Source organism: Dendrobates tinctorius, unplaced genomic scaffold (assembly GCF_039654945.1).
Source record: "Dendrobates tinctorius isolate UK_male_01 unplaced genomic scaffold, ASM3965494v1 ptg000120l, whole genome shotgun sequence".
NCBI lineage: Eukaryota > Metazoa > Chordata > Amphibia > Anura > Dendrobatidae > Dendrobates > Dendrobates tinctorius.
In genome coordinates this window covers 40,360,671-40,432,759 of record NW_027361788.1, presented here as the reverse complement: position 1 = coordinate 40,432,759, position 72,089 = coordinate 40,360,671, and the positions used below count along the sequence as shown (strand labels likewise).

The 72,089-nt window shown below is 46.4% G+C and overlaps 1 protein-coding gene across 2 annotated transcripts; it reads left to right on the top strand.

Annotated features, from left to right (window-relative positions):
- The first annotated feature begins 20,949 nt into the window (after window positions 1-20,949).
- Window positions 20,950-70,880, top strand: LOC141046650 (ficolin-1-B-like). 2 transcript variants are annotated; one of them, XM_073541201.1, is made up of 8 exons: window positions 20,973-21,179; window positions 27,978-28,091; window positions 29,955-29,999; window positions 30,315-30,395; window positions 30,623-30,750; window positions 53,564-53,693; window positions 54,289-54,423; window positions 70,482-70,880. In XM_073541201.1, the coding sequence occupies exons 1-8, from the start codon at window positions 21,011-21,013 to the stop codon at window positions 70,733-70,735; spliced, it is 1,056 nt and encodes a 351-aa protein (XP_073397302.1). In that variant the 5' UTR covers window positions 20,973-21,010; the 3' UTR covers window positions 70,736-70,880. The 2 variants fall into 2 exon arrangements, with proteins under 2 accessions (XP_073397303.1, XP_073397302.1); XM_073541202.1 differs by lacking the exon at window positions 54,289-54,423 and having other exon boundaries at window positions 20,950-21,179.
- The last annotated feature ends 1,209 nt before the right edge of the window (window positions 70,881-72,089 follow it).

Below are 72,089 nucleotides of genomic sequence, written 5' to 3'. Positions count from 1 at the left end.
GATCCGGCCCCATCTGTCTCCATCCTGCCCCATGATACTGCCCCATCTGTCTCCATCCTGCCCCATGATACTGCCCCATCTGTCTCCATCCTGCCCCATGATACTGCCCCATCTGTCTCCATCCTGCCTCATGATCCGACCCTATCTGTCTCCATCCTGCCCATTGATCCTGCCCCATCTGTCTCCATCCTGCCCCATCTGTCTCCATCCTGCCCCATGATCCGGCCCCATCTGTGTCCATCCTGCCCCATGATCCGGACCAATCTGTCTCTATCCTGCCCCATCTGTCTCCATCCTGCCCCACCTGTCTCCGTCCTGCCCCACCTGTCTCCGTCCTGCCCCATGATCCTGCGCAATCTGTCTCCATCCTGCTCCATGATCCTGCCCCGTGTCTCCCTTCTTTCCCCCTGTGTCTCCATTGCCCCCTGTGACTCCAATGGTGTCATACGCCGGCGACGTGCGCGATGACGTCAGCTGCCAGCCTCCGATTAGCTGGTGGCTTTTAACTATTGCCATGCGGGCCCCCACGGAAATAGAGTTTAACTGAACTTGCGTCTCGGACAGAATCCTGCCACTGAGACCCGATGACCAGAAGAGACGGAGCCCAATGTGGGCTCCCTCAGTTCATCGGGCCCCATACGCCAGTCAGAGCAGTAATGCCCTGATGGCAGCCCTGGTTGATGTCTGTGATTAACATGCCTACTGATAGGGATGTGGGGGTGGGTGATGTAATGTGTCCCTCTCGCCTTGAGGGGTGGGTCAATCATACATGCTGGAACATTTTGTCCTCTGAGATTCTAACTGAGGAGAAGACAGCTACTGAGGGGGAGCATGCAATTGATTCAGGGCTGTCCCATGAGAGGTAGGTCTCCCAAGTAAAGACTCACTGCAGTGTTCCTCCACAACCGGGATGTCAGAGGGCCCGGTTAGTCAGTCTGGACCGGTGACTTGGTCACAGCGTCCCTCAGACTTCAAGCTAGTGGGCAAAATGGCTTTTTATGCATGTCCCAAAAGAGAGAGGCGGGGATCTCCCAAAGCTTGCATAAGCAAGAAATCAATAGATTCAGAACACATGACACATGCACACAAACTGAACGGGTCAATAAGACCCTGTTCACACCACCCAAGAACTAAGACACAGAAACAGAACACAGTATGACAAACGTGCATAAATACTCTGTTGTAAAATATATGTAACTGTAAGTAGCAAGTGCTAGTAAAAGATGTTAACAAAACCAGGGTATTTTGTTGATACGTTTTTTTGCAAAAAAATGTACGCTAAGCCACTCCGCCGCGTCAAGCTAAGCCACTCCAGCGAGCCCATACCGGGCAGCACCTTTCTGAACCCTGCTCATGAAGGTATTATTCACATGTTCAGGTTTTTAAATATATTAGATAGGACTGCTCCGAGAAGGGTATGCCTTGACGCGGCGGAGTGGCTTAGCGTACATTTTTTTGCAAAAAAACGTATCAACAAAATACCCTGGTTTTGTTAACATCTTTTACTAGCACTTGCTACTTACAGTTACATATATTTTACAACAGAGTATTTATGCATGTTTGTCATACTGTGTTCTGTTTCTGTGTCTTAGTTCTTGGGTGGTGTGAACAGGGTCTTATTGACCCGTTCAGTTTTTGTGCATGTGTCATGTGTTCTGAAGGTTTTCTCCAGAGTGGGTTCTCCTCAGGAAATGCTCACCGATCGGGGGACCCAGTTCATGTTTCAGCTGATGGAGTCCCTCTGTATGCAGATATAGGTGCAGCATCTGGTGACCAGCCTGTGTCACCCCTAGACTAACAGCCTGTGCGCACGGATTAATGGCACGCTGAAGCAGATGCTTGTTAACTCCCACAAGCGCGACTGGCACCTCCCTCACCGGATGTCTGCCTATCGGGAGGTTCCACAGGCCTCAATAGGGTTCTCCCCCTTTGAACTCCTGTATGGACATCATGTGCTGGGGCCCCTGGCTCTGGTGAAAGAGGCCTGAGAAGGAGACTTAGCCCCCACTGGAGTGTTGGTCATCGAGTATGTCGTGCACCTCCGAGACAAGATGCAAGCCATGGCACAGCTAGTACACGATAATATAGCGCAAGCTCAGGTCAACAAGAAGCAATTCAACTAGAATGCTTTCAAGATTACCTACTATGTGTGTCAAAAGGTGTGGGTGCTGGACCCGTATCCCAGGGCAAGCTTCATGTGGCATGGAGAGGCCTGTATCTCGTGCACGAGACTCATTGCCATAACGTACGTAATCATCCTGAACCAAGTCCGGAGACGTGATCATGAGGGGGCCCCCTGATGAAGGATTAACGATCCAAAACGCGCGTCGGGTTTTTTTTGCCTGGACCGTGTCTACTTGTCTGCCACTCCTGAGGTAATCTACATATATATGTAATTAACCCTTTGGTGTATTGATAACTATCTGGGCAACACTATGTATGTACAATTTTTCTTGTGGACTAATCATGTGTCCACTGCCGTGATCCTTTATATATGTACTGATTTTTTTATGGCTACTATGATGTAAACATGTGAGACTTTGGTTTTCACTGGCCCCAGCACCTTGTCTTTTACATCCATGCGACTGTGCGGATTTGTTGCGCTTCATTGTCCACCATTTTTTCCCCTTTTCTCTGTAATGTTTGTCCAATAAATTGAGGTACAATATATTCACTTTGGACTTTTTTGGTCATTCTTTCGAGATTTCTCATATCCTTTCTCGGATGGGGGATTAGCAGCCCCAATCAAGTTCCAAAGAAATTCAAGCTGTCCTACAGGCTCAAGGTGCATCAATGTGAGTGTGAAATATCCCTCAACATTTGAATGAAATGAAACACTATGGCAAGAGACCCAGGAAGACACCACGGCTAACAGACGAAAAAAAGGTAGACTGCAGTTTGACAAAATGTACTTGAGTAAGCCAGAATCCTAATGGGAAAGCGTCTTGTGCACAGATGAGACCAAGATAGAGCTTTTTGGTAAAGCACATCTTTCTACTGTTTACAGAAAACAAAATGAGAAAATAACAGTACCTACAGTCAAATATGGTGGAGGTCCAAAGATGTTTTAGGGTTGTTTTGCTGTCTTTGGCACTGAGTATCTTGACTGTGTGCAAGGTATCATGAAATCGGAAAATTACCAAAGGATTTTGAGTCGCAATGTATTGCCCATTGTCAGAAAGCTGGGTTTGAGTCCTAGGTCATGAGTCTTCCTGCAGGACAATGACCACAAACATACTTCAAGATGTACCTAGAAATGGATGAAAAGAAAAGCTCTGGAGAGCTCTGAAGTGGCCAGCAATGGGTCAGGATCTAAGTCCAGTCTTAAAATTGCTGTTGGGAGACAGCACCCTTCAAATATGAGAGACCTGGAGCAGTTTGAAAAAGTAAAGTGGACCAAAATTCCAGCTGAGAGATGCAAAAAGCTTGTTGATGGTTATAGAAAGCGATTGATTGCAGTTATTTATTCCAAAGGGTGTGCAACCAAATTTTAAGTTGAGGGTGCTAACAATTTTGTCTGGACCATTTTTAGGGTTTTGTGTGAAATTTTGACCAATTTGCCTTTTGTCCTCTATTATTTTGTGTTGTTCCAAAACACACAAAGGAAATAAACATGTGTATAACAAAACGTGTAATTGCAATCATTTTCTGGAAGAAATATGTCATTTTCTGAAACAATTTCAAGAGTCCCAACACTTTTGGCCATGAATGTATATGCATCCAGCATTTCATGTGAAGTATTTTCCCCCAGCTTCCCCAATTTCTCCTGTGATTTATATGCCTCAACGTCTGCTGTAATGTACATGCCCCAGTCCCAGCGTCTCCTGTGAGGATTATACTCCCAGCATCCCCTGTGATGTATGTTCCCCATCCCCTCATGTGATGTGTGTGCTCCAAGCCCCTCTTGTGATGTATGTGCTTCCAGCGCCTCGTGTGATGTATGTGCTCCCAGCACCTTGTGTGATCTATGTGCTCCCAGAGCCTCGTGTGATGTATGTGCTCCCAGCGCCTCATCTGATGTATGTGCTCCCAGCCCTTCATGTGATGTATGTGTCCCCAGCTCCTCCTGAATCTCCAGTGATGTACATGCCCCAGCGTCTCCTGTGATTTACATGCCCCAGCATCTCCTGTGATGTACCGTATATGCCCCCAGCGTCTCTTGGGATGTACAGTATATGCCCCCATCATCTCCTGGGATGTATATTCCCCCAATGTCTCCTGTCATTTACATCCCCCAGCATCTCCTGTTATGTATGTGCCCTAGTGTCTCCAGTGATGTAGATGCCCCAGCATCTCCTGTGATGTATGTGCCGCAGCATCTCCTGTGATGTATGTGCCACAATGTCTCCTGTGATGTACGGTATATGCCCCAGTATCTCCTGAGATTTATATGCCTCAGTATCTCTTGTAATGTTTATGGCCCAGTGTCTCCTGTGATGTAGATGCCCCAGCATTTCCTGTAATGTAGATGCCCCCAGAATCTTCTGTGTTATATATGCCTTGAAAGTCTCCTGTGATGTATGTGCCCCCAGGGTCTCCTGTGATGTATATATGCCTCAATGTCTTCTGTAATGTATATGACCACGTCTCCTGTAATATAAATGCTCCAGCCCCAGTATCTCCTGTGATGAATATGCCCCTGCACCTCCCGTAATGTATATGCCTCAGCGTCTTCTTTGATGTGTATATCCCAGCCCCAGAACATCCTATGGGACGTATATGCTCCTGTCCCAGTGTCTCCTATGTGATGTATAAGCTGCAGCCCCACTGTCTCCTATGTGATGTATAAGCTGCAGCCCCAGTGTCTCCTATGTGATATATTCAGCAGTCTCGGTGTCTCCTTTGTGATGTATATATAGCAGTTATGGAGTCTCTTATGTGATGTATTCCGCAGTTTCGGTGTCTCCTTTGTGATTTCTCACTGCTTGAGTTCTATAAATGTAACATGAGCAGTGATAGATTTCCCCCTGTGAGGAGACATGTATTGTAATATACATCTTTGTTCAGAACTTACTTCTGTGCATTCTTTTCATAATTCTTGAGTTGCGTGCGCTCCAGACTGACTCAAAACTGGAAAATCAGTTGTGAATAGCAACATCATCATTACCACCTAATGTCACGGTCTTACCAAAGAGAAGCAGCTCCAGCCGTCACATGAGGGGTGAGTTATTTAAATGTTTCACCAAATATAGCAGGATACATTTCTAATTGATAGTTTTATACGGCCCCCGAGTGATCATGTAAATATCCAAATGGCCCCTGGCACAAAAAAGGTTTCCCACCACTGAAATAAAGTGACACATGTCAGAATTGAAAAATTGGTCTTGGTCACTAGGGGAGTTGCTTTTGAAATATTAAGGTGCTTTGACAACCGTTAAAAGAAGTAACGTCTCCCCTGACTTACATTCCAGCCCCCTCCATCAGTGTGCATATCGCACAGCACCTTCAGGGGGGTCTTACCATCAGGGAATATTGTATACTAGTCACTTAATACTTCTCCCCACTCTTGCAGCTCCTTACAGTTCCTGGCACTTACACTAGAATAATATAAAAAAGAATAAAGTGTAAAACAGCTGCAGTGAAAAGCATGGGGAAGCATCTGATGAAAATTTTAGAAAACCACAGACCCCCAGTATACAATGCAGATAGGCTAGACCCCCCGACCATAGTTTGTCCTATTACAGTCAGTGCAATCTATCTCATTCTATGTGTCTCTACTTACGATATTCTTTTTTTTTTTCCCGAAACCCCGGGTTCTCCGGTCACAGGAAAATAAAATGTGAGTGATCCTTGTACTGACACGATCAATAAGAAGGCAAACTTATGTATAAGCCCTACTGTTTTTGTCTTCGTACCTTTTTGACCAGTTGGTTCCATCTTCCCAATGGATCAGGAAGGACCGTGATCTCCTAGAAGAATTAAAGGGACGGTTCTACATGTAAATACAATGAAAAGTCGTAGATATGACGGCAATGTTTCGGTAACTTGTGCAGCCCTCGATTATATAATGGTCTCCCAGCTCAGATTGCATTGTTCTTTACTAGTATGTTCTGTTTGCAATGAAAGGAACTTCCTAACGTTTCCGATAATTGTCAGCAGCAATGAAGTCAGGAATTTAATTAATAACCATGGAGACAAACCGTCATGAGAAAAAGTATGTACACCCTCTTTGCATCCTATGGTTTAACGCATCAAGACATAATGAAAAAAGAACAACAAAAAATTCTCTTCCTTCGAAGTTCCAAATCTAAGAAAATCCAACCTCAAATGAACAACACATGACAATTATTTGACAAGTTACACCGTGTCATTATTTATACACAATAAACTAGGCCAAAATGCAAAAGAATTGGTGTGAAAAATTAAGTACACCCCAGTAGAAGTACTTTTAGCAGTAATAACTTGCAGTGATAATTTTCAGAATGACTACCAGTCCCGCAGATCATTCTGGAGGAATTTTGGCCGACTCTTCATCACCATGCTGCTTAAGTTCTTTGAGGATTGTGGGCCGTCGTTTCTGCAATGATATCGTAAGTTCTCGCCACAGCATTTCTACTGGGTTGAGGTCTGGACTGTGGCTCATGAGTCATTGCCATATCTTGATTTTTTTTTCATTTTCAGCCTTTCTCATGTAGATTTGTGGTTTTGCTTTGGTTCATTGTCCTGTTTTGTAACTCAGGTTCGGTCAAGCTTTAGCTTTTGGATAGATGTCCTCATGTTTAACGCTAGAAGGGTTCATGGTTGACCCAATGACTGGGAGGTGACCCAATCCTGTGGTTGCAAAACGAGCCTAAATCATCCCCTCTCCACTTCCATGGTATGAGTTGTTTATGTTGATCTGCTGTGTTTGGTTTTTGCTAAACATTGCGCAGGGCGTTATGTCCAAACATCTTCACTTTGGTCTTATCTGTCCCAAGGACATTATTCCAGAAGTCTTGTGGTTTGTTCAGATGCAACTTTGCAAAGCTATATTATACTAACTAAAGGCCCTTTTACATTTAGCGATGCACCAGCGATCTGACCAGCGATCCGACCCGGTCAGGATCGCTGGTGCATCGCTAAATGATCGCTAGTGAGCTTTCACACAGAAAGATCTCACAGCGATGCAGCAGCGACGCAGCGCACGATACTCACCTTTCACACACAGCGATCCTGGCGTCCTCCCGCCCGCATCCACGCATCGCTCATCGTCACAGCAGGAAGCAGACGACGAGAAATGGAGCCGGACATTCTCGCGCGATCAGCGATGGACAGCGGGGGAGCCGGTCGTTGGTAAGTATCACACACAGCGATATCACTATAACGTCACAAAATCGGTGACGTTTTAGCGATATTGCTAGCGATATCGCTTAGTGTAAAACCCCCTTTAGGCCTTTAGAGTCTGAGCTGCAGCTTTTGGGTTATTGCAATTTCTTTGAGCATCATACAGTCTGACTGTGGGGTAAATTTGCTGGGACATCCACTCCTGGAAAGATTATCAACTGTCTTGCATGTTTTCTATTTGTTGAATAATCTACCCTACTGTAGAATGATAAACTCCAAAAAGTTTGAAAATTACCTCAAAAGAGCCACAGCTACTGCTTCTGTGATACATATCAAAATAGGAAAATGGTTGCACTCAATTGTGTTAAAACATATCAATGTGAAATGTGAATAGCAAAATGGCTTTAGAAATTTAGGAAAAATAAACAAGACGCTTAGCACAAAATTTCGCCAAATAATGTGAACCCATCCACCATCGTCAAGGTAATCTCATGAATTGGATGGGTCCCTGACCTAACTGCCCAGTGTGAACACTTACCTAAGGCTAATATCTGCATGTATGGGTGAATGTGGACACCTCTCTCAGCAAAGCCTATGTATATGGGTTGGTTGGACCTAAATGTCAATAGATGTAATTTTTTTGCTGGTATGACCCCCCCCCCACCCTATACTGACAAATGAACCCGCAGTGGATGCTGAGCTGCACAATATAGAGGCATTCCTTAAACTTAAAGGGAACCTGTCAGGTGATTAATTCTGCCCAAACTGTGAGCAACATGAATCAGAGCCCAGCTGCTCAAATGCAGCCAGGCATATTATTCTCTGCAATGCTCTAGGATTTCAGAGAAAATATACTTTGAAGATGTTTGGACCATAGGGGGAGATGGCACTAGTCTGGTGACGCCCCTGGCCGGTTCTTCCCAGCACTGCAGTAGGTAATTGACAGGTCTGTTCCTCATGTAAACATATGGAGAGTTGTCATTCAGCAGCAGTGGAGCTGGGAGAATTAAAGTATCTATAAAGGAAATTTTCTCTGAAACATTGGAGCATGTCAGAGAATAATATACCTGCCAGCAATTGTGCAGCCAGGCTGCGATTCCTGCCGCCCGTGGTTTGGGCTGCTTGGATCTCCTCACAGGTTCCCTATAATTGCTACAGACCTTTTACATATTCGTCATGACTCTGCTTCCGGTGGGTCCTGCTACACAAAAGACACATGGGATTTGCTGGTTTGCAAAGCCATAAATTTTTATGTGTCGTGCTCAAATATGGAGGGGCAGGTTCAGACAAATATGTTAAAGGGAATTTGTCACCAGGCTAAAGGTAAACTGTCACTGTGTTTTCCCCATATATAAGGTAAGGCCAGCACCTCTCAGTCCTATGTTACAGCATTCTGGAGTGCCGCATATACAGTATGAACCCATTTCTCTACGCAAGGCACAAAAAATACCTTTTATTACACCCCTTATGGTGTGGTCCGGTCCGATAGGCGTATCTCAACGTTCTACTTAAGACTACCGTCCTCCTTCTCTGCTTCGCGTGGATGACACATCCTACATCATCACTGTGTCTCTCATCACGCTCCTTCGCTGGCGCACTTCTCGCTGCCTTGCCGAGGGCAGAGCAAGAGATATTGTAATGTGAGTATGCCAGGAAAGGCCGAAGGGTGCCGATGATCCATAGGTAAAGCCGGCGTATTGTATTGCCAAATTTTAACACTAAGTTCGGATACAGCTTTAAAGATGGCTACTACTTGCGATGTAACGCAATTTTATTTCAAAGTACAAAATTAAAGGAATAGTATGATTGGGTACACTTTTGTATATTTTAACATATAAAGATTAAATACATATACTCACATCATCACCAAGGAGCTTTTTAAACATCATCCATCTGGGATATCAGAGAAGCAAGCACCAAGACAGAGAATCCCTGGGAACACTGCACTGGCATCCCCACTTATGCAGGTTTTACAACACTGTACACGTATAAGTACAGGTACACAATTTGTGCTTTTATCTTAATCATGTTTCTCTGGCCTTAAATAGTGATTTGCACTATGTGGTAAGTCTGGTTCAGCCTCTGCCCTCTAGTGGCCAGCTTTTGGGAGTAAGATGAATCAGAGATACAAGGCAAACATCAGACAATGGGGCAATAAACCCACACAATTCAAAAGCTACCAAGGATTACATCAGACAGAGGTTAAATAAACTTCCATATTTTACAATAACAAACAACATAGAAAAAGATAGAACTATTTGTGAGGTAAAATCCTTCAGACAATAAACAGTGATCAAGATTGTGTTACAGGGGCGTGATTGCATGCTAAGTGGGCTGACTAGTCTGGGGACACTAACACCCCATTGACTAGTCAAAAGCTTCATTTACATATCATAAATGGACTTTATAAATACTTTTTGTAAAGATCTGTATGTCTCAGATGTAATAAAGGGACTGTTAGGCAGACTATTTAGCTATGTAGGCAAAACTACTGGTGTTTCTGGGGGCACGGGGGACCTGACAGGTTAGCTGTCACAGGTTTACCACGAACCTAGAGAAGCCAAAAGACTGCAGCGTCTAATTTCTCCTACTCCTGCACTTTTTATAAGCACTTCACCTTCATATTTAACAGTGCAGGTTTCTTTTAGCAGTGCAGGGGTTAATCTGCTCAGTTGAGAACTCTTGCAAGCTTTCCTGCATTAATGCTCTCAGCTGTTCACTGTTAGCCACTCCCTTCTCCTACATATTCTGGGCTCTGGAAAGCACTCATTGCCAGAGCTAGCTTATGCTGCATGGTTTTAGATGTTGAATTTTGGTTGTTGTTTGAGAAGGCATTTGGTGGATTTAGCGGAGACTGTTGCAAGTTTTTGAGTTCCCTTTCTTCTCCTACATTAGTTGTTCCCCACCCTCCACTCCCTGGTGTGAGTGTATTGTATGATTGGTATTTTCCTTTATCCCTGTTTGTATTACCTTGTTAGTCTAGTTGGTGTATTATGGTACACCACTACTCCCCTTTTCCCTGGGTGGTGGAAGGGTTCGGACTGAGGGCGGATTCAGGAGTTAAGGCAAGATATGTGGCCCCGGCATCTTCACCATCAGAAGTAATCCAGGGAGCAAGGTGAACTAGGAAGCCACTATCATTAGTGACAGGGAAGGAACCCCTGTCCCGGGATACCCGACAACAGAGTTGTGAAATTGCCTTTAACAATTGCCATCTGCTTCATGTTCCAGCACCTCTTTGGTCCCACATACTTTTCTTCTTTGCCGGCTCATAAAAGGACCATTGTGTGAGGTGAAACAAGTCTACAAAGACTTCTGAAAGTGACTTCTGGTTCAAACCCATGCAAAGTGATCGAGGGCGGTACCATGGACGAGCTGGTGCTCCATAACACCCTGGATCTTTACAGGAAAATGGTGTCCCAATGTGCTACCAAGTGTGGGGTTCATCACACTCACTTGTAGGCGGCCATCCTCTGCTTTCACCATGCCTCCATCTTCAGGAGCCGCCGCACAGGGCTGCCACTAGGAATTTCGGGGCACCATACTGGCAAAATTTTCGGGGCCCCCTTGAGACTCCGCCCAGGCTCCACCCCAGCCCCGCTTCCACCCCTCGAACTGCCAAATCAGCAATCGAGAATAAACATAAAACATAACTTTTAATAATGAGTGTAAAAGCTACCAAAGATAGTAGTGCAAGTAAAACACTAAATCAGAAACCACAGAAAATAAAGGAAGTAACTGTGTTAATCTTAGTAACAGATTACTACCAATATGTGCATGTGGCTATTCCAAGTCCAAATTCTTGAGGGATTGGACCAGAAAAACTTGGACTAAATCAATGCAAAAGACCAAGTAGAATATGAACAGTTTCCTTATCAGAGGAACTAACGGCCTCTACCCTGTAAAGGTTATCAAGGAATATGCCTATTCATGTATATAACAAGGACATATAAACCATCAACAAAAGAAAAGGAATGATCTCACCACATGAAGATGGAAGATGTCCAGGATCAGATGTCCCATCAGAGTCATGTCAGGTCAGGAAGAAGGGAAATTCACCCTATACAAGCCCTGTTAGAACTACGACTAACACCCATGACTCCCGCCCTGACAAGGGCAGTCCACATCTAATCCCTGTAAACCAGAAGCCCTACACAGTCCCTGTGCATCCCGACGCGTTTCGTCAGTAAATGACTCTTCAGGGGACATATTAGCACAAACTGGGCATCATCACAGAGTATACAGGCTGCCTCCCAAGATAAAAATGGAGTGAGGCAGACTAATGAGAAGGGCGCTTAAATAAACTGCCAATCAACTAGAACACATCCACCTGAGATGACTTGGAACGCACGCCGTCCACCATTGGTCCCCGTGGGACGCAGGCACATGATGAGTGTATCAGTGGAAAACGCCCACCCTCCAAACCATGCAATAGTGCATAAACGCCGGCGTATCCTGCGGCAAGCGCCGCCCTATTTCCGGTTGCGTCATACTGCCCAAAAGCAAAATGGCCGCCACACTTCCGGTCATGCGCACTCGTCGGTGCCAGCAAACAAGATGGCCGCCACACTTCCGGTCATGCGCACTCATGTTAAAGCGGCGCCAACTGAAAGGAAGTAAAGCATGCGACAAAGGTCGCAAAATGCTGCTGGAAGGCAATATCGTCATGCGCGCTTAACACAGTCAATGAGCTTGATATTATAAGCAAATAGACAGATCATTAATCTCTAAAGGCCTCAAACACCAGAAAATTACAGAAAATAGCGGCACAAAGAGAAAATTACCAGAATCAAAATAAAGCAAGATGGAAAATGACAAAAATTCGAACTCAGAATAAAAGGTAGCAAAAACAAGTAAAAAAGAGGGTATTTTGCAGTATATACAAAAGAAATATAAAACACATATATCAAACCCTAGATATAGCAGCCAAAATTGAGTAGATCATTAAGCCCTCTTGGGGTCATAGTATTCAAACAGAAGATCCATTTAGTCTCTTTTTGTAGAATGATGCGATCCCAATTACCACCTCTTGGTGGTTTTTTTTACCCTTTCAATCCCCATAAATTGAATAGAATTAACATTCCCTCCTTGGCACAGATTGATATGACGTGAAATAGGGGTATCTCTCTTGTGGGTAATATCTCCAATGTGTTCCCCAATTCGACGTTTGAATTCTCTAATGGTTTTACCCACATATTCTTTGCCACATCAACAGGTGGCCTTATAAATGACTCCCTTGCTGCTACAGTTAATAAATTCCCTAATTTGATATATCAGTCCTGTAACATTACTGGTAAAACCAGCACCAGGAGAAATATGGGCACAAGCAACGCAGTGGCCACATCTAAAGCAACCATTCACATTAGAGGGCAACCAAGTGGTACGGGAAGGTCTGGTGAAATGACTGTTGACAAGCCGATCCCTTGAGGAGCGGCCTTTCTTATATGTGATTAAAGGTCGTGTCGAGAGTACTCCTCCAACATCCTTATCCATCAATAACACAGGCCAATGTTTGGCCAGAATAGCACGTACATCACTTGCTCCATTATCAAAAGTGGTAATCAACCTCATTATTTTCTCTTTGTGCCGCTATTTTCTGTAATTTTCTGGTGTTTGAGGCCTTTAGAGATTAATGATCTGTCTATTTGCTTATAATATCAAGCTCATTGACTGTGTTAAGCGCGCATGACGATATTGCCTTCCAGCAGCATTTTGCGACCTTTGTCGCATGCTTTACTTCCTTTCAGTTGGCGCCGCTTTAATATGAGTGCGCATGACCGGAAGTGTGGCGGCCATCTTGTTTGCTGGCACCGACGAGTGCGCATGACCGGAAATGTGGCGGCCATTTTGCTTTTGGGCAGTATGACGCAACCGGAAATAGGGCGGCGCTTGCCGCAGGATACGCCGGCGTTTATACACTATTGCATGGTTTGGAGGGTGGGCGTTTTCCACTGATACACTCATCATGTGCCTGCGTCCCACGGGGACCAATGGTGGACGGCGTGCGTTCCAAGTCATCTCAGGTGGATGTGTTCTAGTTGATTGGCAGTTTATTTAAGCGCCCTTCTCATTAGTCTGCCTCACTCCATTTTTATCTTGGGAGGCAGCCTGTATACTCTGTGATGATGCCCAGTTTGTGCTAATATGTCCCCTGAAGAGTCATTTATTGACGAAACGCGTCGGGATGCACAGGGACTGTGTAGGGCTTCTGGTTTACAGGGATTAGATGTGGACTGCCCTTGTCAGGGCGGGAGTCATGGGTGTTAGTCGTAGTTCTAACAGGGCTTGTATAGGGTGAATTTCCCTTCTTCCTGACCTGACATGACTCTGATGGGACATCTGATCCTGGACATCTTCCATCTTCATGTGGTGAGATCATTCCTTTTCTTTTGTTGATGGTTTATATGTCCTTGTTATATACATGAATAGGCATATTCCTTGATAACCTTTACAGGGTAGAGGCCGTTAGTTCCTCTGATAAGGAAACTGTTCATATTCTACTTGGTCTTTTGCATTGATTTAGTCCAAGTTTTTCTGGTCCAATCCCTCAAGAATTTGGACTTTGAATAGCCACATGCACATATTGGTAGTAATCTGTTACTAAGATTAACACAGTTACTTCCTTTATTTTCTGTGGTTTCTGATTTAGTGTTTTACTTGCACTACTATCTTTGGTAGCTTTTACACTCATTATTAAAAGTTATGTTTTATGTTTATTCTCGATTGCTGATTTGGTATTCTGTATTGTGAGAATACGTGGGTATATAACTCACTCTTTTGCTGATATTTCACCCCTCGAACTGTCCACAGTGCCACCGCTCTATCTTGGAAAAACTCCACTTCTCACCTATCACACATTAACAGTTCCCATCACCAGATCACACATATAGCTGACAGCTTTTGTTTTGGCCAAAAGATTTTTTAAGCCGCCACCATAACACGTAGACACTTTTGTCCGGGCCGTACTCTACTGTAACCTATTAAATATTTGTTAAAATATGCAATACAATTTAGGTATATTTTTATTTATTTTTCAATTTTTAAAATGACCAATAATATCACATACAAGGAACAAATACCGCTACACCATGTCCAGACCACATATTACCACCACGTAGTGACCTATAATACCACATACAAGGAACAAATAGCTCCACACCATGACCAGACCACATATTACTACCATAGTGACCGAATAATATCACATACAAGGAACAAATACCACCCCACCATGACCAGACCACATATTACCACCACAAAGTGACCAAATAATAGCACATACAAGGGACAAATACCGCAACACCATGTCCAGACCACATATTACCACCACATAGTGACTGAATACTACAATACTGATCAGTAATAAAAAAACACAATACTATCACTATAACTGCCATTATACACAGAAGATCTGTAATTAGTATGCAGTGTCTGTGTACAGGTAATACAGTGATCACTGGTGACATTATACACAGGACCTCTGTATATAATATACAGTGTATGGTGTCAGTATATAGATAACACACTGACTCACCAGTGACGTCTCTAGGTGAAGTCCTTCATCTTTGTTTTTCATCTTTCATCCAGCACAGATCGCTATCACTTCTTCCAGCCAGGGCACAGATCGCTATCACTTCTTCCAGCCAGGGCTCATCTCTGCAGGAAATAACACAGCTATCTAGAGCTCCGCTTGCAGAACACATTACTTATTTTTTCCCAACTTCTGCATTACATCACATGAAGAAAAAAAGGTGATATAGTAGCACTCTACACAGTAACAGGACCGCCCCCCATTTAAAACAGTATACTCAAAAAATAAAATAAATACATCACTGCAGTAATAATATCTCTTAATTAGCCCCTATGGTAATAATATCCCCCATCCTGGCCCCCGTGTATCTCATTCCTGGATTCAGCCATATGTTCTCCCATCCCACCCTCATGAGTATTCATTCTGCCCCATATGATCTCCCCATCCTGCCCCATCTGTCTCCATCGTATCCATCCTGCCCCATGATCCTGCACGATCTGTCTCCAATCCTGCCCCCAGTGTCTCCAATCATGCCCCCATGTCTTTCATCCTGCCCCCTGTGTCTCCAATCATGCCCCATATCTGCATTCTGTCTCGTGTCTCCAATCATGCCCCGTATCTCCATTCTGCCCCCTATGTCTCCAATCATGCCCCCTATGTCTGCAATCCTGCCCCGTGTCTCCAATCATGCCCCCTGTGTCTCCATTCTGCCCCTTGTGTCTCCAATCCTGCCCCCAGTGTCTCCAATCCTGCCCCCAGCGTCTCCAATCCTGCCCCCAGCGTCTCCAGTCATGCCCCCAGTGTCTCCAGTCAAGCCCCCATGTTGTTCATCCTGCCCCCTGTGTCTCCAATCATGCCCCGTATCTCCTTTCTGCCCCCTGTATCTCCAATCATGCCGCGTGTGTCTCGCATTCTGCCAATGTCTTGCATTCCTCCCCCATGTCTCACATTCTGCCCCTTCCTGTGTCTCACTGTCACATTCTACCCCGTGTCCATTCTGCCCCCTCCTGTGTCTCACTGCCACATTCTTCCCCCATAGCTCACATTCTGCCCCATGTCCATTATTCTGCCCCCATCGTGTCCAGCATTTTGCCCCCGTGTCCAGCATTCTGCCCCCATCGTGACCAGCATTTTGCCCCCATCATGTCCAGCATTCTGCCCCCATCGTGTCTTGCATTCTGCCCCGAGACTGCCGGATTGCAGCTCTCAATAAAAAAACAAAAAACAAACACAATTTCTTCTTACCTGGCTGCGCTCCTGGCTTTTTCTCTCAGAGGGCATCAAAGCCAGTAAATAAACAACTTCTGACATCTCCAATTAAGGCAAAACGACTTGCATGCAAGAGAAAAAGTACACTAAACCACTCCTCACAGAAACAAGCTCTCAACTGAAGCTGAGGGGGCAGCTAGCTGTTATTTTCTGACTAAAACCAGTCAAACCACATTTTGTTACTCAAGGTTGTATACTCACACCTGTTCAAAGCAGTTAAAACTGGTTTGAATCACTGACTGGTAACCAACTTACGATTTTACTTAAAAAAATGCTTTGTCCCAATTAATTTGCACAGCACTTTGTGTAATGGAGTTAGCCAGATGTGGGACTCTTTAACTTTATCAAGAAGACAGCAAAGATTGCGATCAAGTTACTTGATCCAAACAAAATGTTTTGATTCAAGTTATACTTGAAAAGGAATTGCCCACCATGACATAAAACTGTACACGATAACACCCAGTATATGTGTAGGAAAGAGAGTCCCCGCTGTGTAACCAGGCCAGAACCAAGGGGGCTGTCACCTAGGTTCCCAGGGGATCTGTTTCCGGGGGAAGGAATTAGAGGTCAGACCAAAGACTCTTCTAGAAAGTGCCGGGGCGGAGCAGTTATAAAAAGAACGCAGGGAGCCAGCAGGGGGCACTCGACGGGGAGAGAGACAAGAAGCAGGAGCCTAGGTGGCACTGGAGAGCAGGAGTGAGTCAGCGTCTACCAGAGAGACAGGGCGGGGGCTCACCTAATTCAGGGAGAGGACGACAAAGCTGACACCCATGGCTGCCTCTGCCCCGCTCTAAACCGCGGCCGCCGCCCAGACAATGAGACCCTCTGCCGCCGCCCCAATGCTGAGACCCACAGCTGCAGCCTGTACGCTGCCACCCGTGGCCGCCACTGCCCCGCTCCATCCCACGGCTGCGGCTTGTACGCTGTCACACGCGGCCGCCACTGCCCCGCTCCAACCTGCGGCTGGAGTGCCCACGGCGCGGGAGGAACCCGCCCCCGTGCCGACCATTAAAACCAGAGTGCTCTGGGCTGGGGGGATGCCGCTCGGAGCCAGAACCCACAACACAGGGTGGTGGAAGTCCCGAAGATCTAGTTGCGAAGCGTCCGCTGATTTGGGCAGAGTTCGAAGGCCGTGTGGTACGTTGCTTGGTGGATACGGGGTCGCAAGTTACTACTATGCCGGAAACCTACTACCGGCAGCACCTCCCCGAAGCCACAAGGCCCCAGTGGGGGTCCGTGATAAAGCTGGTGGCCGCCAACCACCTACCAATCCCTGTCGTCGGAGTAGCCTGGATGCAGATCTCGATGGGTGGCAAGCAATTGGGCCGGCGAGGCGTGGTTCTGACTCGGGGAGACGCAGGCGAGAAACACGCTGTCACCCTGGGCTTGAATATACTAAAGGAGTTCGGCAGCCTTCTCCTCAGTGAGTGCCCAAGAGACTTTGAAACTGTTGAGCCCCCGTAAGCTGCAGGGGAAGATCTTTCAGCAGCTCGTGCGGGGGGCGCGAGTCCAAGATGCCTGCCAAAAAGGGGAGGTGCTGGGGAGGGTGGTTGCCGAACGTGCCGCCAATGCGAGCTGACTAAACCACCAGAACAGCGAGCCCCTGTACAAATGATAGTAACGACAGCATCCCTCGAGCTACTAATGATAGACTACCTAACCATTGGTCCGGCCGACCAGGGGTACGAGCACTGCCTAGTTATGGTGGACCATTGATTCCTACCAGAGACCAGACCGCAGAATCTGCCACCTATGCAATCTGTAAAAACTTTATCCAAGTGTATGGATGCCCTCAAGAATTCACTCAGATCAAGGAGCCTGCTTTTAAGGAAAAGTAATGGAGGAACTACATAGTCTATACGGCATCGACAAATCCCGGACCACACTGTACCATCCGCAGGGGAACGGGGCCTGCGAACGATTTAACCGGACCCTAATCCAAATGTTACGTACCCTGGAGGATGACCGAAAGACCTGTTGGCCCGAGTACGTCCCCGAACTGGTCTGGGTATATAACAACCGGGTACATTGAGTCATCGGCTATACTCCATACTCACTACTCTTCGGCCGAGAAGGCAAGGGGATCACCAAGGTTGAGTTAGACCCAGAGAAGGAACGGCCCTGGGCAGGGGTTGGCTACAAACCCTACACCAACTATGTTAGGAACGGCAGAACGCACTAAATAAAAATATAAATAAAGTGCGTTCGCCGCTCGGGGTCCACCGTGCAGTAGGTGAAATAACCGCTGCTAAGTGGTGGCAGGAGCAATATGGCGGTATTGCACACAGGGTTAAACTCCACCCAGGTGTGCAAAGCAATCTCAGTTAAACTCACGGAGATGCCAAAAGTACAAAACACAAATAACTGAGCCTGTTGTAGTCACAGTTCTCAGTAAAAAACGCACACACGGTATACGGTCACAGGAGTAGCCCAAGACGGCGGCACTACGTCCGTCTAGACCTACCGTGTGCATGGTGTTGCAACTGCAAACGTAATGGAGGCTGCTACTGCAGTGCGGCGTGAACTGCCGCCAAATGACAAAGGCAAGGCGCAAGCGCAATGTCGGACGCTAGCAGCTGTGCAAGTTGAAGCAGAGGAGCGCTGGCACTGAAACTAACTGAGTCCCTATTCACATGCGTAATATCAGAGGGAAGGGGTTTCAAATGAGTCAGTCACCAGAATCATGCATCCATCCTCATACACACAGCAGCAAGTAAGTCTATACTAGCACATGGCGGAACAGCCATGCGCGCCTTTTATAGCAGCCGGGACCTTCTGCACGCCTCCAGATCTCTGAGATGGACCAATGAGAACTGGAGCGGGACCTGAGCACATGACTCCCGATCTCCAATGGGAGATCGTCCCATGAGCATGCCCAATAAGAGGACAGAAGGACTTAGCCTCAGGAGAGATTTGCTGCAAGGCAATCTCCTCTGCAGTGGAAAGATAGGAGGAGAGTGCAGAATGTGAGGATCTGGATCCCTGCTGAGTAAACGCAGGAATCCGACTCCTAACAAACTAGTCCAAACTAAGCTCCAAGACCTGGAACACCCAGGGAAGGCCCCGTCACAACCCGCCGAGTTCCTGAAAGGGGGTCGCGTACTCGTACGAGACCAGCGCCCCCAAAACAAATTGGGGCATCGGTGGGAAGAACGCCCCTACCGAGTACTGCGACAAATAAGTCCCAATGGGCCGGTGTATGAGATACAGTCTGAAAAAGGGGACCACCCCACTCGAACAGTACAACGCAACATGTTGTGGCCCTGTGCATCCACGGACCCCGAGCAGCCTGAGGCCCCTCCTCAAGCCCCAGATCCCCCGCCGGCTGTCTGGGATGATGAAGACGAAGAGGACCATCCAGTAATATGAGCAGACACTCCCAGGGCCAGTGCCCCTGTGGTCCCAGCCACCCAACCACCTTCCACCACCCCAAAAGACTCCACCACAACAATCGAACCGGGACGCTCCGAGCGGTCTACAGCAGGAAAACCCCCCGAACAATAAGAGCAAGATCAGTTCGTATGGCAGAAACAACTCCAGCACCAAGACAAGAGCATGAACCTCCCCAAACCCTTGCCCGAGGACTGGCAAGCAAAAAGGATGGGGGAGTGTAGGAGAGAGAACCCCCACTGTGTAACTGGACCGGAACCAAGGGGGCTGTCACCAAGATTCCCAGGGGATCTGTTTCTGGGGGAAGGAATTAGAGGTCGGACCATAGACTCTTCTAGAAAGTGTGTGGGTGGAGCGGTTATAAAAAGAATGCAGGGAGCCAGCAGGGGGCACTCGATGAGGAGAGAGACAGGAAGCAGGAGCCTAGGTGGCGCTGGAGAGCAGGAGTGAGTCAGCGTCTACCAGAGAGACAGGGCGGGGGCTCACCTAATCCAGGGAGAGGACAGCACCGAGCGACGCGAGGAAGAGACACAACGCTGCCACCCGCGGCTGCCTCTGCTCCGCTCCACACTGCGGCCGCCGCCCAGACACTGAGACCCGCGGCTGCGGCCTGCCACCCTCGGATGCCACTTCCCCGTTCCATCCCGCGGCTGCGGCTTGTACGCTGCCACCCGCAGCCACAACTGCCCCGCTCCATCCCATGGCTGCGGCCTGTACGCTGCCACCCGCGGCCGCCACTGACCCAATCCACACCGCGGCTGCGGCCTTTACGCTTGCCACCTGCGGCCGCCACTGCCCCGCTCCAGACTGCGGTTGCGGCCTATTCGTCAAGGCCCGCCACTGCCTTGCCTCCGAGAGAGGCCCCAACGCTGAGGAACTCTCCTGGGATCTGTTGTGCCCCTTCTACACCTGGGCATAGGAACGCCCGAAGCCTACGACAACTCCTCTTCGGCTGGGCCCAGCGGCTGAGACACCGAACGAACACCTCCCGGACAACAACTCTGAAGGACGTCAGAGAAGGATAAGTGACACTCCGCTGATTGATAATTATAGTTCCAGAGCTTGTAGTCGGCCATATCGCGGCCATACAGTTGCCGGCACTTGCCGAGTAGTTTATAACTTGTTATTGGTGTATTAGTATCTAGCTTCCCTGCGTGGAAAACTATTGTCAGCTTTACCAGTTATCCATATAATCCATATATAAAAGTTGAATTTGAGCTTACTCCATCTCCGACTCGTCACTGCATCCTGCGTACCTGCGAGTACTACATTTGCCCAGCATGACACAGGCAAAATTGACCCATGTCCTTGGTTGCAATCTAACTACAGATATAAAGCTGTACCAGACAGTCCATGCCCATGTCTGTAGCTGTTATTACTGAAGATACTGAATTAATACAGAAGAATAGCGAACCTAGAGTGTATGGATAGAAAAATGAGACAGCTGTCAGGAAACATATTAGAGCCACCCCTTACATTTGCCCTGGTTATGACAGAATCTTGGTTCTTAAGATATTAAAAATAAGATTGTGAAACACCCATGGGTAAGAAGCCGGAATGAAAACTGTCATTCGCATTCCTATCAATGTAAAACAGCCGAGAACTTCATCTTTCGTGGACGTAAAAAAATCATCCTCGTATGAAAACGAGAAGATGGCACTGATTCTGAAAGTCCTGATCTTCTGGTTGGGGACTAATGTGGTCATTGCCACCGACACATGCCCAGGTGAGTGATATAACTATAGTTATGGAGCTTCTATAGTTGTTATTAAACAAAGTACTGAATTGCAACAGACGAACAGGAAACCTTTGCCCAAAGAATGTACAGACTGAAAAATTTCTCCTAATGAGGCCATAGAGAACATTTAACATATATCAAATCATAAAGCCTCAATCCCCAGGGCAAATCTGCAAGGTCCAGCTGCTCAGCCTTCTGTAAGGGTAATGTCTGCCATTCTGTTTTGTTTGAGATCCAAAATTCTGTGTTCATTTAATAATGTATCTTATTATATTAGTATATTTTTCTGATTTGGTTAATTATTTGTTACGAACTGCATACAGTCACCACTAGGGGAAGCTCATCACATAAGCTGTATGTAGTGAATATTTGTCACTTGTCCTGGCTCCTGTGCCAGACCCTGCTCCCTTCTCTTATGGCCGGGGTTCCTCTGTACTAAATTAGCTGGTTCCTTCCTGACCCATAAATTGTAGGGTTTTTTTTTTCCAGGAGAGGTGTCTTATCAGGACAGTGACCCAACAATGAGGTACACCTTAATGATGGCTGTTGGGCTCACATATAATGGGCAATTTATGGTCTGAGTACCTTCTTTTTACAGTAATTTTTCTACAGCAATATTGCATTTAAATTTTTCACCCTGTCTTTGAATTGATCTAGGATCTGTTAGGCGTCGGATTCCTGCAGCTACACAACAGGAATGCAGAGCCTCACATGCTGCTCTGCAGCAAGTCATTCCTGAGGCTAAGTTCCTCTGCCGCTCCACCGAGCATGCTCACGAGACGATCTCCCATTGGAGGTCGGGAGTCACGTGCTGAGGTCCTTCTCCAGATCTGATTGGTCCATCTCAGAGATCTGGACGGTCCCGGCAGCGCACGGCTATAAAAGACCCGCAAGGCCGCTCGGCCATGCGCTAGTATAGACTCTTCTTGCTAGATGTGTGAATGGTGATGGATGTATGATTCTGGTGACTGACTTATTAATATTCCCCTCCCTCTGATATTACGCATGTGGATAGGGAACTACAGAAAGAGTCAGCGCCAGTCAGTGGCAAACCTTAGGCCACTGTGCACACCGCACCTCTACACTAGCTTCCGGTGGTGTCACGTCACTCACGGCACTATCGCATAGCGGCTGTGTCTGCCGCCGCGCTGCATTCAGCAGCACTTACCGGCGTCCGCAATTGCGACGCCGCACGCACGGTAGGTCTATACAGACACCGTCCCCTGTCTTGGACCCTGTCCTGTGACCTGATACCGTGCGTGCTATTTCGCTGAGACCTGTGAGTCTAACAGGCTCAGTGTTTATGTTTATGTTACAGCGCCTCTGTGAGTTAACAGAGTCCGCTGTGCGCACATCGGGTGACGTTGAACCCGTGCGCATTATACCGCCATATAGCGCGTCTGCCATTGTCTAGCAGCGGTTTTAACACCTAATGCACAGTGGACCCCGGGCGGCGAATGCACTTTATTATTTATTTATTTAGTGCGTTCCGCCGTTCCTAACTGGATTTCAGTAAAGGCCAATTCTTTTTGAAGGGTCTAGATGTGAACATTTCTGAAGAAATATATTAACATAGGTCTGGATTGTAAAAGAAGGACAATATTGGGGTAATATGGTTGTCATGGCTCGACTCTGTGGTTCGATCTTGTCATAAGGGAACTGAAGGTAAAATAATCAAATTTGTAGACAATGCAAAGGTAGCAGGGATAGCTAACACTAGAGAAGAAAGTGAAAGGATTCAGAAGGCTCTAGATAAGCTGAACAATGGGTAGCAACTAATAGAATGATATTTACCAGGCAGAAATGCAAGGTTCTACATCTGGGCAAGAAAAATGAAAATTACATGTATAGAATAGGAGGAATAGAACTTAGCAACAGCACGTGTGAAAAAGACTTGGGTATACTAATAGATCACAGACTCACATGAGTCAAGAGTTTGATGCAGCAGCAAAAAAGGCAAATACAATTCTGGTATATCAAAATAAAAAGGCAAAGTGAATCTGCACCACTGTACCCTCCAGGTGCCTGTTCAGACCAATGAATCTCACACACACACAAATTGAGTGCTTTTTTGCTCCAAAAAGAATGGGTGCTCAGTCTAGAAAAAAGCATACAATGTCCAGCTATATAGAAAGGGAATGGCTCTCACCGTTCTTAAAAATCCAAACTTTATTGCAACATGAAAGTCTTCAGCAGGGAAGCAATGTGAACAAAGAACGGCTGGCAGTCGTTTTTCGCTGCCGTGCTTCTACGGTACCTGTAGAAGCGCAGCATCGCGAAACAGCCATTGTACGTTATTTGCTCACATTGCTCCCCTGCTCAGGACTTTCAGGTCGCAATAAAGTTTGGATTTGTTAAAAACGGTGAGTGCTATTCCCTTTCTATATAGCTGGACAATTCTGGGATGTATTAACCCCTTTACCCTCAAGGGTGGTTTGCACGTTAACTCCCAGGCCAACTTTTACAATTCTGACCACTGTCCCTTTATGAGGTAATAACTCTAGAACGCTTCCATGGATCCCGGTGATTCTGACACTGTTTTTTCGTGACATATTGTACTTCATGATAGCGGTAAAATTTCTTTGATATGACTTCCGTTTATTTGTGAAAAAAAATGAAATTTGGTGAAAATTTTGCAATTCTCAAACTTTGAATTTTCATGCCTTTAAAACAGAGAAATATATGACACAAAATAGTTAATAAATAACATTTCCCACATGTCTGCTTTACATCAGCACAATTTTGGAACCAAAATTTTTTTGTTAGGAAGTTATAAGGGTTAAAAGTTGACCAGCGATTTCTCATTTTTACAACATTATTTTTTTTTAAGGGACCACATCACATTTGAAGTCACTTTTAGGGGTCTATATGATAGAAAATACCCAAAAGTGACACCATTCTAAAAACTGCACCCCTCAGACTATGTGCACACGTGCAGAATTGCCGCGGAAATTTCAGCGGCAATTCCGCAACTCCCTGCCTCGGGAAATACATGGAAAATTCGCATGCGGAATACCCACGAAAAACTAGCGTTTTGCAAGCGTAATTAGCTTGCAGAATGCTAGCGTTTTCCAAGCGATCTATAGCATCGCTTGGAAAACTGATTGACAGGTTGGTCACACTCGTCAAACATAGTGTTTGACTAGAGTGACCAACTTTTTACTACTGAGGCCGCCTATGCTGCATCAATAGTAAAAGATAGAATGTAAAAAATAATTAAAAAAATTAAAAATCGTGATATTCTCACCTTCCGGCGTCCACCGCAGCTTTCCCAATCCTCACGATGCTCCTGGCAAGTCCCGTTCCCAGCAATGCCTTGCGACAATGACCCCAGATGACATAGCATCACGCGAGACCGCTTCGTCATCACAGGTCATTGTCGCAAGGCATCACTGGGAACGGGACTTGCCGGGAGCATCGCTGAGAGGCGGGAAGGCTGCGGGGGTCGCCGGAAGGTGAGAATATCATGATTTTTTAAATTCTTTTTTTAACAGGGATATGGTACCCAGGGCCTGGAGGAGAGTCTCCTCTACTCCAGACCCTGGGTATCATCCGCACATAATCTGCTTACTTTGCGCATGGTGGGCATAGCCACATGCGGAAAGTAAGTGGATCAATGCATTTCTATGTGTGCGGAATCCCCGCGATTCCGCACAAAGAATGAGCATGCTGCATATTTTTCCGCGATGCGATTCCAACGCGGAAAATTAAGCAGCATTAGCACAGCATGTGCGGAATGCCATTGAATTCAATGAGTTGCGTTTTGTATGCGTTTTCACAGCAAAAAAAAACGCTTGCAAACCGCAATGTGTGCACATAGCCTCAAGGTGCTTAAAAGCACATTCAAGAAGTTTATTTACCCTTCAGGTGCTTCAGAGGAATTTTTGGAATGTTTAAAAAAAATGAACATTTAACTTTTTTTAGAAATTTTTTTACTTCAGATCCAATTTGTTTTATTTTACCAAGGGTAACAGGAGAAATTGGACCTTAAAAGTTGTACAATTTGTCCTGAGTACGCTGATACCCGATATATGCAGATAAACCACTGTTTGGGCGCATGGCAGAGCTCGGAAGGAAAGGAGCGCCGTTTGACTTTTCAATGCAAAATTGTCTGGAATTGAGATCGAATGCCATGTCGCATTTGGAGAGTCCCTAATGTGCCTAAACAGTGGAAACCCCCAATAAGTGACCCCATTTTGGAAAGTAGACCCCCTAAGGAACTTCTCTAGATGTGTGGTTAGCATCTTTAACATCGGGTATGCAGGCTATGCTGATGTATGCGGATGCCTCCGTTTTGACGCTGCGCCGAATTGCATCGAACGCAACATGTTGCATTTTGTTGCGGTCGGCGCAGCGTCAAAGCGACGCAAGCGGAGGCATCCGCATACATCAGCATGGCCTGTGTACCCAATGTTAAAGATAGGTACGCAGGACTCAGGCAGAGTTAGGCGGATCTGAATGGAAGAGGTGCGGCAGTGGGCGGGGCTTAACAGAGGAAGTACGCAGCCCTCTGCAGCTCTGCCCAACGCAAGTGTAAAACCAGCCTTATATGGCATGCAGATCTGCATGCCATATAAGCTCTCAGCGCTGCACTCTGTGCACACTGACTTCAGATACTTCCTGACATGCACTGCACATGACAGGAAGTCTCTCAGCTCTGGTAACCTGGATCGACATCGGGTTACCATAGAAGCAATTGGGACCCCACGTCAAGCCGCGGGGTCTCCGATCCAGAGGCAGAGGGGCTTTCAGCCCCTCTGCCGGCTCAGGACCGCTGGGATCATGTTTGATCGCAGTGTTCTGGGGGTTAAAGTGATGGGAGAGGTCCGTGACCGCTCCTGGCAATTAGTGCCGGGTTTCAGCTGTGAGAATCAGCTGACACCTGGCCACTATCAGCTGCGCTCCCCCCGTAAGCGCGGCTGATCGCGTATAACGTACTATTTCGTCCATGGACATTATGTCCCAGAACACATGGACGGAATAGTACATGCAGTGTCAGGAAGGAGTTAAGAGAAGCATAGAGTCTAGATCATGTGAAGTATTTATCCCCCTCTGCTCCTCCTTGGTCAGGTCTCAACTGGAATAGTGTCCGTGTCATAAGGGTGACCTGGAGTTAGACGATCACGTCAGGTAATGAATCGTAGGTCTTCCTTAGAGATGGTGTGATTTGTGTCTCATATTAAATGGATTTAATTTTCTCTGGTGCTAAAGACATAACCCTTAGAAACATGTACTCCATTTCAGCTACTTCTTGTCTGGTCAATACCTCTCCGTATAAAAACTGGCCAAACCTTCTTGTCTCTGTAGGTGAAATATTTGTCTTCCTGTGCTGAGTGCTAAAGCTAAGTGGTTGGAGTGGAGTTGTAGTAATGATCTGTGGTTTGCTGTTGAACATGTGTGTTTATCTCCTGGTCCCTGTTCCCATTTAGTTTATTCCTCCCTGTCCCTATTTACCTCCTTATTGTTGGTTAGTGCTTCTGTATAAAAGAGGGTTTCTGTTATCCCTGTTTTGTCTTTGTGTCTTGTTTACATTACATTTCTGTCCCACGCCTCATGGGGTGGGGGAGAAAACATGTGGTAGGGGGCCGGATTGGGGGATGGACCACTGCTTACCCTGTCCGGATGACACAGACACCAGGCAATGGAAGGACGAGACGGAGACAGATTTCAATAGTAACAGTTTCGGATTTATTCATAGTCTTCCTGACGTCCACAACCACGCACTGCAGCTTCTGTACAATTCTCTGTCTCCAGGCCCGGGTACCTGCACCTCTGTTCCAGTCGAAGTAACGTCCCTTGCGGATCTTTCGCTGGGGCTGTCCTAGACCAATCTACCACCAGCACTTCACCTGCCCGAGGTCGTTGTCCAATCGGTACCCCCAGGGCCTCGTCTGTCCTGCAGTCCGTCGGGTCAGGGCCACCCCCCCTGACTGTCTCTTTGCTGTCCGTCCCCTGGTCGAGCTCTTCTCTCTTCAACATCTTCTACCGAACTCCTCCCGGGACTAACCTGTCTGGAACCCTATCCTGTTCTTTTTATCCCCTCTCTCACTAGGAACCCAGGAGGGGAATTCCCATCTCCCCGCCCCCCCATGACTAAGTGTTTCTCAAGCCATAAGCTGATGTTGAGTCCTAAGCTACTCCCCCTGCCATCTTGTGGTCATTTCTCGGTACTGCACTCTCCTATCTACCTTTCCTAGCTGTCACCCTTCTATCCTGTCAATCTCCGTCTCTTGTGCACAAACCGTCCCCTCCTTCTACCAGTCACGTCTGTCCGTCAAGTCATCTTCCCCAAGGCTGCATACTGGGAAGGTGGCTCTTCTTTTTCTGACCCCCAGTAATGCTGTAATATCGACTTTTATAATTAGCTCCTCATACCTTTAATGTGTCCCACAGGTATGTTGCGTCCCCCTATATCAGCCGCCTACCTTCCATCCATCATGCTTGTCCGGTGCCTCGGTGCCGCCCACCATCAAGATGCCCCGTGCGTCGCTGCCTCCTCTTGATTTGAATCCTGGCGCCTGCGCTGTGACAAGTGTTCTTGGGCATGCGCAGTGCGTGCTGCCCGAGTACCGACATCAGGCTATTGCGCCTGCGTGTTGCGGAGGCCCCAGCCCCGCAGTGGGAATACATCATAACACACTGCGGGGCGGGATCTGGGGCCTCCACAACACGCCGGCGCAATAGCCTGGCTCGGACATACAGTAATGGCAGCCATATTGTTTATCACCTGACCCTCCCAGTAGCCATATTGGATTTTGTAATCTATTTTCTCACTTGTATCCCTAGAGGTGAACATTGTAGGAATTGGCGGCTCTGACAAGTTGTCCATCATCAGAGGTTGTCCCGGGCTTTCAGGACCACCAGGACAGAAAGGAGACCCTGGAGAGGCTGGAATAACCGGTGATTGCTATTCTCATATTTTTCTTTAGAGATCTATTTGCACAATTTATTTTTTTACTTCTGATGCATTGATTTAAATATGAATAAAGTTTGATTTGCTGATTCCTAGGACATGCATGTGGGTTGTCATGTGGATGATCCTACCGCAACGTAAGAGTCACCTTTACCTTATGGGATACGATCAAAATGCGTACCCCATTATGGTGCTGAGATTGTCACCATGGACAGGAGGGCATGGTGTTTGTTTGTCCCCATTTATCACCCCAGGGCCATTTCCAAAACCCCTGATGTGCTAACGGTGCAGTTTCCCAATGCCGTTCCCTCCCATAGGGGGTAGGCCAACCATGTCTGGGTTTCCAATCTACTAAGATTCCATAGTAGGTAAGTCGAAAGAGGAATTGCCACACCTGTAACTGAGTGACCAGGTGACCAAAGACAGTTCTCCATTACCTCAAAAATGCCGACAATGGTGGTAACTTCCTGTCTCCATCCTCGGAGCTTGTTTATGAGGGCTGTATAACTCTGCAGAGTAATCATAAAAAACAAATCTGAACTGAGAAAAGTAAGTTAATGTGTATGCACAATGTAAGTGCATATTAACACATGACCATTAACCAGAGAAAACAAAAAGCAAAAAACACAAATATCCTGAACTAAAAGTAAAAAATATACTGCAAATAATGCATAAAGGTAATAATAATAATAATAATAATAATAATAATAATAATAATAATGGTATTTAGTAAACATAATTTTGATCAAAATAATGTACAAGCCATCCCGCCACGTCACGGCAACCCTTGTGGGACTGTCCCTACTCTAGTATTTAAAACCTTATCACTTGCCAAGTGGCGTGAATGTGAATAAGGGTCGAGCGGCTGAACCACTTGTAACAGCTTAGGCCAGACTGGATGGCTTTCCCAGCTCAGAAAGAGGGCGGTCACACCCATATATGCACTGAATGCACAATGAAATGAATAAAAAACAAATCTGAAGTGAGAAAAGTAAGTTAATGTGTATGCACAATGTAAGTGCATATTAACACATGACCATTAACCAGAGAAAAAAAACAAAAAACACAAATATCCTGAGCTAAAAAGTAAAAAATATACTGCAAATAATGCATAAAGGTAATAATAATAATAATAATAAGGGTATTTAGTAAACATAATTTTGATCAAAATAATGTACAAGCCATCCCGCCACATCACGGCAACCCTTGTGGGACAGTCCCTACTCTAGTATTTAAAACCTTATCACTTGCCAAGTGGCGTGAATGTGAATAATTATTATTATTATTATTATTGTTATTACCTTTATGCATTATTTGCAGTATATTTTTTACTTTTAGTTCAGGATATTTGTGTTTTTTGCTTTTTGTTTTCTCTGGTTAATGGTCATGTGTTAATATGCACTTACATTGTGCATACACACTAACTTACTTTTCTCAGTTCAGATTTGTTTTTTATTCATTTCATTGTACATTCAGTGCATATATAGGTGTGACCGCCCTCTTTCTGAGCTGGGAAAGCCATCCAGTCTGGCCTAAGCTGTTACAAGTGGTTCAGCCGCTCGACCCTTATTCACATTCACGCCACTTGGCAAGTGAAAAGGTTTTAAATACTAGAGTAGGGACTGTCCCACAAGGGTTGCCGTGACGTGGCGGGATGGCTTGTACATTATTTTGATCAAAATTATGTTTACTAAATATTATTATTATTATTATTACCTTTATGCATTATTTGCAGTATATTTTTTACTTTTAGTTCAGGATATTTGTGTTTTTTGCTTTTTGTTTTCTCAGAGTAATCATAAGCAGACAAGCTGACTTAGTTTTCATGAAAACTTCTTATGTTTTTTCAGGAACCGATGGAAAACCAGGAAAAGCCGGACCCCAGGGAGAAAAAGGTGACGTGTAACATTATCAGGGTCATCTTTAAGAGAGGTCATCTCCAACCTGTGTCTCTTCAGCTACTGAGAAACTACCACCCCCACATGCCCTGACAGATATAGAACACACTACACATTTTACAAATTGGGGCACACCGAGTACTTGTTTCAGTAATCGTCAGCCCTGTAGTGCACACACAGGGGCAAAGATGACGGGCCCATAGCAGGTACAACATGGATCCATGACACGGCCATGGGGCTGCTGGGGCCACTTTACTTGTGGCATGTGGCAACTGATATCAGAAGTGATACATCTTTAATTACCTTGGACAGGTGAAGCTGGGAAGACCGGAGCCTCGGGAGTAAAAGGAGTAAAGGGAGAACGTGGTGTCTCAGGAATAAAAGAAGAATATCGTGAGTAGAAACTCTTAGAATGATAGATTGCACTGGCTGCAATAGGACACGCTGTGATCAGGGGTCTAGCTTACCTGCATTGTATGCAGGGGGGCTATGATAGTCTAAAATTCTTATGCTGCCTCATCAGATGCTCAGACACATGACATTTTCCTCCTCCATGCTTTACACTCCAGTTTTGTTATATGTGAAGCTCCCCAACACTTTATTTTTTTATATTATTCTAGGTGCCAGAAACTGTAAGGAGCTGCAAGAGCGGGGAGAAGTATTAAGTGACTGGTATACAATATTCCCTGATGGAAAGACCCCCCTGAAGGTGCTGTGCGATATGCACACTGATGGAGGGGGCTGGATCGTAAGTCAGTAGACGATTTACCTCAGTTAATGATGTTTCTTTTTTTTAAACTATTTATTGAAAAATTCCACAGGAGATTATAAACATATGCAATGTAAAGTCAGAATAATCCATACAGTCACTGTCCACAGTGACATAAATATAATATCACACTTTCAATAATAAAACAAAAACAAAACAAATAGAACATCACATTAACATAATGTACACTACAAATCATTGCACCTTAAAAACCAACAGCTTCATTATCAGATTTTGAGCTCATACTAGGTCATGTGGTGTAGTGACCACTGTGTCCGCTAGGGGGCGCTGTGTGGGTGTCCTAGGACGGGCGTACAGGCACATTCAGTGTGGTAACAGGAGCAGGGTCCTAAATGACCATTATGTGTCTCAAGGTGGGTGGCCTTGGGATGCAGGCTCGAGTATTGATCAGCAGAGGTACTGCTGATATTTCTGTTACACTGTGTCAGGGAAGCCTGTGTGTGTCTATGGGCAATAGAACCTTTAGTGATGTCATAGCCATGTGAGCACCTGTGGGTGTGGTTACAGGGCTATGTAATTGAGGTGTTTAGCACATGTGGGAGTGTGAGCGAGGGAGTCTGTCAGTGTGGACAGACTTCCCTGTGTCCAGGTGGGACACTACAGAGAGTGGCCTGTGTGCTAAGGAAGGAGAAGCCTTTTCTTGTGTCTGCGGCTGCAGAGAGAGCGCTGCTCGGAACATTGCCCTGGCCGGTGTATTAGTTGTATATGGGGAGGACTACACCTCGCAGCATGTGCTGAGACTCTCGGTCCGAGTCTGAAGCCACGGACGTTTATGATCTTTTGGCCTAAGCTAGAGGCTGTGTTGGTGATATGCTGAGTTATGGTTTATGAAGCAAATAAACCTCATGGACTTTGGGAAAACCTGCCTCATAATTGTCTTCCGCTGCACCTGAGCGAGTCGAAATCCCCACATTCAGTTTATAGTAAGCACACCTCCCAAACCCCACATATCACTTTCATGTTCAGGAAGGGATATACATCAGGGGTTGTATCGCGAGATTGGTGAGACCATGGCATTAGTAGCTAAAAGTGTTAAGGGTGAGTCACACCACCTTTCCCAACTCTTATGGAACTCCTGGGGACATCCTCTATTTCTATATCGTACTAGCTGAAGAGCACGGCGTTGTGGTTAGTTATAACAAATTATAATGATTATATTGCACATAAAAACCGTGTATCTAATCCTCTCCAGTGTGGTACTGACTGCTGAGCTATGTATCTAATCCTTTCCTGTGTAATACTGACTGCTGAGCCGTGTATCTATTCCTATCCTGTGTGATACTGACTTCTGAGCCGTGTATCTAATCCTATCCTGTGTGATACTGACTGCTGAGCCATGTGTCTAATCCTCTCCTGTGTGATACTGACTGCTGAGCCGTGCATCTAATTGTCACGCTGGCGCCTTGGCTGAATTGCGCAAGCAGGGGGGTTGTGGCCCCACTGTGCCACAAACCAGACTACCCTGGAAGGGGCGTGACAACGACAGCTACCTTTGTCTTCACTGGAGCCTCTGATGGTGAGGTCAGGCTTGTGCGGCAGATAGCTGTCGGGTGCCACTCCAGGGTGGTGTCTGGCTGTGGCTGCTGATCCCACTCGGGGACAAGTCACTTGGATAGATAGAAGTGACAGGCAGGCAGGTAGACACCACAGGCACGGCTGAGACACAGGGCAAGCAGGCACGGCTTGGAGACACAGGGCAAGCAGGCACGGCTTGGAGACACAGGGCAAGCAGGCACGGCTTGGAGACACAGGACAGGCGGGCACAGCTCGAGACACAGAGCAGGTAGCTGTGGTGTGCGAAGGAACAGGTAGGGTCCTGTTCACACAGCAGGAGCGGGTACTGGTTGGAAGGAATGGAATATGGAGGAACAGGTAGGGTCCTGTTCAAATAGGAGGCGCAGGTATGGATACGGATAGGAGAGTGGAATATGACAAAAGCAGGAATGCGGAGTAGGCGGAGCCTGCAAGAGCGCAATGTAGGCGGAGCTTGCAAGAGTGCTAGGTAGGCGGAGCTTGCAAGAGTGCTAGGTAGGCGGAGCTTGCAAGAGTGCAAGGTACAGGCAGGAAGGAAACAGAGAAAGACACACAGGGAAAGACACAGACAAGGAGACTGACAGACAGAGTTCAGACAGAGACACAGTACAAGACAAGGTACTGGGACCAAGACTCAAGAGCCAGGATATTCAGCCTCCTGGCAGGCAGACAAGGTACAAAGCAAGACAAGAAGTATTCCTCCAGTGAAGGAGGAGATACACAGGACAGGGCCTGGCTTCCTCAGCAGCAAGATACTAACTGAGATTAGACATTGCACAGGCCAGGGTTAGTGGGTGTGGCGACCCTATATAGTAAAGGGCACCAGGTGATTGGTCGGGGACAGATTAGACCGGTGCACCCTGACTGCATAAGAAGCAGAGAGTTCAGGCACCGCCCCCCCTATACACACAGTCAGGAAACATGAAGAGAGCAGGCATGAAAACAAGAGGCATAGCGCATGGAGCTGGCAGCAGACAGAATTCACCGCATGACCTGGAGCAGCGAGTAAGTTGGTGTGCGGGGATGGGAGGCCATGCAGTGATGCCAGCAGGGTTGTTACACTAATCCTATCCTGTGTGATACTGGGCTCCCCCTGCAGTCTGTGTCAGAGGGTGGCCTGTGTTGGCACGGTAATAAATTGTGTTATTTCCAGCTTTACAGAAGGACGATAACACCATAGAAATGATAAGAATAATAGGCCTCAGTTACCACAACTGTCTACAAAGAAAACTGTTGCTGATAGCAACCAATCACAGCTCATTTTTCATCTTTTAAACAGCTCTGGGACAGCGTGGCGAGTTTTGAGTGGCGACTTTTGTGTTTCCGACTTTTATGTGGTGAGGTTGGTGTATGTGTGGTGAAATGTGTGCTGAGGGTGGTATATGTATTGAAGCACGTAGTAGTGTGTGGCGCATTTTGTGTGTGTGTTCATATCCCTGTGTGTGGTGAGTATCCCATGTCAGGGCCCCACCTTAGCAACTGTATGGTATATACTCTTTGGCGCCATCGCTCTCATTCTTTAAGTGCCCCTTGTTCAAATCTGGCAGCTGTCAATTTGACTCCAACACTTTTCCTTTCACTTTTTCCCCATTATGTAGATAGGGGCAAAATTGTTTGGTGAATTGAAACGCGCGGGGTTAAAATTTTGCCTCACAACATAGTCTATGATGCTCTCAGGGTCCAGACGCGTGACTGTGCAAAATTTTGTGGCTGTAGCTACGACGGTGCAGATGCCAATCCCAGACATACATACATACATACACACACACACACACACACACACACACACACACACACACACACATTGAGCTTTATATATTAGATATTCTCATATGGAATTATATCATTCACTAATTTTTTCCATTGTTTAATCGAAGGAGACTTCCCCTCCGTTCACCTCAACTCTATTGCTTTCCTAGTCGTAAATAGAGCTTCCCGAAGAAATATTCTATCATAATGGACCCACCTCTCTTCATCCACAACTCCCAGAATACACAACTCTGGACTACATTCAATTGGTATCCCAATTATTTCAGTTAATGATGGTTAGTTTGACACTGAATCACAAGTCAATGTCACTCACAAAACCGACAGTCCAGCCATCACAGATCCAATATGACGGCTGAGTTCAGAGTCCTAGACCACAGTCAGATGTGAAATCGAGTCAGTACCCTCTCTTCTAGGAGGGTCACTGGACCCTCAGGCTTCCCAGAAAACCTAGTATGAAAGGCTCTCTCATCTGGTCCGTATCCCTTCCAATGTATGAGATACTGGAGGGAATTTCAGGCCCTCTGGGAATCCACAACCCTCAGTACCTCATATTCTAGACTGTCATTAGCTGCAACCAGAGGAGGCAGAGACGATTGCTACACCACTGGAGGAACAGATTCCTTCAACTGGGATCTGTGGAAGGCATTAGGGATGCAGAGAGATGGAGGAAGCTTCAACCTAAATGCCACCGGATTGATCATTTCCAGGACCTCATAGGGACCGATGAATTTCTGACCAATGGTATTTTAAGCTTAATGTTTCTGGATGATAGCCAGATCTTATCACCTACTTAAAAATCAGGAACCGCTGAACCTCTTATCAGCCTTCCATTTTTGGCAAACTTGAACAACCCTAGTATTCCTTCCAAACATCCCCAAGGTTCTATATAGTGACCGCCACCCAGAACTTAAACTACAGAAAAATGTTGAAGTTCCAGTGGATTGATTGACCCGACTGTCAAAGGTGAACTCTGCCAGAGGTAGAAATGACTACCAGTCCTCCTGCTGAGCTGCAACAAAACACCTCAAAATTTGCTCCAAAGATTGATTTGTCCCCTCTGTCTGACCATTGGTTTCAAGGTGGTAAGCAGAGGAAAAACACAAGTCAATCCCCAGTTTCTTACAAAAAGCTCAGAAGAACTTGGAGACTAATTGCACTTCCCTATCAGACACAATGTTAAGAGTAATTCCATGCAACCTCACCACATGACGAATAAACAACCTGGAGAGTGTCTCTGCATTAGGTAACTGTTATGAGCTCATTTTCTGCTCCAGCAGTTGAGATTTCTCCTTCCGTTCTCCCTCTGGTGGTGACAGGAGGTAGTGAGGTTGGTTTATTTGGTAGTGATCTGCCACCTGATGAGGCGGATAACGATTGGATCTCTGGAGTATCAGACTGGATATAAGACAGCCGACGCCCTATCCTGGTGATTCAGTCTGCTTCTCAGGTCTTGGACTCAGCTCTGTTCCAGTCTTCTCAAGTTAAGTTTGTTTTTTACTAATGTTCACACTTGCTCTTCTTGGTCAATTCAGTTTTTTGTGTGGTCAGCCAGCCCGGCTGGGCTGTGCTGAATTTCCACTCTTATTTATCTGTATTTGCCAATTTGCCTTTTTTTTGTCCCTTATTAGATTGGCCTCTTTTTGCTCTGTCTCAGAATATTTCAGAGTGCTGATATAGTGGGAGAAGTCTAGTGACTTCAGGGTTAATTTTGCTATCAGTAGTGTTGGACATTATTTTTTGGTAGGGTTTTTGGCAGATTGCAGACAGTGTCTTTCCTTTCCTGTCCTTTCTAGTTAGTTTGGCCCCATCGTTTGCTCAGCCTATTTTCCTGCCTATGTTTGTGTTTTCATCTTGTTTCACCGTCAATACATGTGGGGGGCTGTCTTTCCTTTGGGGTCTGCTCTGGGGCAGTTAGTTTTCCTCTTTTCCTGCTTTAGGCTTATTTAGCTCTCCGGTTGTGATGAGGCGTCTAGGACCATCGTAGGAACGCTCCACGACTGCTGCTAGTTGCGTGGTTAGGATCAGGGATCTGCAGTCTGCATAGTTACTAACCTCTCTGGTTTTCTGAGACTTGGCTTGTGCTGTTTTTTTTTTCTCCTCGGCTACCCATTCATAACAGAATCACCAGCCATACCGCAGATTCTAGGGTACTCAAAAGCCGGAAAAAATTGTTTCAAAGGGAAAAAAAAAAAAAAGTGTCAGAATTTTTTTTTTACATTTTTTTATTTCTTTCTCTTTTTCTCTGGGGCCGTAGGAGGATTTTTTTTCCTCCTAATGGAGATTAAGCAACTGTCTGATCATGTGGAGCAACTTGCTGCTGAAATACAGGGAATTTCCACCTACCTCATTCAGTCACGTGCTGCTGAGCCCAAGATCCCTACTCCTGATGTGTTTTCTGGGGATCGGTCTAAATTTATGAATTTTAAAAATAATTGCAAATTATTTCTTACCTTGAAGCCTAACTCATCGGGGAGCTCTGTGCAGCAGGTTAAAATTGTCATCTCCTTGCTGCGCGGCGATCCCCAGGATTGGGCGTTTTCTCTGACACCTGAAAATCCTATTCTGACTAATGTGGATGCATTTTTTCAGGCCTTGGGGTTGTTGTATGATGAACCTAATGCCGTTGATCAAACTGAGAGAACCCTGTTGGCATTAAACCAGGGTCAGGATCCTGCAGAGCTATACTGTCAAAAATTCCGAAAGTGGGCGGTCCTTACTACATGGAATGATAGTGCATTGGCAGCCCTCTTTCGGAAAGGTTTATCAGAGACCGTAAAAGATGTTATGGTGGGTTTCCCTGTTCCCTCTGGTCTGGATGGCTCTATGTCATTAGCCATTCAAGTTGATCGGCGTTTACGTGAACGTAAAACTACACGGGAGGCGCTGCCACCTTTTGAGCAAATGTCTGAACCTATGTAATGAGATGGGGTTTTTTCTAGGGCGCAACATCAGGAGTTTAGAAGGTGTAATAAGCTGTGTTTTTTTCTGTGGAGACGTCTCTCATACTATTTCTGTCTGCCCTAAACGAGAGAAACGTTTTGCACACACATTTGCTGTGGGCAATATGCAACCTAAGTTTCTCTTGGCAATTACTCTGATCTGCTCCTTGTCCACGTTTTCCACTAAGGCTTTTGTGGATTCAGGAGCAGCTCTGAATCTGATGGATTTGGACTTTGCTAAACATTGTGGTTTGTCCATGACACCTCTGCAGACGCCTATTCCTTTGAGGGGTATTGATGCCACTCCTTTGGCGGAGAATAAACCTCAGTTTTGGACCCAAGTGATAATGCGAGTTGCCCCAGACCACCAAGAAAATTGTAAATTTTTGGTGCTGCATAATTTGCATGATACTATTGTTCCGGGTTTCCACCGGTTGCAAACTCATAACCCAGTTTTGGATTGGAGATCTGTGTCTGTGGTGAGTTGGGGTTGTCAGTGTGTTCTTAGGGACGCTCCTGTTTTCTCCACCTCTCCTCAGTCTCATGATATTCCTGATTATCTGGCTGATTTCTCTGATGTATTTAGTGAGAGTAAGTCTGCATCTTTGCCTCCTCATAGGAGTTATGACTGTGCAATTGAGTTGATTCCTGGGTGTAAATTTCCCAAGGGTCGGCTTTTCAACTTATCTGTACCCGAACATGATGCTATGCGATCCTATATTAAGGAGTCGCTGGAGAAGGGTCATAATAGACCATCCTCGTCACCTTTAGGCGCTGTTTTTTTTTTTTGTGGCCAAGAAAAATGGTTCATTAAGACCGTGTATTGATTATCGTTCCCTTAACAAGATGACGGTTAAATATCAGTACCCGTTACCTCTGATGTCTGATTTATTCTCCAGAGTTAAGAGTGCCTGCTGGTTTACTAAGCTTGACCTCAGGGGGGCGTATAATCTTATTCGCATCAAGCACGGGGATGAATGGAAGACGGCGTTTAATACTCCGGAGGGACATTTTGAGTACCCGGTGATGCCTTTTGGGCTCTCTAATGCCCCTTCTGTCTTCCAGTCCTTTATGAATGATATTTTCCGAGACTTTGTGGATAAGTTTTTGATCATCTATCTGGATGATATTTTGAACTTTTCTAGTGATTTGGATTCCCATGTGGAACATGTCCGGACTGTGTTCCGGATTTTGAGGGAGAATTCCCTGTTTGTTAAGGGATCGAAATGTCTGTTTGGTGTACAGAGGATTTCATTTTTGGGATTTATCTTATCTCCATCGACTATTGAAATGGACCCGGCCAAGGTACAGGCCATTTATGATTGGGTTCAGCCTACTTCTTTGAAGGCTCTTCAGAAGTTCAGAAGTTTTTGGGTTTTGCTAATTTCTATCGTAAATTTATAGGTAATTTTTCTAGTATTGTCAAACCACTGACTGATCTGACCAAGAAGGGAGCTGATGTGCTGAATTGGTCTCCTGAGGCTGTCTCAGCATTTCAGGAGCTTAAGCGGAGATTTACTTCAGCTCCAGTTTTACGGCAACCTGATGTCTCACTTCCATTTCAAGTGGAAGTAGACGCTTCTGAGATTGGTGCAGGAGCTGTTTTGTCCCAAAAAGACCCTGTGACTTCTAAGATGAATCCCTGTGCCTTCTTTTCTCGAAAGTTCTCCCCATTTGAACGCAACTATGACATGGGGAATCGGGAATTGTTGGCCATGAAATGGGCATTTGAGGAGTGGAGACATTGGTTGGAGGGAGCTAGACATCAATTTATGGTCCTCACCGATCACAAGAATCTGATTTATCTGGAGTCGGCCAAACGCTTGAATCCTAGACAGGCTAGATGGGCCTTATTTTTCACGCGTTTTAATTTTGTGGTCTCTTTTCTTCCGGGCACTAAGAATGCTAAGGCAGACGCCCTTTCTAGGAGTTTCTTTGCTGATTCTCTTAATGTGACTGAGCCTACTACTATCCTAGGCGAGGGGGTAGTTCTTTCTGCCATTTCGCCCGATTTGAGACGCACCCTGGAGGAATTTCAGGAGGATAAACCTGAGCGTTGCCCTATGGGAAGATTGTATGTTCCTGACCAGTGGATAAAGAGTGTGATGTCTGAAGTCCATTGCTCCACATTGGCTGGTCATCCAGGTATTTTTGGTACCAGAGATTTGGTGAGTCGGTTGTTTTGGTGGCCTGCCTTATCTCGTGATGTCAGGAATTTTGTACAGTCCTGTGGGACTTGTTCTTGGTCTAAACCCTGTTCTCATTCTAGTGGGTTGCTGATGCCCCTGCCGGTGCCCAAGAGGCCATGGACCCATATCTCAATGGATTTTATTTCTGATCTTCCTGTCTCTCAGAGAATGACTGTTATCTGGGTAATTTGTGATAGATTTTCGAAGATGGTCCATCTTGTACCACTCCCAAAGTTGCTATCTTCTGCTGAGTTGGTACCCTTGTTTTTACAACAGGTCGTTCGGTTACACGGGATTCCTGAGAACATTGTGTCCGATAGAGGGGTCCAGTTTGTTTCAAGATTTTGGAAAGCCTTTTGTTCCAATCTGGAAATTCAGTTATCCTTCTCCTCCGCGTTTCATCCCCAGACCAATAGGCAGACTGAGAGAACAAACCAGACCCTGGAGTCTTATTTAAGATGTTTTATATCTGCTGATCAAGATGACTGGGTCTCATTTTTGCCCTTGGCCGAATTTGCGCTGAACAATAGAGCTAGTTCTGCCACTTTGATGTCACCCTTTTTCTGTAATTTTGGGTTTCATCCTCGATTCTCTTCAGGGCAAGTGGAATCTTCGTCCTGCCCAGGTGTGGACTCTGTGGTTGTGAGAATGCAGCAGATATGGGACCAAGTGGTGGATAAATTGTCACTCTCTCAGGAAAAGGCCCAGCGTTTTTCCAACCGGCATAGGACCATTGGTCCCCGGTTTAAAGTGGGTGATATGGTTTGGTTGTCATCTAAGAATATTCCTATGAAGGTTGCATCTCCAAAATTTAAGCCAAGATTTATTGGACCTTATAGGATTTTGGAGATTCTTAATCCTGTTTCTTTTCGATTGGCTCTTCTAGTTACGTTCAAAATCCATAACGTATTTCACAAATCACTGTTGAAGAGGTTTGTTGAGCCAGTAGTTCCTGTGGCGGCACCTCCTGACCCTGTATTGGTTAAAGGCAATGTGGAATATGAGGTAGAGAAAATATTGGATTCTCGTTTGGTTAGACGGAGACTCCAGTATTTGGTCAAATGGAAGGGTTATGGCCAGGAGGATAATTCTTGAGTCTCTGCCTCTGATATTCATGACAATAAATTGGTTCGTGCTTTTCACCGGGCCCATCCTGATCGGCCTGGTGGCATGGATGAGGGTTCGTGACCCCTCCTCAAGGGGGCAGGGCCGGCATTATGGGCAGGCAGACCAGGCAGCTGCCTAGGGCCCCCGATCCTCCAGGGGCCCCCAGCCAGCGGCACATCACACAGCCACTATGGGGCCCCTGTGAGACAGGGGAGGCCGCCTGCCCCAGCGCCCACTCCCGCCGCCGCCGCATTGAAGGAGGCAGTGATGGAGGCGAGAGCGTCAGCTGACGCTCCCACTCCCATCATTCCCCGCTCTGCCTGACACAGCGGGGGCGCAATGACGTCATCGCGCTCTCACTGTGTGCCAGACAGAGCAGGAGGAGACAGGAGCGGGCACGAGGAGAAGGTGAGGAGTGGTTTTTTTTTTTTGTTTTTTTTTTAATCAGTGTGAGTACTGGACTCTGGGGCTACTCTGGGGGGGCAATATACCATGCTCGACTGTATCATACCATGCTGGGGGGCTATATACCATGCTGGGCTGTATTATACCATTCTGGGGGGGCTTTATACCATGCTGGGCTGTATTAGACCATGTTGGGCTGTATTATACCATTCTGGGGGGGCTATATACCATGCTGAGCTGTATTATACCATGCTGGGCTGTATTATACAGCCCACCATGGTATACAGCCTGTATACCATGGTGGGCTATATTATACCATGGTGGGCTATATACCATGGTGAGATATATACCATGTGGTGCTGGGGTATAGACCATGTGGTGCTGGGCTATATACCATGTGGTACTGAGCTATATACTGTGCGGCTGAGTTATATACCATGGGGGGTACATTTTACATTATATTCTATAGGGGGATGCTGTGTTATATAATATAGGGGGGCTACATTATATTCTATGGGGAGGTGGGCTGTATTATATTCTGTTTGGGGCTACATTATATTCTATGGGGGGGCTGTATTACATTTGTTATATTCGATGGGGGCTGCATTATACTATATGAGGAGGGCTACATTGTATTCTATGGAGGGGCTACATTATACTATATAAGGGGCTGCATTATATCCTATGCGGGGGGTTGCCATATATTCTATGGAGGGGCTGCATTATACTATATGGGGGGTGGGGCTGCATTATATTCTGTGGGGGGTTACATTATATTCTGTGGAGTGGCTGCATTATACTCTGGGGTAGCTGCATTATTCTCTAAGGGGTGACTGCATTATATTCTATGGGGGTTACATTATATTGTATGGCGGGGCTGCATTATACTCTATGGGGTGGCTGCATTATGCTCTATGGGGTGGCTGCATTATACTATATGTGGGCTGCATTATACTGTATCAAGGACTATGGGGAATACATTATATGAAGAACTCTGGGGTGCATTATGCTATGGGAAGTGAATTGTACTACATGGATGACTATGGCGGTGCATTATACTATATGGAGAACTATGAGGAGTGTATTATACTATATGGAGGACTGAGCAGTGTATTTTAATATATGGAGGGCTATGAGGAGTGTATTATACTATATGGAGGACTGAGGAGTGTATTATACTATATGGAGGACTATGGGGCAGATTATATTATATGGAGGACTATGGGGTGTAAACTGTAGATGTGCTGCTGATAACATGATACTGTATGGTGATCTGTTAGGGTGTGTGCACATGTTGCGGATTAGTCTTCGGCTTTTTCTGCAGAGAATCCATATCTCTTAGCAAAAACTGCAGGGTAAAACACATGCATTTTTCCTGCGGATTCCTAGCATGTGTACAGCGGATTTGATGCAGGTTCTAGTGCGGTTTGGCCGTGCGTATGAGAGAGAGAGATTGATTTGTTTGTCCCGGAACGTACACTGCAGCTGCGGTTCCGCAAAAAAAGAAGTAACATGCTGCGGAAAATAAACCGCAGCAAATCTGCGCGGAATTTTCTGCTGCATGTGCACGGCGGATTTGGTTTTCCATAGGTTTACATGGTACTGTAAACCGCGTGGAAACTGCTGTGGATTCGCAGGACCAAATCCACTGTGGATCCGCAGCAAGAACCGCAATGTGTGCACACACCCTTAGTGATCCATTAGTGATCGTTCTGTTCCCATCATTCTTTCTTAGACGGTGAAAAGAGGTCAGGAAACAAGTGTTGAACGACTTCTTCAGTTTTGTCAATCACACTCATTTAGCGGCATGAACTCATCGCATGTAAATAATCGAAATGCTTCAGTGTGATGTGCAATATGTCAGCATTTGGGGCCCCATTTTAAACTTTGCCTAGGGCCCCACTTTGCCTAAAACCGGCCCTGCAAGGGGGGGTACTGTTATGAGCTCATTTTCTGCTCCACCAGTTGAGAGTTCTCCTTCCGTTCTCCCTCTGGTGGTGACAGGAGGTAGTGAGGTTGGTTTAATTGGTAGTGATCTGCCACCTGATGGGGAGGATAGTGATTGGATCTCTGGAGTATCAGACTGGATATAAGACAGCCGACGCCCTATCCTGGTGCTGGTGATTCAGTCTGCTTCTCAGGTCTTGGACTCAGCTCTGTTCCAGTCTTCTCAAGTTAAGTTTGTTTTTTGCTAATGTTCACACTTGCTCTTGTTGGTCAATTCAGTTTTTTGTGTGGTCAGCCAGCCCGGCTGGGCTGTGCTGAATTTCCACTCTTATTTATCTGTATTTGCCAATTTGCCTTTTTTTTGCCCCTTATTAGATTGGCCTCTTTTTGCTCTGTCTCAGAATATTTCAGAGTGCTGATATAGTGGGAGAAGTCTAGTGACTTCAGGGTTAATTTTGCTAGCAGAAGTGTTGGACATTATTTTTTGGTAGGGTTTTTGGCAGATTGCAGACAGTGTCTTTCCTTTCCTGTCCTTTCTAGTTAGTTTGGCCCCATCATTTGCTCAGCCTATTTTCCTGCCTATGTTTGTGTTTTCATCTTGTTTCACCGTCAATACATGTGGGGGGCTGTCTTTCCTTTGGGGTCTGCTCTGGGGCAGTTAGTTTTCCTCTTTTCCTGCTTTAGGCTTATTTAGCTCTCCGGTTGTGACGAGGCGTCTAGGACCATCATAGGAACGCTCTACAACTGCTGCTAGTTGCATGGTTAGGATCAGGGATCTGCAGTCTGCATAGTTACCAACCGCTCTGGTTTTCTGAGACTTAGCTTGTGTTGTTTTTTTTTTCTCCTCGGCTACCCATTCATATCAGGTAACCCTGACAAGAGAACAAAACGAGCTTGTTTACTGAATGAGTCCACTACCATCTAAATAACAGTTTTCCCATCTGACAGAGGCAAATCCATGATGAAATTCTTGGACAGATCAGTACAAAGGCAAAGAAACCAATTCACCGGCCGGCTGGTTATGACAAGCATTAGCGTGTGTGCAGACTTCACAGGCAGATACAAAATGTTTAATATCATTACTCATAGATGGCTATCAAAAGAGTCTGGAAATAACTTTCTGCGTAGCTGTGACTCCAGGATGACCACTCAATGTGGAATCATGAAATTCTTGTAACAGGCTCAATCTTAAGTATACAGGCACAAATAGGTTGGATGCTGGAATGAACGGGGCCAACACTGGGGATATCACAAAAACCACAGTGCCCTTAGGAAGAATAGAGGATAGAGGTTCTGGAGATGAAACTGAATCAAAACTGTGTGACAGTGCGTCAGCCTTCACGTTCTTAGACTCCAGACCTGTCTAGGAGTTGGCATTTAGCTGATTCAATGTAAGGTAAATTGTTACGGTCAGTGACCACAGTGATTTGATTAACTGCCACGATTAACTGCCACCCCCAAAAAAGGCGTCCATTCTTCAACAGCTAATTTAACAGCAAGGAACTTATGATTCCCGACATCATAATTTTTTTCAGCAGATGAAAGTTTATTTGAAAAAAAAAATGCACATGGCCACAAATTAGTCAGAGTTTTGGGCCCCTGAGATAATACGCCCCCTACCTCGACCTCTGAAGCATCCACACCACAATGAATGGCTCCTGAAGATTGGATTTAAACAGGAGCAGACATAAAATACTATTTCAAAAACCTCAATAGCATCCGGTGACCAAACCTTGAGGTCCTCCCCCTTACTTGTGAGGTCAGTAAGAGGTTAAACTATCTGAGAAAACTTCTTTAATGAATTTCCTAAAATAGTTGGCAAATACTAGAAAACGCTGCAACGCTTTGACCCAATCAATTATAGCTTGCACCTTCCCACGATCCATTGTAAAACCATCAGTCGACACAGTGCATCCCAGAAATGAAACCTCCTGAACAGAAAAAATACATTTCTCAATTTTCCCACAATCTTTGTAAAACAACACGGACATGTTCCTGGTGAGAATCCAAATTGGGTGAAAAAATTAAAATATCATCAAGGTAAATAACAACATATCTCCTAATGTAATCAGAAAAAACATCATTCATAAAGTTTTGAAACTGCAGGTGTATTGGCTAACCCAAAAGGCATGACCAGATTTTCAAATAGACCCATTGACGTTAAAAACGCCATTTTCCATTCATCATCCTTCCAGATGCGTATCAAATTTTAAGTCCAGTTTAGAAAACCAATTAGCCTCCATCAGCTGATAATAAAGGTTGGGGATGAGTTGAAGTGGGTAAGTATTCTTAACCATAATCTTGTTCAGTTCTCGAAAAACAATGCGAGGACGAAGACCCCCCATCTCTTTTTTTCACAAAGAAGAATCCAGCAGGGGAGGAGGGACATATATGACCTTATCGTAAACTTTTGTTCGCATAATTTTTCATGGTGGTGCGATCAGACCCAGATATAGTATACAGGTGGGCTATAGGTAATTTAGTACCAGGGACAAGATCAATAGCACAGCCATAAGGATGGTGGGGAGGTAATATCTCTGCCTTATTTCAAAAAACACATTTCCAAAGTCTTTCAGCTTGCCTGGTAGACCCTCCAGACTCTCAGAGCATGCTTGCACAGAGCTTAGACATTTCTTATGACATTTGGGGCTCTACTTAACAATTTCCTTCTGACACCAATCAAGAACAGGATTGCAAATGAGCAACCATGGACACCCCATGACCACCTCAGCAGGTAAATTATCCAAGAGGAAATAGGTAATTAATTTTGAGTGAAGTAACCCTATTCGAAGTGTTAATTCCACCTTTACAAATTTGACACAATTCTGAATTGTGGTGTTTTGTCAATCACAAAAATTTGAATGGGTTTTGCCAGACTAACGGTCACTAATCCTAATTTCCAAACAAGTTCAGAATCAATAAAGTTAGCTGCAGATCCGCAGTCGATGCCTGGTTCTTGAAAGGCAAAACAGACTTAAGCAGTACTTATCTGAGAAGGAAAAAGGTCCGTGGAAGTCGGGGTGACCTCATCGACTATCACCCAGACTTAGATGTTTTCCCGATGACTTACTTGCTTGAGGGAGAGCTGAACGATCCTGTCTCCGTTTTTTCTCCAAGGCATGAAAACTGGCAGCTCCAACCTCCATTGGCCCTACAGCGAGTAAACGCTGCCCATTATGCCTCTCATAAATTCTGCGGTCCATCCATGCAGCCTAAGTTATGGCTTCCACAAAAGAGCTAAGGGGATCATGCAAAACCAGAGTGTCCTTCAGGCATTCTGACAGACCTCTACAAAATTGGCACCTAAGGGCTGTATCATTCTACTGATGGACCACTGTCAGAATTCAGGATAGTAGACCTCAGCAGTGTGGCACCCTCTGTCAGGTTCATCGTCCTAGCCTTAGCGACCCGGATTTTGTTGGGTTCGTCATAGACTACCCCTAAGGCATCAAAAAATGCATCAACTGAACACAGTTCTGGTGCTTGTGGTGAGATGGAAAATGACCAAGTCTGGGGGCCCCCCTTGCAATAGAGACATAACTATTCCCACCCGCTGGAAATCATCCCCTAAAGACCGGTGTCAAAGGGTAAGGAATAGCTTACAACTCTCCCTGAACACTCTAAACCAGTTTCTCGCCCCCAAAAAAATTATTAGGGAAGGCCACTACTGGTTTGGGGGGACCAGTTGAATGTCATAGGGATCACAGTCTCCGCTAGCTGTGAAGGGCATCATAAGGCTAATTATCTGACCCTGGAACTGGAACTGCGATAATCCCTGGCATTCTTTAGGCAGATCCTGTGTCATCTGAGCCAAATTGGCCATCTGTTTGCAGAGCGTGTAAACAGGCTCCATAGTGCCAAACAAAAAAAAAACGTGTACGGTCAGTTGCATGTGACGTTGAGTCACTACTTTTGGGCAAGCTGTGAGACAGGGTAGTCAGGAGGTAAGAGGTCAGATACCAGGAGGGCTCGTAGTAGAGAGGGGTGATACAAAGATGTGGTCAGGTAACAGTCCAGGGTCAAATGCCAGCAGGATACTTCAAAACCAGAGAGTACAACAAATGAGTAGTCAAAGGCCAAGTCCGGGGTCAGATATCTGAGGTCAGACAGTGTCAAAAGCAGAAGAGCTAATCCAAAAGAGTAGACACAACAAAATCCAGGGTCATCAGCAAGATCAGTAGTCAGACACAGAGCAAGCATACAAGCCTAACAATAGCAAATCTATAACTGACAACCTGCTGCGCACAGTAAAGGCCCCGTCTCACATAGCGAGATTGCTAGCGAGAGCGCTGAAGCGTCACCGATTTTGTGACGCAACAGAGACCTCGCCAGCGATCTCGTTACGTGTGACAATTAGCAGCAACCAGGCCCCCGCTGCGATGTCGCTGATCGTGCTTGAATGTCCTGGGCCATTTTTTGATTGCTGGTGTCCCGCTGGCCAGTGCGCATAGCTGTGTTTGACACCGACGAGCGACCTCGTTAGCGACTCAGAAATCATGGATGCAGGCGGGAGTCATCAGAATCACTGCTGTGGGGGGGGCATGGCCTAGCAGAGCATGGTGCTGGTCACATAATCCAGGAGCTCTGATGACTTCACGCGGTGAAGCAGCTCACACATCTTACCGGCAGTTCCTTCAGTGGTGAATCTTTCTCCAAGCACTTAGTATCACCCTGGGATCAGATGAGGCGGTCCGAAACCGGGCTTCAGAGCTCCCCCAGAAAGGTATCTAACTTCTTTGCCAGAGGCTCCAGGCTGAAGAGGAGTTCTAAGATGGCTGCTGCCTCCCCTCATGCTGCAAAATCTGCAGGATCAGCACGTTCTGCTACTTCCTCTGCCTCAAGCAGAGAAGGCTCCATGGAGACTGCGGGCACTGTGGAAATGGCAAGCCCTGACAACCGACCTGTCACAAAGGAGGAGATGAAATCCCTCTTTGCAGCTTTCAGGAAATCTATGCAAAATGATATAAAGAGCATGTTGGCAGAGCTGAAGGGGGAAGTAGGAGCTATAGGGAACCGCACAGATCATTTAGAGAACAAAATGGAAGAGGTAACAGGGTCCCACAATGCACTGATAGATAAGCATGAGGAGCTTAAAGCTGAAGTCCGCAAGTTAACATCTAAAATGCTGGACCTGGAGGACAGATCCAGGAGAAACAATGTTAGAATAAGAGGAATACCAGAAGAAGTACATGATAAAGATTTGCTCCCCCTGTTACAGGACTTTATTCAAGCTGTTGTACCTGAAGAGCAGAAGGGAGAGATATCTTAGTGGACCGGATTCACAGAATCCCTAAGCCTCAAGGACTTAACCCTTCGATTCCCAGAGATACTATTGCCCGCATTCACTTCTATAAAGCAAAGGAGGCCTTCCTGCTTGGTTTAAAGAAGAAACCTTCCCTGCCAGACAGATTTGCTCGCCTTTCGGTATTCCCAGACCTCTCAGCTGGCACGCTTGCGAGGAGGAGAAAATTCAACCCTTTTACAAAGATTCTACGGGATAAAGGCATTATATATCGTTGGGGTTTCCCTATCAAGCTCATTGTCAGTAAAAATGGTAACACTCGGGTTTGCTTCTCTACTGCGCAACTTGGGAAAGTGTTTGAGGACTGGGATATTCCACCCCCTCCGCCATCTTTCTTGGATAAAGGTTCACCCCAAAACAGGAGAATTAACCCTGAATGGTTTTAAGTTTGAAGTTCCCATAACTTTCGCCTTTTGAGGTTGTGGTCTCCATTTTTCTGGATTTTTTTTGTTTCTGCAGAGGGTGCTGACTACTAAATTTTGTGGCCGCATCCAGCCCACCTGCAGTTCCTGCCCCACGAGCATCTTTTTTTCGCTCTTACTGCTTTGACTGTTTGTCAGTCCTTGTGTAGCTCCGTCATGTTATGTGAGGAGAACTTGTTTCTCAGTTTTTCTTTAATTGTTATGTCATGTTATTTGTTGATAGGTCTTGCTTGTTTGTACCGTTTCTTTCTGCAGGGTTAATACTCCAAAGGAAGCAGATTCTCGGCTATCACAGCCACTTCTGGCCTTACATACCATGGGTTTAAAGGTATTGTCTCTAAATGTAAAGGGATTAAATTCTCCGCATAAAAGGTCATGGGTCTGGAAGGAGGCAGGGAAGGCGAGTAGTGATGTTTTGTGCATTCAAGAATCACATTTATTAGCCCAGGATAATGGTAGAATGAAAAATGTTAATTATCCTCATCAGTTTTTTGCCAATAATGTCCACAAAAGGGCGGGTGTGGGAATCCTCATTAAAAGCTCTGTAGCCTTCCAGCTTGAAAGGGTGGTGGGGGACATTGAGGGGAGATATGTCATTTTAATTGGTCGACTAAACAATGTGCAATTTACTATTGCTTCAGTGTATGCTCCCAATGTGGGCCAGTTGAGATTCATACGTAAATTTTTGGAGACTTTTAGGGGAAAAGCAAAGGGTTCCTTGGTGATATGACGAGACTTTAATGTCCCTATGTGTAAATTCCTAGATTGTTCCCACCAAGCCCCGGCCAGAAAAGAGATGGGCCACCTGATCCGTGAGTTTTGTTTTCATGATATATGGCGATATGCTCATGCAGGAGAGAGAGACTACTCTTTTCACTCCCTAAGGTTTAATATCTACTCTAGAATAGATTATATCTTAGTAGATGATTCGTTACTGTTGGGTTGTGACCAGATTAACATTGGACCCATTACGTGGTCGGACCACTCGCCCGTTATGTTAATAATTTCAGACGGGGGTCCTACCCGGTCTCCTTCCAAATGGAAACTGAATGATTATATCCTCACTAACCAAGATACCAGCGATGAAATCGCTTGGCAATTAAAATAATTTTTTGCCATTAATTATAATCAAATGGTCTCGGATGAAACTCTTTGGGCGGCCCATAAGGCCTTTGCTAGAGGTGTCCTCATCAAAATTGCAGCAATGGAGAAAAGGGAAAGGTTAAAAACATTTGATGATATTTTGTCTAAACTCCAGCTCCTGGAAAAGGCAAACAAGGCCCTCCCCTCTGACATTTTCCTTGACTCTATTAGAGGTCTGAGAGATCAGCTGAGATCAATTATGCTGTATTCCTATGAAAAAAATCTAAAAAAGCTTAAATCCAAATTCTATAGCTTGGGTGATAGAGCCGGTAGGGTCCTAGCAAGTCGAGTGAAGAAAAGGGAGGCTCGGATTGCCATTCCCTTTTTGATTAAGCACGACGGGTCCAAAGTTTTAAACCCTACTCATATACAGTAGCTAGTGAGTTTAAAGGATACTATTCCCAACTATATAATCTAAAGTCAGATCCTAAAACACACCAGCCCACGAAGGGTGAAATTTCTTCTTTCCTTGCTAAACTAAATTTGCCCAAACTTTCCCCCACGACTCTGGCTGCTCTTAATGCCCCCCTTACTGAGGAGGAAGTAGTTCGGGTTATTAAATCCTCTAAGAGACTTTCTGCCCCCGGGCCAGATGGTTTTTCTAATTCTTACTACCGCCAGTTTGCGCACATCTTGGCTCCATTTTTGGTTAGAACGTTCTCACTATGGAGGGACTCATCTGATATCCAATCTGAAAGCTTGGCTGCGACAATCACTACTATTCCTAAACCGGGGAAGCCTCCAACCTCTCCTGGTAACTTCAGATCTATCTCTCTTTTGAATTGTGATGTGAAGTTATATGCAAAAGTCTGGGCTAATAGACTCCTCTCAGTTTTGCCGGACCTGGTCTCCCCTGACCAAATGGGATTTGTCCCAGGGAGGCAGGCTAGAGATGGCACTAGAAGAGTGATTGATTTGATGGATTTTCTTGAGTCCAATGGTACCCCCGGTGTATTCCTGTCTCTAGATGCGGAAAAAGCGTTTGACAGGGTACACTGGGGCTATGTGGACGCCGTTTTGGACACATTTGGTTTCTCTGGTAATATAAAGGGTGATATTATGGCCTTATACAAAAAAACAAATGCTTCGGTCTGTGCAGCTGGCTTCTATCCTGATAGATTTGACCTGACTAATGGGACCCGCCAGGGTTGCCCCTTTCCCCTATAATTTTTGCTTTAGTCATGGAGCCCCTGGCTGAGTCCATTAGGCTCAACCCGGAAATCTCTGGAGTTAAAATAGGCCCTGTAGAGCATAAGATCGGTCTATATGCAGACGATGTAATTCTCTCTTGCACTGATAGTGAAAGATCATTGATAGGGATCAAAAATGCTCTCCTTGAATTTTCTAAGATTTCATATTACAAGCTAAACGAAGGAAAATCGGTTCTCTTCTCGGTTAATGTTCCACCATCTGTTAGAAATAGAATCTCCTCACTTGTCCCATATACTTGGGCCTGGGACGGCTTCTCGTACCTAGGACTAAGGATTTGTAAACTTTCCAATATTGTCAAACAGAATTTTAATACTCTGCTTGATTCCATTCGAAAGACATAGACAATCAAATACATTTACCCCTTTCCTGGATGGCGCGCATTCAGATAGTTAAGATGATGTTCCTACCAAAAATTATTTATTTATTCCGTTGTCTTCCCTTGAGGTTCCCCGAGAGGTTTCTCTCTCTTCTGCAGGCAGTTGTGAGCAGATTTATTTGGGCAGGAAAGAAAGCTAGGGTTGGTATGTCTACCTTATTTTATAGTTATTCACATGGTGGTCTGGGGGTCCCGAATTTTTATTTGTACCATAAAACAGCAGTTCTAGAGGCGTTAAGGGAGTGGTATGATGATTCTAGTACTCACAAATGGGTGCTTGTGGAGAAATACTTGGCCCCGCATGGGACTTTTAGATTTCTACTGGAGGCCCGAGTGCTTGGTTCCTTTGTCCCCTCTCTTCCCTTGCAGACAATGAAAGTGGCATTTTCTTACTGGTCTGATCTGGTCTCTTCTTGTCAGGTGATTAAATTTAAGTCTATCTCTATTAGAGCCTCGGAGCTTCATGTGGATGGCCTCACGTTAGGCAATTGGGTGAAGAATGGTATTGTGGTCATGAAAGATATCCTCTTAATTCAGGAGTTGAAACCTTTCTCTGTCCTAATGGATGAATTTGGCCTTCACAGAAATAACTTCTACCAGTACCTGCAAATTCAGCATTTTTTAAATTCATGTGTATTTCCCTTATCCTGCCATAATGCTGCTTGCTTCCCAATACAGCGTTTTTTTAGTTCTTCCTCCACTCAAAAACACGGCCTCTCGGTAGTATATAAAGTGTTTTCCCCTGGTAATGGTCCTAAACAAGCGTATATGAGGCGCTGGGAGGGGGCTCTTGCTTTCTCCTCAACCCCGGACCAATGGTGGGCCGCTTCTGGCGACTTGCAGAAATATTCCTCCTGTATCAATCATCTTGAGCAGCTTAAGAAAGTTCACTTTGACTGGTATTACACCCCGCTGAAGATTTCCAAATTCCGTGGTTCCTATCCCCGATTCTGCTGGAAGGGCTGCTCGGGGGTTGGTTCCCTAGGGCACGTGTGGTGGGATTGCCCGCTCATTCGGCCTTTTTGGGAATAAGTGTCTAACATTATTACCTCAGTTACAGGCCTGGCTGGAAGTTTGAGCGGTCCGCTAGCGGTTTTTGGGATCGGTTTACATATATTCCCTGGCGATTTGAGACCAATTGTATCACACATTCTAATAGCAGCACGTATGTGTCTGGCAGACCACTGGAGAGAAATAACTATCCCCTCTAAATTGGAAATTATCCAAAAAATCAATAAACATTACCAATACGAGCTCCTTTTGACCTCAGATATGTTTACCCAAAATAAAATAAGGAATCACTGGTTCCCCTGGGTGGTGTCCAAATTCTCATCCTTCCAGTCCTGATTGGTGGACCTGTGATCTTATTACCTATCATCCCTACCCTTGCTTCCAATGTTGCACATTGTATCCCCTAACCCTACTATGCAGAATTTTCAGCTGTTATCTGTTTTTACTTTGAATTTTATTGTCCTGCTGTTATAGGACAAATTTTTCACCTGTCTGCATGTTTGTTGCGGTGTATAATCTGTTTTATATAAAATCTTAATAAAAATTATTGATATAAAAAGAATCACTGCTGTGCGACAAGGTCCTAACTACCGCCGAGGTCGTTATACGGATCGCTGGATCGTTGCTGCGTCGTTGGGTAAATCTGGCTGTTTGACAGCTTACTAGCGACCATGTAGCGACGTACCAGCGATCCTTACCAGGTCGTATCTTCGTCGGGATCACTGGTGCGTCACTAAGTGTAATGGTACCCTAAGCCAGTTAAATACCCTGCAAATCATTTGAGGACGAGAGGCGCCTGAGGAAACACCCGCAGGCCAAACCAGATTGAACAGCAGACCTGTCAATCAAAAGGCTGACAGCCCGGCATGCCCCAGGATCAGATTGGAAGACCACAGATCCCATAGGGCTGCTGAGCTGTAACTCACAGCGTCCCTAGGCCACAGTCAGATGTGAAACCGTGACAGTGAGGACAACAAATGAAACACCTACAGTAGATAGGTCAGGTCATCAAGATTAAGGCATTTTTTTGTCTCATGTAGATGGGAGGGTGTCTAAGCCCTTCACCTATCAGCCAGAATGGATAGTGACTACAAAGGGGGTCTCTTATTCTAGAGGGCATTATATACTTGTGTATTTCTTGAGCTATCCATTGAATTAAATAGGAACTGTATAATACTTCATTTCTTCTGTGGGGTCACTGCTGGGAAATTAAACAATCACTTTCAGGTTTGACCATAGATTACAGCCGATCACTGACCATAGAATACATAAGAATTATGATGGGAGCGTAGGGAGGACAAATGGTAGCAACGAATGAAGGACTGGAGAAGGAGGACATTGATAAGAAGGGGTGTGGAGAATATTTAGGCATGATGACACTTTCCCAATTGCTGATCTTTCCTCTTCTATTCCAGGTTTTCCAGAGGCGCTCGGACGGTTCGGTGGATTTCTTTCGTGATTGGAATTCATACAAGATTGGATTTGGGAATCGCATGAATGAATTCTGGTTAGGGAATGAAAATCTTAACAGAATTACATCCTTAGGTAATGCTGTGCTCCTCAGGGGAGGAGCATGTATATTTATATTTATACTATATGTAGAAAAATGTCTGGGCATTGTGCATGGTGATGTAAGGCTGCATGCAGCTGTTTGGCCATGAAGCTCCCGGGGGGGCGCAGTGTTTGTGCTGATGTTATACCAGAGGCGGTCTGGACTCTGCAGTTATGGGGTCAGCAGACCGTTGGTGACATCTCTTCCTTCTTCTCTTCAGCACTTGGTGCCTCCGCTCTGTAACGTTAAGGGGTCTCCACTTTGTGGCTGAGTTGCTGCGGTTCCTTCCGCTTCTCAATATCACTCATAGGTGATGGGGACGATTTTGGAGGGAAGAAAAGCCATGAACGGACTTGTTACATGAGTGGCTCCTGTTACAGGACCGCGCTGGTATCCGTGAACTCTGCACCATATGCCATTGGGTCACGTTTTAGTAAAGGGTAAAGTTAAATTCGGATGGAACTTGGCAATGGTCTTTCCAGTATCAGTTGCAGCCCTGGCCTGTAAAGGTTGCAGCCAGCAGGAGGCGCCCACTGAGAACGATGCACTCCATTACATGGGTAATATCTGTGTATTTATGTATTTCAGGCTCCTGGACACTGCGGATTGATTTTCAGGACCTGGAATATATTAAATATTTTGCCACATATGAATCATTCGCAGTTCTTGAAGAGTCGCAAAAGTACAAATTATTGTTGGGCCGCTTCACAAGTGGCAATGCAGGTGAGAGGCCCGGGCCGTATACTTCACTACAGTTACAGGCAATCATAGCCTCTATATAATCAAGGAGCACTTCACTATTACATCTCTCTGCCCAGGATGCTGAGATATGGAGTGCTGTGTGGTGCATCCTCGCAGAGTTGAGCTGCTCCTATGTCTGTCTGTGTCTCGTTGTTTTGTTATCAAGAAAACGAGAGTGATTGGCGACCACATAAACCGATGCGGGGACAGTGTGAATACCCCACCAAAAAGCACCTCATATCTCACCTGGACACCTATGACTGTGATGTGGATATGCTGGAAATTGGGGTCAGGATTGACCTTAGAGATATACAGTCATGGCCAAAAGTGTTGGCACCCTTGAAATTGTTCGAGAAAATTAACTATTTTTCCCAGAAAATTATTGCAGATTCATATATTTTGTTATACACATTTATTTCCTTTGAGTATATTAGAACAACACAAAAAAAAACAGAGAAAAAAAGGCAAATTGGACATAATTTCACACAAAACGCCAAAAATGGGCTGGACAAAATTGTTGGCACCCTCAACTTAACCAATTTACTATCTATGACATATAGATATCCATAGGTTGCCTCCTTTTCTATGAAGCGGGCTCCGGCACTGAGTCCGCATCCTTTCAGGCACATGACAACTTATTTGATCAGCTGACATATACTCCTAATAGCCGCAGGTGGAATCGCGATCCAGCCGCTGCTAAATGCCGCTGTCAATCACTGACACCGGCATTTAATTTGCGTTTACTGGAAGTGCGTCATATGATCATGGGGCACCGATGAGTTGGCATGACAGACTTGCTATGTGTAGCACAAGCGATCAGATGATTGCAGCTTCAAGTGTTATGAATGGGTCACCGAGGAGGAGAGCAGGCCCAAGCTAAACCACAGAAAACCAGAGAGGTTGGTAACTAAGTGGATACAGACCCCTGATCCTGTCCACACAACTAGCAGTAGCCGTGGAGCGTACCTACGATGATCCTAGACGCCTCGGCACAGCCGGTGAGCTAACTAAGCCTAAAACAAGAAAGGGGAAATCTAAACTGCCCCGGTGCAGACCCCATAGGAATAGATAGCCCCCAAACATATATTGTCGTTGAGACAAGATAAAAACACAAACACAGGCAGAAAAATAGACTGAGGAAATGATGGGGCCCACACTGACTAGACAGGACAGGAAAGGAAAGACAATGTCTGCAATCATGCAAAAAACCCTGCAAAAAGTCCAACACGTCTGATGCAAAAAAACACTGAAGTCGCACGACTTCGCCCCACTATATCAGCACTCTGGTATATTCTGAAAGCAAAGCAAAAAGAGACCAATATAACAGGGGACAAAACAAACTGGCATATGCAGTGACATATGGGCGGTGATTCAGCACAGCCCCAGCCGGAGCTGGCTGACCCGCACAAAGCAGAGATAAATAAAACCAGATCAAATGCAAACAGAATAACAAATGAACCACTTAGCTGAACCATGCAGGGAAAGAGCAGGAGACATCAGACCTCAGAGGTCACAGGAAGAAAATCACCAGCAGGGATAGAGGGAGTCAGCTGTCTTAAATCCCAATCAGAAACCCCAGATCTCCAATCATCTTCCTCATTATCAGGTGGCAAGCCTCTGTCAATCAGATCTGCTCCACTACCTCCAGTAACCACCAGAGGGAGTCCAGAAAGAGAACTCGCAACCCCTCTGTCAATCTGACCAGCTCCACTACCTTCAGTAATCACCAGAGGGAAGCCAGAGAGAGAATTCACAACATTCAAGTCTCCTAAGAGGACGATTCAAGACAGTAAAAAGTGTAAAAAAAAAGTTTTAAAAAAATATAAAAGTTCACATCACCCCCCCTTTTGCTCCATTCAAAATAAATAAATAATACAAAAAAATAAGCAAAATTGGTATCGCTGCATTCAGAATCGCCCGATCTATCAAAATATAAAATAAATGAATCCGATCAGTAAACGGCGTAACGAGAGAAAGAATCAAAACTGCAGAATTACCTTTTTTTGGTCGCACAATAAAATAAGAGGCACTCAAAACATCGTATCTACCCCAAAATGGTATCAATAAAAACGATAGCTTGGTGCGCAAAAAATAAGCTCCACTCAGTTTTAGATTCCAAAAAATAGAAATGTTACAGTTCTTGGAAAATGGCGCCATTTTTTTTTTTTTCAAACTTTGCAATTTTTTCTCACCACTTAAATAAAAAAGAACTTATACATGTTTTGTATCTGCAAACTCATAATGACCAGGAGAATCATAATCGCAGGTCAGTTTTAGCATATAGTGAACATGGTAAAAAAAAAACACAGAAAACAATGGTGGAATGTCCCTTTTTTGTAATTTCATCGCACTTTGATTTTTTTTCCCATTTTCCAGTACACTATGTGGTAAAATGAATTATGCCATTCAAAAGTACAACTTGTTCTGCAAAAAACAAGCCCTCACATGGCCATATTGATGGAAAAATAGAAAAGTCATGGCTCTGGGAAAAAAGGGAGGAAAAATATGGAAACGCAAAAATGGAAAATCCCAAGGTCGTGATGGGCTTTATAAGTGGTTGTATGCCCTTTGGAATAAATAACTGCAATCAGTTGCTTCCTATAATTATTAACACGTTTCTTACACCACTCAACTGGAATTTTGGACCACTGTTCTTTTGCAAATTGCTCCAGGTCTCTCATATGTGAAGGCGCCTTCTCCCAACAGCAATTTTAAGATCTCTGCACAGGTGTTCAAGGGATTTAGATCCGGACTAATATCTGCCATTTCAGGACTCTCCAGTGCTTTGTTTACATCCATTTCTGGGTGCTTCCTGAAGTATGTTTGGGGTCATTGTCCAGCCGGAAGACCCATGACCTAGGGCACAAACCCAGATTTCTGACCCTGGGCACTACATTGTGACCCAAAATCCTTTGGCGATCTTCGGATTACATGATGCCTTGCACACAATCAAGGCACCCAGTACCATAGGCAGAAAAACAACCCCAATACGTCTTTGAACCTCCACCATATTTGACTTTAAGTACTGTGTTATTCTCTTTCTCATTTTCGGTAAACAGTGGATTTTGGCTTACTCACATACATTTTGGCAAACTGCAGTCTAGCTTTATGTCTCTATGTCAGCAGTGCAATCCTCCTGAATCTCCGCCATAGCGTTTCATTTCATTTAAATGTTGACAGATAGTTCTCACTGACAAGTATGCACCCTGAGCTTGCAGGACAGCTTGAATTTCTTTGGACCTTGATTGGGGCTACTTATCCACCATCCGGACTATCCTGTGTTGCAACATGTCATAAATTTTTTCTCTGCCGTCCACATCGAGAGAGATGAGCTACAGTGCCATCGGTTGTAAACAAATTCATTACATTGCGCACTGTGGACAAAGGAACATCAAGATCTCTGGAGATGTACTTGTAACCTTGAGATTGTTGATATTGTTCAACAATGTTGGTTCTCTAGTCATCAGACCGTTCTCTTCTTCTCTTTCTGTTCTCCATTCTTTGTGTGGCACACACAGACACAGAATACAAAGACTGCATCAACTTCTCCCCTTTTTATCTGGTTTCAGATGTGATTTTCATATTACCCACACCTGTTACTTGACACAGGTGAGTTTGAACAAGAATCACATGCTTGAAACAAAGTTGCTTACACAGATTTTTGGAATGGTGCCAACAATTTTGTCAGGCCCGTTTTGGGTTTTGTGTAAAATTATACCCAATTTGCCTTTTTTTCTGCTGTTTTTATTTCTGTTGTTCCAACACACACAAACATGTGTATAACAAAACATGTGTAATTGTAATAATTTTCTGAGAGGAATACTTTTTATGGAACAATTTCAAGGATGCCAATACTTTCAGCCTTGACTTTAAATTGTCTGTTCCTGATGATCTGGCACTTGAGACATATGGGTGCATAGCAGGTGCCAACAAAGGTGCTCAACCTAACACCAGAAGATCACGTGTGACCTTGAAAATCCAGATAAGAGGTTATGTGAAGTTCTGCATGTAACGCCCAGGTGTAGCTCAGATCTATGGGATAGGAATCTATGGTGCTGCAGGTAGTTTGGTTATTAAGAGGCCTAAGGCTACTTTCAGACTTGCGTTACCAGGCGCAGCGCTCGGCCGCCGCTAAGCTCCGCCCCGGCTGCGCCCCCTCCGGTCAGCTCCTCCTATGGTTGCATAATGCTGCATGCGATCAACGTACCCTATATTTAGCGTTGGGTACGCTGGCCGTGCGCTGGTATGTTTTTGCCGGCGCATGCGCCCTTTTTGTGCTGCGTCGATGTGCGCCAAACGCACCTTGCTGCATTTTTGTGCGCTCAGCACAGAGCAAAAAGGGCGCATGCACCAGCAAAAACATACCAGCACACGGCCAGTGTACCCAACGCTAAATATAGGGTATGCTGATTGCATGCAGTGTCATGCGACCATAGGAGGAGCTGACCGGAGGGGACGCGGCCGGGGGCGGAGCTTAGCGGCGGCTGAGAGCTGCGCCTGCTAGCGCAAGTCTGAAAGTAGCCTTATAGTGTACATTTTTCTGAATTTCCAGGGGACTCCATGACTTACCACAATAATTTGTCTCATACCCGCTTCTCAGCACGTGACTTGGGGTTGCGCCTGCAAGAGATAATTTATCTCTCCTCACTCAGTCCAGCATTCAACCTCTGTCCTATGCTGCAATGGGAGCATAAATCACACCCCAACACAAACCACGCACCCCGCTTCACACACGCTGCCACCACTCACCGAACATATGGGTGATGTTTCCTGGAACTATTACTACTAAAGTACTGTCTGCCAATCACCAGGATCACACACTCTAAGATTATGGGTTCTTTTAGTGTATACGAGATTCAACTTATTAAAGTTTTAAGCTTTAATAGAAAGGTACAGTGCTGACAATAAAGGGGTATAAAAATATCGAAATAAAAAGTGACATACAAATATGCAAAACAGTTATCAAATAAAAGGGAAAACCTTACAGAAATATCTAAACTTTGCAGTCTGTTATTCTGTTTCCTGAGGGAGGAAATATGAAAATGGATTACATCAGCTTGGCTGCCCTCAATGTGAACAACTCTCTTTGTGGAAGGCCTAATTTTTAGGCTTAAAGGGAATCTGTCACCTATTTTTTCCCCTATGAGATGAGTCCACCGCCATCAGGGGCTTATCTACAGCATTCTGTAATGCTGCAGATAAGCCTCCGATGTAACCAGAAAGATAAGAAAAACAAGTTATATTATACTCACTGGGGGCGCAGTCCCGTGCGGTCCCGGTCCAATGGGTGTCGCGGTCCGGGTCCGGTGCCTCCCATCTTCTAGCGATGACGTCCTCTTACTTGCTTCTGCACAGGCGTAATTCTCTGCCCTGTTGAGGGCAAAGCAGAGTACTGCAGTGCACATGCGCTGGACCTCTCTGACCTTTCCTGGCTCCTGCGCACTGCAGTACAGGGCAGAGAATTACGCCTGCACAGAAGCCGCGACAGAAGCAAGGAAGAGGATGTCATCGCTAGAAGATGGGAGACACCGGACCGCGACACCCATTGGACCTGAACCACACCGGACCTCCTCCCACCCGGTAAGTATATTATAACTCGTTTTTCTTATCTTTCAGGTTAGTACTGGGGGTGGGAGAGTGGAGGTCGCAACTCCCTGACATGGACTGGCAGCGGCGGTGATCAGTGGCGGTTGATAGGCCACAGGCGCAATCTGAGGCCGCACTGGAGGATCCACAGTGAGCACAGGCCCAGTCTCTACCGCGGACTGGAGCAGGGCGGTAGCAGCTGCGGGCGGCAAAGGAGAAGTCACCGCTGTGGTCGGGAGTGAAGCGTCAGTGGCTGCGGGCAGCAGCGAGGAGGCCACAGCCGCGAGCTGGAGTGAGGCGGCGTCGGCTGCGGACTGCTGCGAGTAGGCCGCAGCCGAGGGCTGTAGTGAGGCAGCAGTCTTCTTTTGTCGGTAAGCTTGGCGCCGTCTCCCTGCGGTCCACCGAGAGTCTCCCTCTTGTCGCTGTCCTTTTCTCTGGTAGCTGCTTGTGGCTCTCCCTCTCTGGCCCTCACCAAGTCCCCACCTCCTTCTCCCTCGTTCTGCTGACTCACACAGTCTGGCCCTCTCCACCCCTCTTCTCTGGACTCCTCCCCCAACTGCCCTGTCAGTCTCAGCGGTCCATCCCCTAGCTCTGCTCCCTGGAAACAGATACCCCAGGAACCTAGAAGACAGTCCCCTTGGTTCCGGCCCGGGTACTCGGCGGAGGCCTCTCCTCCTACACTCCCCCATCCTGTATGCTCGCCAGTCCTCGGGCGAGGGTCTTGGTAGGCTCGGGTTGGCCTTTTGAGACAAAAGTTCCTGTTGCCATACGAACTTATCCTGTTCGTAGCGTTCGGGGGGTTTGCCGGCTGTTGACCGCTCGGAGCGTCTTGGTTCGACTGTGCTGGAGCTTTCTGGGGTGGTGGCCGGTGGTGGACTGGTAGATTCTGGTGGGCTGGCGTGACTGGCGTGATATTGTTCCTTGGATGGCCCGCTTGTACTGCTGGGCTATCTTCTTCGTCACCTAGGTCCCAGACCGTGGGCATTGGTTCGGGGGCCTGAGGAGTGGGTTCGGGTCGCACGGGATCGTTGGATGTACAGGGCCGCAACATATTACGGTGCACAGTACGAGTGGGAAGTGCCCCGTCCCTTTCAAGTCGTATCTCGTATACAGGCCCATCGGGGCTTATTCGGCGCAATACTCGGTAAGGACTCTCTTCCCACCGGGGTTCTAGCTTGTTCTGGGGGCGCTGATCTAGTATGAGTACTCGATCCCCAGTCTGAAAGTCGATGGGTGGAGGTAGAGTCCCCCTGGGTGCTCTAGGTCCTGGAGTTTTGTCTGGACGATGCGGTGAAGGGTCTGTAGCCGGTGTCGGTGGTTTCAGACCCGTGATGACACTACAGACCAGGGTTGGGGTTCCTCCGGGTTTAGTTCTACCTCTGTGATCCCTTTGCCTTCTCACCCGAATAGCAGTGAGTAGGGGGTGTAACCGGTAACTCTGTGCACCTGGTTGTTATAGACCCACACCAGTTCAGGGACTTTCTCAGGCCAGCGGGCCTTCCGGTCACTCTCCAGGGTACGCAATATTTGAATTAGTGTCCGATTAAATCGTTCGCAGGCCCCGTTTCCCTGTGGGTGGTATGGTGTGGTCCGAGATTTTTTGATACCATAGAGACTATGCAGCTCCTCCATGACCTTTCCCAGGAAGCATGCTCCCTGATCTGAATGTATCCGTTGAGGGCAGCAGTACACTTGGGTAAAGTTCTTGCAGATTGCATAGGCGGCTGACGACGCAGTTTGATCTCGGGTGGGGATTACCACGGCAAATTTGGTGAAGTGATCCACTGTTATGAATGAGTCACCATAGGAGGCAAAAACAGAAATACTAGCTAAGTCCAGAAAACCAGAGAAGTTGGCAGCTATCGGATTGCAGACCCCTGAACCTATCAACAACAACTAGCAGTAGCCGTGGGGGGTTCCTACGGTGCATTAGACCCCTCGATCACAGCCGGAGAACTACATAGCCTAAAGACAGAAAGGGAAATCTAAACTGCCCCAGAGCAGACCCCAAAGCAATAGGCAGCCCCCAACATATGATGACGGTGAAGCAAGATGAAAAAACACTCACACAGATAGAAAGATAGGCTGAGCAAATGATGGGGCCCAAGCTAACTAAATAGGACAGGATAGGAAAGCTGCTGTCTGCAATCCGCCAAAAACCCTATCAAAACAAGGGCCAACAGGCTGATAGAGAAAAAGGCCCTGAAGACGCTAGGCTTCAAAAAGACTATATCAGCACTAAGGTATTTTCTGAAGACAGAGCAAAAAGGAATTCAACTCACCCCAGCAGGGAATGGCAGAAATTCAGAAAAACAAGGCAAAACAAAACAAAACACAAATGCAAAAAGCAGTGCAGAAAACTTAGCTTTTGAGGAGCAGGAATCAGACTGGTCTCCTAGAATCCCTCAGAGAGGTCACCAGCAAGGCAGAAGGGCGTAGGCTGCCTTATATCCAGTCAGCAATTCCCGTCACCCAGTCATCATCATCATACCCAGGTGCTTGGTAATCAGCCTCACTACCTTCCTTCACCAGAAGAGGGAGTTCATCAGACCTCAATGGTGAAGGGGAAAATGAACTCACAACAATCCACTATGACGAGACAATGTTCATACCCCTGGTATGCAGGGTCAATGGTCACATAGTCCACCGTCAAGAGCTCGAGGGGTGCTGATGTCACTATCGTTTGCACCGGGGCCCGTTGTGCGGGTGGTTTAGCTAGTTCGCATAGGCGGCAGGCCCGGCAAGTTTCTTCCACAGCAGCGTGCAAGCGCGGATGGTAAACTATCTGCTGCAACCATTGCAAGGTTTTCTGGACTCCGAAGTGAGCCCCCTTTTCGTGGGCTTCCCGTCCAAGTTCACTGAGTTGGGCTCTGGGTATGACGACTACCTGCCAAGTTGTTGCAGACGTCGCCCGTGATACTGTCTTACGATACAACAGTCCTTTCTTGATGACTAGTTTCTCCCATTGGAGTAGTATCAGCAACATATCCTGAGACGAAGTCTGTCTCTGGGCATCGGTGGGTAGTCTGCCGGTGGTCACCCATCGGCGTAGGAGCCCAATTTCTTCATCTTCTTGCTGCTGTTGGATCCATCTGTCATGTGATTGCTCCAGCACACCCCTTAAGGGTCCTTCTTGCGTGGCAGCCGTAAGCACGGCGGTGGTGAGGGCATATGGTGTCTCTTCTCCTTCCAATTCGTCGTCTTAACTTTTCCCTGGTGTTGTGTACCGGATCCTGGAGAGGGCATCCGCGTGCACTTTTTCTGCTACTCTTTTGTAGATGATTTTGTAGTTGAACTTGGCCATCTGGGCCACCCATCGCTGCTCCAGAGCCCCCAATTTGGCATTTTCCAAGTGGGCCAGTGGGTTGTTGTCGGTCCGCACCACCACTTCGGAGCCCGCCAGGTACTTTGCGAACCGCTCCGTCATGGCCCACACCACCGCGAGGAGCTCAAGCTTAAAGGAGCTGTAATTGTCAGGGTTTCGCTCGGAGTCATGAAGTGATCGGCTACCATACGCGATCACTCTCTCCCGGCCGTCCTGAACTTGTGACAATACAGCTCCTAGCCCGTGGAGGCTCCCGTCGTGTGTAGTATGAACGGTTGTGAGAAATCCGCATAAGCTAACACTGGGGCACCAGAGAGCACAGCCTTAAGGTGTTGGAAGGCCTCTTCTTGCGGTTGTTGCCACTGGATTTTCCATCCATTCGCCCCGGCAGGAGCCCCCTTTAGCAGGTCCTGCAGGGCTCGGGCACGGCATGCAAAATTCTTTACGAAACGACGGTAGTATCCAGCCAGCCCCAGGAAGGCCCGCACGTCTTTTATCGTCTCTGGGGTAGGCCATCCCTGAATGGCAGCAACCTTTTCCAGGGATGGTCTAACATCCTCGGCCGAGATGACATGCCCCAGATATTCAATCTGGGTGCGAAACAGGTGGCATTTCTGGGGCTTCATCTTCAACCCGTACTTCTGCAGCTGGCCGAGCACCTGCCCCAACCTTCGCAGGTGGTCCTCAAACGTGGGGCATAGATGATTATGTCGTGCAGGTATATCAGCGTAGCCTCGAAGTTGAGATCCTCCAGACACCCCTTCATCAGCCGCTGAAAGGTCCCCGGGGCATTGGCCAGCCCGAACAGTCCCATAGGAAGAATGAACTCCGTCTTAGCCCTGTCTTCTTCCGACATCGGCACCTGCCAATACCCGCTGTCCAGATCTAACATTGAAAAGTACTTCGCCTTCCCCAAGGAGGACAGGGATGCTTCTATACGAGGCAACGGGTGCGAGTCTTTGATGGTACAGGCATTCAGCTTTCTATAGTCCACGCAGAACCGCAGGGTGCCATCCTTTTTGCGGACCAACACGATGGGAGCCGCCCAGGGGCTCTGGCTCTCTCGTATGACCCCCTTCCGCAGCATCTGGGCCAGTAAAGTTTTTACCTCCTGGTATAGTTGTGGGGGAATTTGTCTGTATCGTTCCCGTATGGGGGCCGTTCCTGCCGTGGGAATTCCGTGCGTGATGGCTGTGGTGCATCCAAAATCATCCTCGTGGCTAGCGAACACCCCGTGATACTGTCCTAATAGTGTGTCTACCTGGAGAAGTTGGGCGGGAGCCAGGCCAGAGAGTTCAGCCCGCATTCTTTCCAGGATGTTTCGGCCCTTTTCCTGAGTCGAGGACTCGGCAGCCTGCAGAGTTCGAATAGTCACTGCCCAAGGGTCCTCGGGTTGCACCTTCAATTGGACCGTAGGGGCTGGCAGCACCTCTTCCAACGGCCTCACCAGCTTGGCCATCTCTAACCGGGGCCTTAAGACGATGTCTTGGTCTTCTAGGTTGACACAGCGCACCAGGACGGTCCCTCTCCGCACAGTGGCCAGGGAGCGGGCCACTAGTATGCCAGGAGGCAGGCGTTCCGAGTAGCATGGCTCCACCTGCATTTCCACACCCTCCAAAGGCAGTGGGGCCCGGATGGGCAGGGCCGCCACTGTCTGCCCGGAGGCCAGTATGAGCGGGGTAGCCGCTGGCGCAATGACTTTGCCCAGTGCCTCGCCCTCCTGGCAGTCCTGGAGAACTCGCGCCTCCCACACCAATTGCTGGAAGACCTGCCCTTGGGGCGTGCGGGAACCCCACTGGTTCAGAGTCTCTTGCGTGGGGTCATTGAGGAGTAAATTGCCAAACTCCCGCAAGATGTTCATGCCCAGGTTAACTGGATGTTTGTCATTGGTTTCTCCATGAGTCAGGACCACTCCCCGGCGTCCGAGGGATTTGTCACACAGCGTCATCTGCACCCAAACCACCCCAGCGACAGGGACCGGTAATTGATTGGCGGCTACCAGTTTTATCATAGGTCCCCACTGGGGTCTCACTGCCTCAGGGAAATGCTGCCGAAAGTAAGTTGCAGGCATGGTCGTTACTTGCGACCCTGTGTCCAATAGGCACCGTACGGCACGGCCCTCGACTTCTGCCCATACCACTGGACACTTTGCGACCAGATCTTCGGGACTTCCACCACCCCACGTCGTGGCTTCTGGCTCTGAGCGGCGTCCCCCCAGCCCGGTGCATTCTAGTTTAATGGCGGCCGGGGTGAGCGCCTCCCACGCCGTGGACACTCTCGTGCCAAGTGGCCCAGCTCCCCGCACTCATAGCACTGGGGCTGTGAGGGCCGGCCGCTCCGAGCATTGCGAGGCCCCCAGGGCCCAGGATTGAAACTAGGCCGTCCAGACGTGACCTCGGTTCTTCTCTTCACTTTGGCCAACTCGCCCCTGATGTTCTTCAGCTCTTGTTTCATCTCTTCTATCCATTGGGGCTCTCCGACAGCAGTCACAGCGGCCTCCACACTCCGGACCTTCCCCACGGGGACCATCATTCCCTGTTCCTGCTCTTGTGCACGCGTCTGACTCCCCACCTCAGAGAAAGCTAAATGTGGGTTCACTCGGACCTGCTCCCGTAGTGCCTGCTTTATCAACGGGTCTCAGAGTCCAGTCACTAACAAGTCGCGTAGGGTAATGTCGATGGGTCCTACCCTTACGCCGTCCTTCCGCTCGATGGCCGTGTATAACTCTTGGAGGACATTCATATACTGGGTGATAGTCTCCCCCCTCTCCCTGCATTCGATTGAACAACCGAGTCCTCAACTCTCCCACATCTGTCGGATCCCCATGGGTCTCTTCCTTTATCCGCAAGACCCTAGCAAAGGTGTTGCGGTGTCCTGGGGGCCTCAACATTACTGAATCCTGGGCCTCCCCTTCTAATGCCATGAGATCTACCTCGGCTTCCAGGTCAGGGGTCATCGGATGCATTCGGAAGAGGCCTCGCATTCGCTCTTCCCAGCTCCACAGCATGGTGTTGGAGCCTGAGAACCTGGGCAGGTTGTTTAGCATAGCCCCCAGAAAAATGCTGGACCGGGGTCCCTGGTTGCTTGCTGTGTCTATGGCCCCGCTCTGGCCTGGGGTGCCACTGTCCGTGCTTGGAGACTGCATAGCAGGTATGCAGGATGCAGTGACGAGACACGAGAAAGATATGACTTTGAACGTTAACTTTTATAGATAAATGCCGTTAGGGCTATTGTTACGCAACCAACAGAATAACAGTAGTTGTCCTCGCAGGGAGCCAATACACATAAACAAGGATTGGGAGAACACGACAAATCCGGCAAAGACCGGTCACTATAGGGCCGCGGAATGGCCGACTACGGGTCCTTAGTCACTACGTATCACTTATCTGTTCTGACGTCCCTCGGCGTTCTGTTCCACGGTGTGTCTGCGTCGCAGCCACTGGGCCCAGGAGGAGCAGGGGCACAACAGGCCCACGGAGAGTTCTTTGGCGGGATGTCCCCCAGTGGAGGCAGCGGGATACCGCCTTGGAGTGGGAGAGTGGAGGTCGCAACTCCCTGACAGGGACTGGCAGCGGCGGTGATCAGTGGCGGTTAATAGGCCACAGGCGCAGTCTCTGGAGGATCCACAGCGGGCACAGGCCCAGTCTCTACCACGGACTGGAGCGGGGCGGTGGCAGCTGCAGATGGCTGCAAGTAGGCCGCAGTCGAGAGCTGGAGTGAGGCAGCAGTCTTCTTTTGTCGGTAAGCTCGGCGCCGTCTCCCTGCGGTCCACCGAGAGTCTCCCTCCTGTCGCTGTCCACCTCTCTGGTAGCTGCTCTCGGCTCTCCCTCTCTGGCCCTCACCAACTCTCCACCTCCTTCTCCCTCGTTCTGCTGACTCACACAGTCTAGCCCTCTCCGCCCCTCTCCTCTGGACTCCTCCCCCAACTGCCCTGTCAGTCTCAGCGGTCCATCCCCTAGCTCTGCTCACTGGAAACAGATACCCCAGGAACCTAGAAGACGGTCCCCTTGCTTCCGGCCTGGGTACTCGGCGGAGGCCTCTCCTACACATGGAGGACAGTACCACAGCTTCCGGATATCGTGTACCATAGTCCTCCACTGTAAGGATGAACTTTTTGCCAGAGCTGCTAGGTATTGCAAGTGACCCTATGATATCCACAGCCACTCGTTGGAAAGGCTTATCAATCACTGGCAGTGGTATCAATGGGGCTTTCGGTATGTACCCGGACTTTCCGACTGTCTTACAAACTACACTTGATTGACTGTAATTGGTGCAAGACAGCTCTTGCACCACAAGCCCATTGTAAGAAGCGCCTGTCCGAAACCTGTTCATTTTAGACACTGTTCAGATGTTCAGGTTTTAAATACATTAGATAGGGACTGCTTCAATATGGGTTACCTTGACGCGGTGAAGCAGCTTGGTGTACATTTTTTTGCAAACAAAGTATCGACTAAATACCCTGTATTTGTTATCCAGCACTTGCTGATTACTGTCATATATTTTACTGCAGAGCATTTCTGCAAATCTGTTTTCTTGTTGTGTCTCAGTTAGGCTGGTTTCACATTCGCGCTTTTTAAGCGCACGCACGGCCGGGGGTAGCTCCGCCCCCGAGCCGGCTCTCTGCCCGGCGTGCCCGCCCCTTCCTTGTAGCGCCGCCTCCTAGCGCACAGCGGCGCCTGCGATCGGCGCACCCTATCTTTAGCATAGGGTGCGCAGATCGTGCGCAGGCCGTGCGCTAGTTGCGCTTTGACCTGCGCTGCGCACTTTTGACGGTGCGCCGTGCGCGCCAAAATCAAACTTTTCGGATTTTGGCGCGCACGGCGCACCGTCAAAAGTGCGCAGCGCAGGTCAAAGCGCAACTAGCGCACGGCCTGCGCACGATCTGCGCACCCTATGCTAAAGATAGGGTGCGCCGATCGCAGGCGCCGCTGTGCGCTAGGAGGCGGCGCTACAAGGAAGGGGCGGGCACGCCGGGCAGAGAGCCGGCTCGGGGGCGGAGCTACCCCCGGCCGTGCGTGCGCTTAAAAAGCGCGAATGTGAAACCAGCCTTAGTGGGTGGTGTGAACGTTGTCTTACCGACTTGTTCACACTTGTGCATGTCACATGTGTTTTTAATCCGTTTTTTCCTTGCCTAGCATGGTTTGAGAGACCCCACCCCTCTCTTGTGTGGCATGCACAAAAGAGGTGTCTTGCACCACAAGCCCATACTAAGCGCCTGTCCGAATCCTGTTCATTTTAGACACTGTTCAGATGTTCTGGTTTTAAATACATTAGCTAGGGACTGCTTCAATACGGGTTACCTTGACACGGTGAAGCAGCTTGGTGTTCAATTTTTTGCAAAAAAAGTATCAACTAAATACCCTGTATTTGTTATCCAGCACTTGCTGATTACTGTCATATATTTTACTGCAGAGCTTTTCTGCAAATCTGTTTCTTGTTGTGTCTCAGTTAGTGGGTGGTGTGAACGTTGTCTTACCGATGTGTTCACACTTGTGCATGTCACATGTGTTTTTAATCCGTTTTTTCCTTGCCTTGCATGGTTTGAGAGACCCCACCCCTCTCTTGTGTGGCATGCACAAAAGAGCTGTCTTGCACCACAAGCCCATACTAAGAAGCGCCTGTCCGAATCCTGTTCATTTTAGACACTCTTCAGATGTTCAGGTTTTAAATACATTAGATGGGGACTGCTTCAATACGGGTTACCTTGACGCGGTGTAGCAGCTTGGTGTACATTTCTTTGCAAAAAAAGTATCGACTAAATACCCTGTATTTGTTATCCAGCACTTGCTGATTACTTTCATATATTTTAATGCAGAGTATTTCTGCAAATCTGTTTTCTTGTTGTGTCTCTGGTATGATATCAGCAGGGTTTACCATTTCTGGATGCACCAGAGTTACCTCTGCTCCAGCGTCTGAGTCCAATGGTATCTTTATTGCCAACAGTGACAGATTTAGTGAAAATATGTTTTTGTAGGAGAAGTATGACCGGCAATAAATTAGCATCGGTTCTTAGGGTGCAGCTCTTCACAAAGGTCATAACCTATGTTTTCCTGTGCAAAGGCAGATTTTCTGGTCGCAGGGTCTCAGACCCCAGGGTGCCTTCCTGAGAACGCACAGAATTAGAACCATTTCACACCTCTGATACCTTTGAAGGGAGACACCAAATGGGACTTAGTTGCAGCCTGACACTTTCATTTTACTATGGGGAATAAAGTTAAATCAATATGTGTCCTAGCTTTTCAAAAAAAAAAAAATGTATTCATTGGCAAAGTAGCCATGCTCCAGTCACAAACCAGGAATTAGAATATTAACATGAAAGGCTGGTCTAGAGATTTGGTCTCCAGGCTAAGTTTATAAAGTGGTCCCTTCCCACAGAAAGTGGTTTACAGATTGAGGGCAGCCAAGCTGATGTGATCCATTTTCATATTTCTTCCCTCAGGAAACAGAATAACCGACTGCAAAGTTTAGATATTTCTGTAAGTTTCTCCATTTTATTTTAGAACTGTTTAGCATAGTTGTATGTCACTTTTTATTTCCATATTTTTTTATATCCTTTTATTGTAAGCACTGTACCTTTCTATTAAAGCTTAAAACTTTAATAAGTTGAACCTTGTATACTCTAAAAGAACCCATAACCTTAGAGTGTGCGATACTGGTGATTGGCAGACAGTAGTAGTAGTGTTTTCGGGACTCATCGCCCATATGTTCGGTGAGTGGTGGCAGTGTATGTGAAACAGGGTGCGTGGTCTATGTCGGAGTGTGATTCATGCTCCCATTGTAGCATAGGACAGAGGTTGAATGCTGGATTGAGTGAGGGGAGATAAATTAACCCCAAGTCACATGCTGAGAAGTGGGTACATGACACCAATACTTTCAGCCTTGACTTTAAATTGGCTGTTCCTGATGATCTGGCACCTGTGGAACATGGGTGCATGGGAGGTGCCAACGAAGGTGCTATATCTGACACCAGAATATCACGTGTGACCTTGAAAATCCAGATAGGAGGTTAGGTGTAGTTCGGGATGTAACGTCCAGGTGTAGCGCAGATCTATGGGATAGGAATCTATGGTGCTGCTGGTAGTTTGTTTATTAAGAGGCCTAATAATGTACATTTTTTCTGAATTTCCAGGGGACTCCATGACTTACCACAATAATTCAATGTTTTCCACCAAGGACCAGGACAATGATTCCTCCACAAGGGACTGCGCAATAAGCTACATGGGAGGCTGGTGGTACAATAATTGTTTTTTCTCTAATCTGAATGGACTTTACCTCCACGGCTTGTACAACAGCACCACGACTAATGGCGTCGCCTGGAAGACTGGGAAAGGCTTTAAATACTCCTACAAACGTACCGAAATGAAGATCCGGCTTGACGAGTGAGGAACATAGAAAGACGTCTCATGTATCTACTCATTCCTACAGCCCAGAACATAAACACGCGGCCGCCATCTATATCATAGATGGACACGATGTACGAATCATCTGCTCGATGTGTAACCTGACGATAATAAAATATATTTCTGCAGTCGCTTTTTATACTTTTTTGTATGGATTTTGCTGTTACCAATGTAACTGCTGCTACGTTTCTCAGTTCTGGACCTCCGTCTGTAGCTATCTATCTATAATAATAATTTTATTTTTATATAGCGCTAACATATTCCGCAGCACTTTACAGTTTGCACACATTTTCGTCACTGTCCCCGGTGGGGCTCACAATCTATATTCCCTATCAGTATGTCTTTGGAGTGTGGGAGGAAACCGGAGTACCCGGAGGAAACCCACGCAAACACGGGGAGAACATACAAACTCCTTGCAGATGTTGTCCTTGGTGGGATTCGAACCCAGGACTCCAGCGCTGCAACGCTAACCACTGAGCCACCGTGCTGCCCTATCTATCTATTATCTGTTATTTTTCATCTATTATCTATCTATCATCTATTTTCTATCATCTATCTATCATCTATTATCTACCTTCTATCTATCTATTATCTATCATCTAATATCTATAATCTATTATCTATCTATAATCTATCATCTATTATCTATCTATATCTATCTATCTATCTATCATCTAGCTATCATCTATTATATATCTATCATCTATTATCTACAGTGGGGAAAAAAAAGTATTTAGTCAGCCATCAATTGTGCAAGTTCTCCCACTTAAAAAGAGAGAGAGGCCTGTAATTGATATAATAGGTAGACCACAACTATGAGAGTCAAAATAAGAAAACAAATCCAGAAAATCACCTTGTCTGATTTGGCAAGATTTATTTTTCAAATTATGGTGCAAAAAAAAAGTATTTGATCATTTACAAAAGTTCATCTCAATATTTTGTTATATACAGTTGTGGCCAAAAGTATTGACACCCCTGCAATTCTGTCAGATAATACCCAGTTTCTTCCTGAAAATGATTGCAAACACAAATTCTTTGGTATTATTATCTTCATTTAATTTGTCTTAAATGAAAAAACACAAAAAGAATTGTCCTAAAGCCAAATTGGATATAAATCACACCAAACATAAAAAAGAGGGTGGACAAAAGTATTGGCACTGTTCGAAAAATCATGTGATGCTTCTCTAATTTGTGTAATTAACAGCACCTGTAACTTACCTGTGGCACCTAACAGGTGTTGGTAATAACTAAATCACACTTGCAGCCAGCTGACATGGATTAAACTTGACTCAACCTCTGTCCTGTGTCCTTGTGTGTACCACATTGAGCATGGAGAA

Excerpts from the sequence above, each read along its gene's own strand:
- LOC141046650 (XM_073541201.1), top strand. The coding sequence starts at position 21,011 with ATGAAAACTGTCATTCGCATTCCTATCAATGTAAAACAGCCGAGAACT. Across the intron at positions 28,092-29,954 it reads TGGAGAGGCTGGAATAACCG|GAACCGATGGAAAACCAGGA; the intron begins GTGATTGCTATT and ends ATGTTTTTTCAG. Across the intron at positions 30,000-30,314 it reads CGGACCCCAGGGAGAAAAAG|GTGAAGCTGGGAAGACCGGA; the intron begins GTGACGTGTAAC and ends TACCTTGGACAG.